At 47.3% G+C, this 70969-nt stretch overlaps 3 protein-coding genes and 2 pseudogenes across 5 annotated transcripts; 3 read left to right on the forward strand and 2 right to left on the reverse strand.

Annotated features, from left to right (window-relative positions):
- Positions 1-6809: 6809 nt before the first annotated feature.
- LOC146193794 (uncharacterized) lies at positions 6810-10094 on the forward strand (annotated as a pseudogene).
- Positions 10095-26404: 16310 nt separating this feature from the next.
- On the reverse strand, positions 26405-27077 carry LOC146193795 (uncharacterized; annotated as a pseudogene).
- A 12829-nt stretch (positions 27078-39906) lies between these two features.
- LOC146193796 (uncharacterized) lies at positions 39907-42305 on the forward strand. Of its 3 annotated transcripts, XM_084602835.1 has the most exons (6): positions 39907-40915; positions 40978-41046; positions 41619-41675; positions 41754-41807; positions 41874-41921; positions 42180-42305. In XM_084602835.1, exons 1-6 carry the CDS (start codon positions 40877-40879, stop codon positions 42225-42227), a joined length of 315 nt encoding a protein of 104 aa, XP_084458961.1. In that variant the 5' UTR covers positions 39907-40876; the 3' UTR covers positions 42228-42305. The 3 variants fall into 3 exon arrangements, with proteins under 3 accessions (XP_084458961.1, XP_084458960.1, XP_084458959.1); XM_084602834.1 differs by having other exon boundaries at positions 41754-41921; XM_084602833.1 differs by lacking the exon at positions 42180-42305 and having other exon boundaries at positions 41874-42056.
- LOC146193797 (uncharacterized) lies at positions 42294-44550 on the forward strand. Its single transcript, XM_084602831.1, has 3 exons — positions 42294-42420; positions 42478-43237; positions 43314-44550. Exons 1-3 carry the CDS (start codon positions 42397-42399, stop codon positions 43529-43531), a joined length of 1002 nt encoding a protein of 333 aa, XP_084458957.1. The 5' UTR covers positions 42294-42396; the 3' UTR covers positions 43532-44550.
- Positions 44551-46304: 1754 nt separating this feature from the next.
- LOC146193798 (uncharacterized) lies at positions 46305-48195 on the reverse strand. The gene is made up of 2 exons (XM_084602832.1): positions 47961-48195; positions 46305-47208 (listed from the first exon to the last, which is right to left on the reverse strand). The coding sequence occupies exons 1-2, from the start codon at positions 48040-48042 to the stop codon at positions 46559-46561; spliced, it is 732 nt and encodes a 243-aa protein (XP_084458958.1). The 5' UTR covers positions 48043-48195; the 3' UTR covers positions 46305-46558.
- Between the last annotated feature and the right edge of the window lie 22774 nt (positions 48196-70969).

Raw genomic sequence — 70969 nt, forward strand, 5'->3', positions numbered from 1 at the left:
CGAGATCAAGAAGGACAGGCACGCCTATTGTTGCCACGGCTGCGAGCGGAAGACGAGGCCTACTTTCGCGAGTAAGTACTGTTTCTTGTGATGCATTCGTAAAGTCGGTGCTCGTCGTACGGGGTATAACTGACATATCACCTGTCCCTTTTTAGCTACCTTCGGATACCTCCAAGCACCTTTGACACTTTGCTGGGCTTCGTCAAGCACAGCCTCAGCCGTCAGGTGACTCCATTTAGAGACCCGATTTCGGCCCACGATCGACTGGCAATTACAGCACGGTGAGTGCCCATGACGAATCTTATCCAATTAAAATGGTTGACAGCTTACCGCAGATATATTTGCTGAACCTGCTCCGTATAATATGATGCAGTACAACTAGACACATTGTTGTTTTAATTTTTAATTAGTTCTGTCTTCTTACAAAAGGTACCGATCAGTTTATTGCTGCTCAATATCTCTATTATATATGTGATTGTTTTCCAGGTTTTTTGCAAATGGGGACACGTTCCGCAGCTTGTCGTATAATTTTTTAATTGGCCGATCAACAGCTTCAGTCCTCATAAGAGAAACCACAGCTGCAATATGGACGAATCTATGGGATGAATACATTTCTTTTCCTCAGATTGAGGTAGAATGGAGAAAGGTAAGAAAATAATTTTTCTAAAAACAAAAAAAAAACTTGAATAGCAATGTGAAAACGTAATATAGAGGCCATAGATGCTGTGTTGCAACATCCATATGAATTTTTCAGCGTTTGTCCCTTGTCTGTCTCCTCGTTTAGTCCAGTCTTTAATTTTGCGTTGAAAAAATATGCACTCTACTTATCCATATGAACCTTGCCACCTCATTCCTAACAGTGCAAAGGTGTTCAGTACTAGCTCATTGCATGGACGACTATAAATTTCACGTTACTGTTTATGCCACCTTGCAATGACAGTTCAGATAACTCTTAATCTAAAATTAAGGAAAAAAAATTGGGAAACAAACATCTCTTTTCTCCAACAAACCGCAGAACTTGTTAAAACATTATATGCACATGTTGCCGTGACATGTAGTGCAAGTTGAATGGAATGGTCAGTGCTACACCCTGGAGTGCCTCCTTTACTTTTGTAGTGTCACACCAACGCTCGGTAATTGTCGACGATGACAAAGACGACGAGTGTATGTCGGAAGGCGCGTGCTAGAAAGAGAAGACAGCAGACAAAAGACGAAGACGCAAGAGACTGACGCGCTAGTTAAACGGTCGACCTGAACACCGACCTGAGCTTCAACGCACCCTTACATTTGGTGGAGGCTGCTCTTCGTTCCCTCCTCTCACGCTGGAGCTTCGCAGCCGCACCCTCGCTCCGCCATCCGCCATGCCTGAGGCAACAAGCCAGACCGCCACTCCACACTCGACTGATCCCACCGCTTCCCCTACCATCCTGTGCTCTGGTGGGCTTCGCCAGCGTGACCCCAGCTTTTCCAGTGGCGCCGACGACCAAGATGTAGACGATTGGCTATCCTCCTACGAACGCGTAAGCGCCTACAACAAGTGGGACGACACCACGAAGTTAGCCAACGTCCTCTTTTACCTGACCGATGTAGCAAATTTATGGTTCCGCAACCACGAACCCGACCTACCCACCTGGTCGGCCTTCAAAACGAGCTTTTCCGAGGTGTTCGGCCGCCCCGCTGTGCGCAAACTGCGCGCCGAACAACGCCTCGAAGCCCGCGCTCAGAATCCCGATGAAACGTTCACCAGCTACATAGAGGACATTGTGGATCTTTGTAGGCGTGTTGATCCTTGCATGTCCGAAGCTGACAAGATCACCAAAATCGTGAAGGGAATCTCCGACGATGCATTTCACATGTTGACGGCCAGAAACCCCCAAACCGTCGTTGAAGTGGTTCAGCTCTGTTACGACGTCCTCAAAAGGCAACGAGCTTCTACCCGGCGTTCTCTCGTGAACAATCGGTTATTCGTACCTCCGACAGCATGCGGCCTCACTTCTGAACCACCTTCCCTCCTTCCCGAGATCAAGGCCTTTATACGGGAGGAAGTGGCTCGCCAACTATCGCTCCTCCCTGCTTCTGCCGCAACCACCACATCGATAGATTCTGCACTTCGACGCACCATCCAGGAGCAGGTTGCAGAAGTTTTACCGCCAAGCCCTCAAATTACACCTGTGACAGCCCCGTTAACGTACGCCGCTGTCACCGCCAGACCACCACCCTGCCCTGTCGCGTATGCTGCGCCGTTACCACCGCCACCACCTCCGCCCCGCCCTTATCTCCCTCCTCGACGTCCGGTCAACAATCCATGGCGGACCTCCGACAACCGCCCGATCTGTTATTCATGTGGCGTTCCTGGCCATGTCGCCCGGCTTTGTCGCCAGCGCACGCAGTCATACCGCAATGGCCCCCGCCTGTACAGTTATAACTACAGTTCAAACTTGGAACCTTCCCCTCCCCCTGTCCCTGCTGGCACTTCTACGGACTCATTTTATCCTGACCGCTCCTCCCACTCCTCCCACTCCTCCCGTCGATCGCCGTCTCCCCGCCGTCGTTCCCTCTCGCCGCTGCGCCGTCACTCTCCTGCTGGCCCGGAGGAAAACTAACAGCCGCAGTTCCGGAGGCAAGAACTGCGTTTTCCTCTACCTGTGCAAGTCCTCCGTCTTCTCCTACCAACGTTCTCGAAGTGTTTATTGATGGCGTCGCAGTTCTCGCTCTTGTGGACACTGGCGCCGCTGTGTCTGTTATAAGTGCCAACCTTTGCCGCCGACTTCGTAAAGTTACGACGCCTGTTTCGAAATTTTTTCTCCGAACTGCCAGCTCCCATCGCATTCAACCGCTTGCGGCGTGCACAGCTCGAATTGTCATTCAGGGTGTTTTGTACGTCGCCGAATTTCTTGTGCTGCCTCACTGCTCTCACGAATTGATTCTGGGTTGCGACTTTCTCACCAGTCATCATGCGATTATTGATTGTGCCCGAGCCAGCATCGAATTGTCTCCGCTTTCACCGGCCGCCTCGTCTGACACACCGCTCCACGTCGATAAGATAACTGTGGCCGAAGATACTGAAATCCCCGCCTGCTCTACCGTCCTCGTGCTCGTTTCCTGCGCCGGCTTTCCTGATTCGACAGTTCTGTTCACTCCGACTCACGCCGCTAATCGTCGCCATTGCTTAGTCCTGCCTTTCGCCCTTCTGACTTTCTGTGGTGGCTACAGCGCCATATACGTCTCTAATCCGTCGCCTTGTCCGTCAACGCTTCTTCATGGAGAACGTCTTGGTCATGTCGAGTCCTTTGATGACGCTATGACATCTGCCGTCTCAGAAGACCCAACCCCACTGCAACTCGATACTATTGACTTGCCCGCTTCTGTACAGAACGACGACTCCACTGCAGCTTTTTCTGGCTGTCTGGATGCCAGCCTTTCAGCAGTTCAACGCGACCAGCTCGTCAGCTTGCTGCAGCGCTTCCGTTCCTCATTCGACCTTCCTCGGACATCTTTGGGGCGCACATCCGTAGTCACTCACTGCATCGACACCGGTACGCACGCCCCGGTACGCCAGCGCCCTTATCGGGTATCGGCTGCTGAACGTCAAGTCATCACCGAGCACGTTAATGACATGCTTCAGCGTGGCGTCATCCAGCCTTCGCACAGCCCTTGGGCTTCTCCAGTTGTTCTCGTGAGGAAAAAGGATGGCTCTATACGGTTCTGTGTTGATTACAGGCGTTTGAATAAGATAACACGAAAAGACGTATACCCCCTTCCACGTATTGATGACGCTCTCGATTGCCTTCAAGGAGCCGAATTCTTTTCATCTCTGGATCTTCGCTCGGGCTACTGGCAGGTACCCATGGCAGCTGACGATCGACCAAAAACCGCCTTTGTGACACCTGATGGTCTTTATGAATTTAACGTCATGCCGTTTGGATTGTGCAACGCGCCGGCCACCTTCGAGCGCATGATGGACACCATTCTGTGCGGACTCAAGTGGCATGACTGTCTTTGTTACCTGGACGATGCTGTCGTGTTTTCAAAAGATTTTACGTCACATTTGGACCGTCTCGAACGTGTGCTAAAGTGTTTGACTGATGCCGGTCTGCAACTAAATTTGAAAAAGTGCTGCTTCGGGGCTCGCCAGCTTCCTATATTGGGACACGTTGTTTCGAAAGACGGTGTTCGTCCAGTTCCTGCGAAACTCCGTGCAGTAGCTGAGTTTCCACGCCAAACTTCTCTAAAGGAGCTGCGTAGTTTTATCGGGCTGTGCTCGTATTTTCGTCGCTTCGTCCGCAATTTCGCTTCGATCATCTCGCCGCTGACTGATCTCCTTGCCGGTGACGCCATTCTTTCGTCTTGGACATCCGACTGTGATGAGGCCTTTTCGACACTTCGGCGCCTTCTAGTGTCGCCTCCGATTCTCCGCCATTTTGACCCTACGGTGCCTACCGAAATTCACACTGATGCCAGCGGTGTAGGTCTCGGCGCTGTCCTAGCACAACGAAAGCCCGGCAACCCAGAGTACGTTGTTGCTTATGCCAGCCGTATCTTAACAAAGGCCGAAAAGAATTATTCTGTAACCGAAAAGGAGTGCTTGGCCATCATTTGGGCCATTGGGAAGTTCCGCCCATATATCTACGGTCGTCCCTTTTCTGTTGTTACGGACCATCACGCACTCTGCTGGTTGTCCACCCTTAAAGACCCATCCGGCCGTCTTGCTCGTTGGGCCCTCCGCTTACAAGAGTACGACATTCAGGTCACCTACCGGTCTGGCCGTAAGCATTCTGATGCCGACGCCCTGTCTAGGTCACCTCTTCAATGTGGCTCTGACTCGACAGCTATCACCATAAGTGACTCATTTTCGCTAGAAATTGCCGACATGCCCAATGAACAAAGGCAAGACCCTTGGATCGCTTCTCTTCTCACGCTTTTATCTACACCTTCTCTGCGCCCAGCTTCACGAACGCTTCACCGCCAAGCTCGTCATTTTTCCATCCGCGACGGCATGCTTTACCGCCGAAATTACCTCTCCGACGGACGCAAGTGGCTCCTTGTCATTCCTCGGCATCTCCGTTCGGAAATATGCGCCGCTTTTCACGCCGATCCTCAGTGTGCCCACGCCGGAGTGTTGAAAACTTACACTCGTCTTCGCCTCCGCTATTACTGGCAGGGTATGTACCGCCTCGTGCGTCATTACGTTCGCGCATGCCAGGAATGCCAACGCCGCAAAAACCCTCCACACCACTCCACCGTTCCGATGCAGCCCTTGCCCTGCCCCAGCCGACCATTCGATCGTGTTGGTATTGATATTTACGGGCCACTACCAGTCACTCCAGCTGGTAACCGTTGGGTCACCGTGGCTGTTGACCACCTTACCCGCTACGCAGAAACATCTTCCTTACCTTCTGCGTCGGCGCCAGACGTTGCGTCTTTCGTCCTGCACCATCTCGTTCTGCGCCACGGTTCACCTAAAGAATTGCTCAGTGACCGTGGCCGGGTTTTTCTTTCCGAGACCATTGAAGCTCTTCTTCAGCAGTGCCGCATTGTCCACCGTTCTACCTCGGCCTACCATCCGCAGACAAATGGCATGACGGAACGTTTTAACCGCACCTTAAGTGACATGCTGGCCATGTATGTCGCGTCCGACCACTCAAACTGGGACCGGCTTCTCCCATTCATCACGTACGCCTATAATACTGCCATACAAAGCACGACCGGCTTCTCCCCCTTTTTCCTTCTATATGGCCGTGAACCCACCTCAACTATGGACACGATACTTCCTTATCGCCCTGACACCTCCGAAGCGACCACTGTCTCTCAAGCAGCAGCATATGCAGAAGAATGTCGCCAGTTGGCCCGCTCATTTACAACCCAGAACCAAGGTCACCAGCAGTTCCTTCGCGCACCGTCTTGTCCAGCTCCTTCATACAGCACAGACTCCCTCGTGTGGCTTTGGGTTCCTGCCACCCCTTCCGGCCTCTCTACCAAACTTGCTTCCAGATACCATGGCCCATATCGGGTTATTTGCCTGACCTCTCCGGTGAACTACGTTATAGAACCGCTTGTACCGACACCGGATATGCGTCGCCGCGGGCGTGAAACAGTGCACGTTGACCGCCTCAAGCCCTGTTACGACCCGCCTGTTGTGTCCACACCATGAGTCGGCAGGATGCCTCCTTTTTCTCCCGGGGATAATTGTAGTGTCACACCAACGCTCGGTAATTGTCGACGATGACAAAGACGACGAGTGTATGTCGGAAGGCGCGTGCTAGAAAGAGAAGACGGCAGACAAAAGACGAAGACGCAAGAGACTGACGCGCTAGTTAAACGGTCGACCTGAACACCGACCTGAGCTTCAACGCACCCTTACACTTTATTCTTTTTGTGCTGTGATTACGCAGTGAAATCTCGCATATTCAGAGGTTTTTAAGTATTTTTTTATATGAATTGTTTTGTTTTGCGAGACCTACGTGTAAATGTTTGAAACTCGTGAAATTATTTATGTTTCACAAAGAAAATAGTTTCAGCCGAACAGGAAGCAGAGATGAGGACATTTATGTTTGCATAATTTTAATTGGTTGATCATTATATGCACTATTCCTTCTCCCCACTTCTATGAAATCGTTCACTAAGCCAGCTACTGCTGCCAAATTTGTGTCTGTTTCAGATTGCATTGGACATGGAAAACTATTGGAATTTTCCAAATTGCATTGGAAGCCTTGACGGCAAGCATGTAAACATCGAATGCCCGAATAACTCTGGGTCAAGAAACATAAACTACAAAAAAACTTTCAGTGTTGTCCTTTTGGCCTGCTGTGATGCACATTACAGGTAAAGTTATTACCTGCACTTTGTTTCAACTTATTTCTAGCCATGTACAGCTCAGTGTTTTGCTCTTTTGGTTGTAGCAACGGTAAACGTTAATGTCAAAGCTGACTGAATGCCGTAAGAAATGCAGCAGCAGACAATGAGCATCTGCAGAGAAATATTTTACGACGGAGCGCTATAAAAACAGTCCTAGACACGTTCTGATAGCATGCCTTTAATATTTTTAGCAACATCTGAGTAAAATATTCTCCTATAGTGGCGTCATTTATTTTGGAGATGTTTAATCTAGTCTTTCTCACCCGCTATTATAGCACTCATTATTAGTTTACTGATTTCCTTCTCTTATGACATTTGTTTCAGATTCACATATGTGGATCTTTGCCACTATGGTGGTGTAGGGGACTCAGGAATATTTTTACGTTCAGATGTGCTGAAAGATCGCACCAACAACTGGTGTGGTGTTCCAGCCCCCACCACTGTCGGGTCGGCAGGTGACATTCCCTACGTTATTGTAGGTGATGAAGCCTTCCCTTTGAAGACATTCCTCATGCGTCCCTATGCCCGTCGTGGTGAGCCTGTTTATGAATAGCATTATGCATTTTATAGCCAGTAATTTCCTGATGCTCACTAAAGTTGCTCTTGTTGCCCAGGAGGTAATTCTGTTATTTGTTTTCCATTTTAGAGCAAATATCTGGGTGAAGTACCCTAGTCGAATGGGACCAAAGAGCATTATGCTCATTTAAACAGACACTTTAGCTTGTGATCTTTGAAGTCCACATTAAAATCTATTTTTTTTTTGTCACAGTAACCAGCCACATATTTTTTCTCAAAAGCAACGGTACTTGCAGTATTCAAACTCGGTTTTTTAAGTCAAATATAGAATGCAAGCCATCCTTAGTGACATGACGCGTTTTGTAATGCGCCATCTAGAGCAGTAATCCTCAGTAATCTGCGATTTGCTGATGACATTGCCTTGCTAAGCAACTCGGGGTATGAACTGCAAATAATGATTGATGACCTAGACAGGAAAAGTAGAAAGGTAGGCTTGAAAATCAATATGCAGAAGACTAAGGTAATGTTCAACAGCCTCGGAAGGAACAGCAGTTTACATTAGGTAGCGAAGTACTGGAAGTAGTAGGCGAATATGTCTACTTAGGACAGGTATAGTAACCGCAGATCCGGACCATGAAAAAGAAATAACAAGAAGAATAAGATTGGGATGGAGCGCATTTGGCAAGCACTCGCAGATTATGACTAGCAGCTTACCGGTATCGCTAAAGAGGAAAGTATATAACAGTTGCATCTTACCTGTACTCACATATGGCGCTGAGACGTGGAGGCTAACCAAGAGCGTTCTACTTAAGTTGAGGACAACCCAGAGGGCTATGGAACGAAAAATGGTATGGGTATAACATTAAGATATAGGAAACGTGCAGAGTGGGTCAGAGCAATAACTCAAGTTACCAACATTCTAGTTGGAATTAAGAAGAAATGGACATGGTCAGGACATGTAGTGCGAAGAGAGGATAACCGATGGTCGCTGAGGGTAACAAACTAGATTCCAAGGGAAGGAAAGCGTAGCAGGGGGCGGCAGAAAGTTATGTGGGCGGATGAGATTAAGAAGTTCGCAGGGGTCAAGTGGATGCAGCTGGCACAGAACCGGGTTAAGTGGAGAATATGGCAGAGGCCTTCGCCCTGTAGTGGGTATAGTCAGGCTGATGATGATGATCTAGAGCAGTAAGCATTTAGTCAAATACAGCCATTATCCACTTTATTTTTCATTGTTCCTTTATGTTGTAGTGCTAAAATTTAAAATGATTTAATGTGGCAAGTTGCTTTCAATTAATATGCCTCATGCTTTCATTTACAGACCTGTAGAAGCACAGATTAAGCCCATCTGGACGTGAGGAGTACCAGCAGAGAGCTACTTTTAATTATCGTTTAAGCCGGGCTCGTCGGGTCATTGAAAGTTCGTTAGGAATTATGGCGGCAAGATGGCGAGTATTAAGGAGGCCCTTTAGAGCATCAGAGGAAATGACGGAAAATATCTGCAAGGCATGTGTTGTGCTGCATAACTTCATGATGTCGGAGAGCGCATTGGCACGATCTGCCTACAGCCCACCTGGCTATGCCGACAGTGAGGATTGGCAGGGAAATGAGACTGCTGGCTTATGGAGGACAGACGGCAATGACCTTCCAGGACTTAGAGGAATAAGTAGACAAGGCTGCCACTCTGCAAGGTAAATAGGGAAAGCCTATGTCAATCAACATTTTTATGCAGTGTATCTTGAGCTACTCCGATGTTGTGTTGCAGGTCTGCTATGGATGTGCGTGACAGACTTGCACAATATTTTGTCACGGATGGCAAAGTTCAATGGCAAGAAAGGATTGTCAACCGTGGAGGACGGAAGGTAAAACAAGCAGGATAATGCTGTATATGCTCTAAAAGATATTCTTTAAAATTAATGCAGGCATGATACTCTTGAATTCAAACAATTGTTAGCTTTATTTCCCTTCAATAATAAAAATATAAAATAATTGGTTCACAGGAGGGGAAGGGCGCAGTATCTGTCACACTTGCTCTGTGGACACCTGAACCGCGCCGTAAGGGAAGGGATGAGGGTGGGAGTGAAAGTGGAAAGAGAGAAAGGGAAGCCGTAGTGGAGGGCTACGGAATAATTTCGTCCACCTGGGGATCTTTAACGTGCGCTGACATCGCACAGCACACGGACGCCACTTCGTTTCGCCTCCATCGAAACGCAGCCACCGTGGTCGGGTTCGAACCCGGGAACTCCGGACAGTGGTCGGACGTCTTACCACTGCACCACCCCGGCGGGGCTTATTTCCCTTCAAAATTCCAGACTTTCTTGCTCGGCTTCGTACAAAATTTTAGATATCTTAAATATAGCTTCCGATCGCTGCCTTGGTGTTAGAGCACGAAGCTTCGCAGTGACTAAGCGGCGTCACTGTCGTCACATTCTTGTTCATTCTTTTGTAAAAACAAAAGAATGCTAGCAAGACTGCCAGCTAGCCAGTTATGCTAGCAAGACTGCCAGCACATCTGTCAAGGCTCGCCTTGATGCAGTCTTCAAAAGTGTCCTCTGACCTTTTCTTCCTTCTGCAAAATGATGAAAACTGCATTGTTTCACACCATTTTTTTAATCTTTTATCTTAGGAAGTATGACACTTGCAAGTACATACCGTGAAGGTGGCCCACCTGAAGGTGTTCCTTTGGACAGCCTTGAGAAGAAGAAGCACAAAAAGTTAATAAATGACTACATGACAAAGTTTGCTTGCTTGCTTGTCTACCTGGCTGGGGGTGTGTATCGCCCAAGTAGCTCAGTCTCAGCTGGTGCAGGGCTAAGAGGCGGCGGCCCCCAGTTTTGAGCCGTTGTAGGGCTACTAGACCCTGGAACCCTAGCTTGGGCAGGTGCCGGGCTGCGTGACAAACAATGCATTTCCAAACTTTCTGATATATATCAATTACTGCAGGCAGTTCCTGCTAATGTCAGTAAAAAGGCTGGTAGATGCTTACCTGCTGTCGTCGTCATCCGAGTTGACAACTGTGTCGTCATACCTGGATTGCATAAAATGTCAGTTCACTGAACTCACGGCATGATATGACTTATATATGGATGTGTCTACTTACAATGCGAGAAGTTGTGCCTCTGCAGGGCTCTGGCTGCTTGTATCAGCACTGCATCAAATAATTGTATTGAAATATGACATTCCTTGTACTCTCCATGTACCAACACTACTTGAAAACATACTGAGAAGCACAAATGTATGGTTTATCTTTGTAAGGTACAAAAACGTCGAAATCTGTAGTGTGTTGTGTATAGCACAGTACACACTTGCTTATTGAGTGTGTACTTACATTCCCAGAAGCTCCATGTCCGGAGAGCTCTGTCTTGTGTCAGTACTGCATGAAATAAGCCCACTGAAGATTGAAATGCCCTCTCACCTTGCCTCAACACTGCTTAAAATACAATCAGAAGCTTGACATTATTGCATACGTTTGCCAGCCAAACATGCCGACAATACTGCTACCTTTCTGGGGTAGCAAACCTGCTGCAACTCAGTTGACTCGGCCCCTGTGATTGTCTGCATAACAGACGCCAAACAAGAACATTTTGGTGCTCAGGCATACAAGCATGCATGCAGATCACAGCTGCAGATCATAACTATACATACCCGGTTTTCTTTCGTATGTTTGCCGTGATCCTGAGGTGCAAAAAAAAAAAGAAACATGTTTACAGCACTGTCAGTGAGGCAATATGCTTAATTCTTCTAACTCTCCGAGGCGTAAACGTTCAAACGACGCGAAATGAGGACATGGAATTTGCAATATTTCTCGGGAGATATCAAAGAATGTTTTAAACTCGCGCCTCGCAATAGCAATGTGCCGCAAGCACAAATGGAGCCGGAGACTGCTAAGTATGGCCTGCCACTAGCGCAGCCTGGTCGGACCCAAATCTAACTAACTTTTCAATGATATTGAGGCTAAGCACGCGTTTCGAAAGTGCGAACGAAAAGGTGTGCATGAAAAGAAGCGGTACGAGTTGTTGAGAAAGAATTATGGCGCTGAAAAAGTTCCGAGTAGGGCAAGCAAAGAAGGAAACATACATCACTGCTGCAGCTTCCCACTGCGAAAATGGTAGCGGAACCTCTTTTGGAGCACTGTGGCTACGTGCCAAGTCAGAAAAATATTCACACTGAAAAGGCAAAACATAGCGGCAAAGGTGTCAGTATACTAACCTGCTGGCGTAGTGCGGCGTGCTTCGCAGCATGCCGTCAATCAGGGGGAAAAGCGGCCACTTTTTCGCGCCGTTGTCGCCGTTGCCGGGTGCCCGACATGTGGCGTCAATGCCGCTGACTATCTTCAGCCAACGGTCCCTTGCATTTCTAAATTTTGCGGACGCCTGGGAAGCTGCAGAAAATGTTTTTCTCATGGCTTTAAGCAGTATCCCACACTTGGGACACACCATTTACGCGGATGATATCACGGTTTGGACCACATACGGCTCGGATGGAGACATAGAATCTACACTTCAAGAAGCGGCCACAGCTATATCTACCCACACGGAAAAAATTGGCCTTGAATGCTCCCCGACAAAGTCAGCACTCTTTCTACTCCGGCCGCGGCGTGTTCCTACCGCCCCCATAACAATTTATTTGCACGATACTCCCATACCACAAACCCCCAACCTCCGCATTCTTGGTATGAACTTACAGGACACGGGGAAAAACGACCTTACCCTGAAGGCACTAAAACAGTCTACTTACTCCGTCATCCATCTTTTGAGAAGGGTTTCACACTCACGAGCCGGCCTAGATGAAGCTGACAATTTAAAGGTACTACATGCCTTTGTGCTCAGTCGTATTCTTTACACCTCTCCTTACCTGAACCTCTCCTGTGCAGACAAAGATAAAATCAACGCCTTAATCCGCATGGCTACCAAAGCAGCGCTCAACCTACCGAAGACCACTAGCACGGACAGGCTCTTAAAACTAGGAATGCACAACAATATACAAGAACTTATAGAGGCACATCGGTACACACAGTACCTTCGGTTGGCTGGCACGCAAACAGGACGACATATACTGGACACTCTCGGCATTCGCATACCCGCACATGCTGAAGAGTTAAACCCTCTCCCTCAGGCCGTGCATTCAGCGCTTATCCTCAAACCTCTTCCTAAGAACGTCCACCCAGAACACCATCAATCCCGCCGCGTCGCGCGAGCCAAAGCTCTCCATAAACACTATGGGACTGCAGAGGATGTCCGCTGGGTGGACGCCGCATGTGGTTCAGACCGTTCGGTAGCCGTGGCCTACAATCCAGCAGCCCCCCCACTCACTCACTTCATAGACCCTCCCTGTAACTCGGAAGAAGCAGAGGAAGTGGCTATAGCCTTAGCAATCGCCCAAACAGATGCGGCTTACATACTTAGCGACTCCAAAACAGCCATACTTAACTTTGCCCGCGGACGCGTCCATCCTCCCGCGTGGCAAATATTGAGAATGTGCACCCTGAATTCTGACAGGCGTATTGAGCTTATATGGGTGCCGGCTCACTCTGGCAATCCCGGAAATGAGGCCGCCGATAACATAGCCCGAGGACTTATTAGCCGGGCAAATGGCGACCCATGCCGGGACTTCTCGAGGGAGCGGGCACATACATTTTCTGAGCTCACTCAGCAAGCACGCCTTGCCCGTCGACTCTACTCCCCTCCCCACTCCCAGCTGTCGCACTCCCAACAAATCCTCTGGAGGCGTCTTCAAACCCGAACGCTTCTCACCCCTCAACGCCTATCCTACTACCGACCCGTTTCCCCTGAGTGCACTCTCTGTGGAGAGTTGCACGCCACCTTGGACCACATTCTTTTCGGCTGCCCTGCCGATCCTCCCCCGCAGGGACAGCCCGCCATCGGATCATGGGAGGAATGGGAGGCCCTCCTTACGTCGCAGGACCTGGACATACAACGTCGCTGTGTGGACCGGGGTGCCAGTGCCATGGCCCTACGTGACCTGGACACATGCACGTAATGTGAGGGCCGTGCGGTGGCCCTGGGCCCTTGAAGGGTCCGAACTCGCTCGTTTAATAAAGTTTTTTCCTCCTCCTCCTCCTCATGCTGACAGACACTTGTATCGACAACAGATACTAGACACTCCACAACGAAATAAACTTACCTGTCAGGCCAAACTCCAGTCCGATTAATTCCCATCGGTTGCTTTTTAGATCCGTGTCCTTGTAGTCGCAGTGTGTCTTGTCGTAGAGGAAGCGGTAGGGTCGAATACATTCCAAAAAACGCTCAAATTTCTCAAGCCGCATGTTCATGCTGGAACAGCAACCGCAGCGATGCTCTGGTCGCCCGCGCAGCCGCCGCCGGGAGTCATGAACTTGGACTGACGTCACGGTCTGCGCTCCGCTCCGATTGGCTACTCCGTTCTGCGGGACGGGAAAAATAGCTCCCGACCCCATCGCTCCGCGGAACGTTAAACAAGTTAACCCGCGGGAAAAAGCCGGCTTCTGCGGGAAGCGGCGCGCGGAGAACGTCCAGCGTTGCGCGTTTTCCCGCTAGTGTGAGAGTGCCTTAATGGGGCGATCATCCAAAGCAACGGTTATGGGGGCGCTGGGAGGGTTACGGGTGGTGGGGCGAAGGATGAGGAGCTCGGATGTCTCTGGGGAGCATGAGAGTCCTATGATTCGTGCGTGTTCTTGTGTTAATGTGGCGGCGCTTTGTAGTGTGCCTTCTATGTCACCATCACTGCCGTGGGTGGTCCACAACGTTAAGTCTGCGGCATAGAGGGTGTGCCGGAGGTGTGGTATCGGGGTGAGTTTGCGGGCGACTGAGATCATTGTCGCGTTGAACAGGAAAGGGGAGAGGACGGAGCCCTGGGGAGTACCGACCTCTTTAAGGGAGTAAGGAGGTGATGTGTATGCGCCAAAGTGGACCTCAGCAGTGCGGTTGTTAAGGAAAGCTCCGATATAGGTATGCGTACGCACATCCACACCAAGACAGGAGAGGCATGATCGCGGTGTGCTCAACTCGATCAAATGCTTTAGATAAATCCAAAGTCAGGACGGCCTTTGTATGGCCCGGGATAGCCGGGTCAGAAATGTCGGTGGTGAGCTGCAGTATGCAATCCTGCGCGGACAAACGGGGGCGGAAGCCGACCATGCTGTGGGGGTAGAGTGAGTGCTGAGTGAGTTTCGCCAACACGACGCGTTCGAGAAGTTTTCCCAGACACGAAGTGAGGAAGATGGGTTGGAGGTTTGCTAGTGTGAGTGGTTTATTTGGTTTTGGACTAAATATAACTTGGCGTGACGCCAAGATTGGGGGAGGGTGCCTTCCGCCCAGCATTTGTTAAAGTAGTCCGCAATCTGGGTGATCGATTGATCATCCAGGTTGCGAAGCATGGAGTTGGAGATTTTGTCAACACCAGGATCGGAAGAGGTGCGGAGAGTCAGGAGGGCCGCTCGGACCTCAGCTTCCGTAATCTCAACATCGAGAGTAGAATTTGGTTGGTCTGTATAGGCAGGAAGGGGGTCTGATGTGCCGGGTGTTGTATGTGTTTGTTTTAGGTTGTTCAAAAGGACGTCCGGGGTTAAGTCCGTGTTGTGTATGAGTCGAGTGACGTGATGTTGCGTAGCTGTTTTGGACTGTGTAGAGTCGATGAGATGTCGAAGGAGTTGCCAGACTCGCTTGGTGGACAGATTGCCGGCCATGCTGTCACAAACCTGTCCCCAGTTGGACCGGCAGAGCTCCTCTGAATGTTGGGTGATCTGTGACTGCAGTGCGGCCAGCCTCTTTTTCAGCTTGCGGTTAAGTTTGTTGTTTTTCCAGCGCTCTAGGAGGCTGTGAGAAGCCTCCAAGAGGTGGGCGAGTCTAGAGTCTAATGTAGGAGTGTCCTGTGTTGTTTCGATGTGTTGGGTGTGTGTGGAGACATCGGTCATGAGTGAGTTCACCCATTGGTAGATGTCTGGGATGGTTGAATCTAGGTAGTCCATTCGCATTTTGTGGATGGCATGCCAGTTTGTTAGCTTGTGTGTAAGGAATTCCTTACGAGGCTGTGTAAACGGTACCGCGAGAAAGATAAAGTAGTGGTCGCTGCTTAGTGTATTGTGTGTCCTGTTCCAGGTGATGTCCACGAGGTGGCGGCTGAGCGTCAGATCTGTACTGGTGTCCATGCAGACGCTATTGTCGATTTGCGTGGGAGTGTGAAAATTATTGTGCACAGTGAGACCGAGCCCACGTACCAGGGACCAGAGGCGTTGCACTCGGCTCGAGTTGGCCCGATAGCCCCAAACTGTGTATGCATAATTGAAGTCCCCCCAATGATCAATGGGTGCTTCCCTGCGAGTCGTTGGAGATCTCGCAGGAGCGTTTCCAGTGAGGACATTGGGCGGGAGGGGGGATGGTATATGTTGGCTATAAAAATAGATGGCATAGCGTGTGTGTGGTGTATAATCCCGGTGATGACGCAATGCACGTTTGATGTTATGTCAAGGGTTTGAAATGTGAGCGAGCGGTGTAAGAGGGTAAATGCTCGAGGGGTAAGGGTAGTGTCGGAGTGAACTGAAACATGACTAGGGTGACTAGAGAGTGTGGCGGGTGTATTGGTGTCCTGTAGGAGAAGGATTTGGGGTGTGGGGGTGAAGGTGGGGAGGAGAGGTTGAAGGGAAGCGCGTTTGCCCCGGAAGCTGCGACAGTTCCATTGCAGGAGAGGTAACATGTTGCAATTAAAGGTCTGCCCCGCCATATTGGAGCGTGGGGGGTTTGAAGATTGGGGGTTGGGGAGATACTAAGCTCATTTCCAGTGTCTGGAGCATTCGGGTGAATAATTGTTCCATCTGCTGTTCAAATCGGTTGACGAGCTGATCTATGATGGAGCTAAACTTTGCCTCGAAGCGCGCCTCTATTTCTTGCAATTTGCGGTGAGTTTTCCTTCTAGATTCCTGCGATCATCTTGGGTGATCTGAGGGGATTCTGTTGTGCATTTCTTTTTGGCGGGTGGGGGGTCGGGTTGAGAGGTTGGTTGGCTAGGGACGGGTGATGAGAGGGCTTCTGGGGGATGGGATGAGTGAAGAATGGTAGGAGAGTGTGGGGGAAGGGGTTAAGGGGATAAGGCAGTTTGTGTTGGAAGGGGTGGGGGAGCAGTGGTATAGTGTGGGGGGGAGGGGTTGAGGGGATGAGGCAGTTTGTGTGGGAAGGGGTGGGGGAGCAGCAGTTTGAGAAGGTGCTAGGATCAGGGATGAGAGGCGGCTTACCTCCATCCTTAGGGCCCGTAGCTCCTCGTCTCTGGGATCCGCACGGGATTCGCTGGGTTTCTTGCCCGCAGCTCGGTCGGCCCATGAGATTTCGTGGTACGCAGTAGATGGCTGTGAAGAGTCCTTTCTCAGGTGTGATCGTGATCTTAAGGCACTGGAGCGATCTCTGGCATAGGTTTTCTCGCGTTGCTGTGGAGTGTCCTTGCGGGATGTGCGTGTCGGTTGTCCAGCTTGGGTGACTCGGCGACCACGAGCCTTGCACCCAGCAGTACCCGTCATGTGGGGCCCCTCACAGAGGATGCATACTGGCGTGCACTGGGGTGTGTTCTCTCGGAGGTGTGGAGTGCCGCATTTGGGGCAGTTGCATGTGCGGGGTAGTGTGCAGACATCTGTTCGATGCCCTGGCTGTCTACAGTTAGTGCACGCGTCCATATGGCCTCGGTATGGGGTGCACAGGTGCAAACCTCCTCCATATATAATTTTTTTGGGGACTGGCCCTTGTCGAAAGGTGATAAGAATGGAGGTTGTGTTGCCCATCCTTCTGGCATCCACTATAGGGGCCTGCGGGTGACCAAGTCATGCAGGAGCTCAGTAGGGGTCTCTTTCCAGAATGCATTGCTAATTACCCCACGTACAGATCCGTCGGGGGGAGCACTGTATGCCGCTACTGCATAGCTAGCGGCTTGGAATTCAAGATTTGTTATGGTGACCATAGCTATGGCATCTTCTTGGATGGGCGTGCTCGCCGTGCACGTGTTGTTAGTAGGGTGAATGCGTATGTGTACCTTCTTTGGCGCCTGGAGCTCTGGTGCTGCGATGAGAAGGGTGGACCGTAGTTTGCGAGGGGGGGGGGGCAGGGTGGTGAGTTGGAGGCCTCCTCTGGAGCGGAAAACCACCTTGAAGTCAGTAAGCGGGAGTGGTGGCTGCTGTCGCGACCTTTGGGCCATTAGGCGTGCAGCACGCAGGTTTTCTGGTGTTGGAATCTGGGACGCAGCGGGTGGCAATCCGGCTGTCGAGCTAACGCTCATGGCGGCGTTCGAGCCGACCGTCGCACCAGCATTCACGGTGAGAACGTTTCTTGACGGCGTTGTCTGGCAGTTAGCCCGTCTGGCCGTGACACTCAAAATATGGGTCCAGTCCCGGGGGTCGTAGTTCCGCTGATCTAGGGCTTCACCTGGCACATGCACCTTCATGTTTGCGGCTCCAGGCACAGGCGACGGTCGCAGATCAGAGACGACGGCAGCCGCCGATCGAAGGAGGCAGCAGGCCCGCCTTCACAGCTGCGGCAGCGTGAGGTTCGCCAGACGCAGACGCTTTTCCAGGAAACTGTCGGGGCGATGGGTCGCGTTTTACGGTGAGGGGTGCCGGAGCTTGGTTTAGAAATCACCACACCGGGCCCGCAGCGGTTGATGAACGTCCTCTGTTTGAAGAAGTGTCGGTGCAAAGCACCACCGTAACGTCTTATGCTCTCCCGATGTCGATATGGGCGTGCCGTTAGGGTTAGCGGGCTGGCGCCCGCTTTGCAACTTTCAAGTCTGGTAAAGATCCGAAAAATGTTCCTACCGCTAGAAATATGGCATAAAGGGGATCCAGCACATGATGTCTTCCAGTTCCGAATAAAATGCGGTGGCAAGAAAGCGTTGGTCCGGTGAAATCGGTCAAAATTTGCGGAGCCGAACTAACGCGTGTCTGCCTACGGTCATTCAGTACAGTTCGTGACCCTTCAGGGACACTTTTCGGTTCACTGCGATAAGTTCGTGTGCTGGAACACTTGGTTGTATACCATATTTAGCACCCTCGTAGTAATAGTAGTTCTGGGGAACGTTTCTATGCCCGAGAATACTGAATTTGTTGCAGAAGGGTCCTAAACATGGTATGCAACCAAGTGTTCCAGCACACGAACTTATTTATCGCAGTGAACCGAAAAGTGGCCCTGAAGGCAAAAGATGAAGACCAAGACCGCTGTCTTCTTGAAGGCCTGGACTGCTTGCGGAAGTTCACTCCAAAGCAGTCGCACTTGCGCAGTGATAGTGTCTTTAATGGTGTGGTGTCTTTCTTCAAGAAAAACCACTTGATGCTTTTACAAGCTGATAAGGAGGGCGGGTTTGTCGCTTTATCCCAAGAAAATAATAATCGGAAAGCGCAATTAGCGGTGGAAAAGAACTTTGTCCTTGTCAAGAAAAGTGAAGTAAGGATTAAGACGGAGGTTCGTTGAATTCTGTAAGTTAAACCTAAATGCACTCGCTGCGGACATCGCTAATAGCACAGGTAATCGCCTGAAACCTTTTTTCAGAGCTAAGACGCACAAACCTGAGGTTCCGTTCAGGACCATTGTCAGTGAGCAGGGGTCTTGGCAGATAAACGTTAGCCAGCTCTTGTTAAAGAAACTAAAAAGCCTTTATTTAGACAATCCTTTTCTCACTAAAACGTCAATGCATGTCGCGGAGTTCATTGAGTGCAAGGAGGACATTGGCTTTGGTTTTTCAATAGATATTCAAGACCTTTTTTTATTCGGTGCGCAAAGATCAAATTTTGCTGTCTGCCAAAGAATGTATTGAAAAAAAAAGAACAGCGACGTGCCTTTCCAAAACTTAGCAGGTCTGTCTGTGGATAATTTTTTAGCTTTATTGCAGTTTTATTTGAATTCAACTTTTATTGTTTTTAACGACCAGCCTTTTTGCAACGAAATGGAATCTGCATATGATCATGTCTGGCTCCCATTCTTTGCGACATCTTTTTAGCTATGGTAGATAAGCGCTTGGAGCAGATTTTTAATGCAGAGGGGGGGGGGGGGGGGGGGGTACTGTTTTAAAAGTGCTTAGGTATGTAGATGAGTTTCTAGTTCTTATAAGAAAGCACGACTCCTTCACCTACCCCTCTACAGTAGGTGAAGTTTTAAATACGTTTAACACACATGCTCTTGGATTGAATTTTACCAATTAACTGCCAATATTTCGGTTTTACAGTTTTTAGATCTGAAATTAACTTTCGATGAAGGACATGTCTGCTAGGGCTATTACCCACGAGCAAAAAAGGAGTGGTTGCCATTTGACTCTGCGCACTCCAAGACCATCAAGAAAGGGATAGCGTTAATGTGCTTGGAATCTGCTCTTCGAAAGTCTTGCCCACATCAGATGTCTCAGAGTTTTGACCATCAGATAAGCCGACTTCTGACTGCCTGGTCGATTCTGACAGCCATCGCCGAGGCCATGCTTCAGAAGTGCAAACGTGGACCGGAACAAACAACGGCTGGCGCTCAACATGAGGCCCCCAGGCCTGAGGTCATAAAAACGTCGTTGGCAGGCATGGTTGGTTGGTTGGTTGGTTCAAAGGAAGTGAAAGGCGCAGTATCTGTCACACTTGCTCTGTGGACACCTGAAACGCGCCGTAAGGGAAGGGGGGAGGGTGGGAGTGAAAGTGGAAAGAGAGAAAAGGGAGCCGTAGTGGAGGGCTACGGGATAATTTCGACCACCTGGGGATCTTTAACGTGCGCTGACATCGCACAGCACACGGACGCTACTTCATGTCGCTGGCAGGCATATGGTGTACGTGTATTGTTCTCGGCACCCAGAAGGCTGGGAAAGCTTTGCCCACGCATTTGTAATGCCAAAAAACGCGAGTGCCTGAAGAAGCATGATAAGCCATTCGTTAAATGTTCCACTGGAGTGGTTTATTCCATTCCCATGTCATGTGGAAAGTATTACGTTGGCCAAACTGGACGTTGTGTCAATGACCGCCTGGGGGAACATGCCCGAAAATTAAAAAAATAATGACAATTATAAGCGTCTTGTTGCTCACGTCAGTAAATGTGATGCATGTGTGGCCCGGTTTGAGGAGGCGAAGGTTCTTGGCAAAAGTAAAGACAGGACGGCACGGATTAGCCTAGAAGCCTGTCACGTTAAGAAACTTGGTAACGAATGCATCACCGAACCCTCGTCATCTCTGTTCGCGGCTGAGATTGACTTTTTCAACGCCACTACCTGTTGACTCTGGGAAAAGTGTCTTTTCAAGCGTAACACACGCCCACCTGCGCTGGCGTCTTGATTTCCTGGCTCTTACTTTGTGATTTTTTATTGTTTCGTTTTCATTGTTAATAGCTTTCGACATTATCTCCCACCCTTCGGTCCACTCTATATATGATGCTGCCTTCCACGAATAAACTCAGTTGATAGTTAGCGCTTGTGTGTTTACGTCTCGCCTTTCTTGTCCTTTCTTCGCGCTAAAAAACCCCTACCAGAGTCCTTCGCATTGAAGAACTCTGCCCCTAAATAGAAATTATTATTATTATTATTATTTGTTTGCAGATTTATGTCCGCAGACCGCGTCCGCAGAACATGTCCGCAAAATTGTGTCCGCAGCAGTTGTGATTGAGAAGTCGTAGAGGTTAATGAGTCGTGTCAATCAATGGAGGGTTACGTGATGTTGCTGCAGAAAAATAAGGGCAATAAATTAATTAGGTAAATAAATAGAATAACTGGTTCACAGGAAAGAAAAGGCGCAATATCTGCCACACTTGTTCTGTGGACACCTGAACTGCGCCGTAATAGAGATCCTACATCTCCGGATATGTAGGTTCTCTACGCCGTAAAACTGATTGATTTTTAGGAAGGGTAAGGCGCGGTAACTGTCTCACTTGTTTCCTATGGGCACCTCAACCGCGCTGTAAGGGAAGGGAGGAAGGTGGGATTGAAAGTGGGAAGAGAGAGAGGAGGAGGGCTCCGGAGTAATTTCGACCACCTGGGGATATTTAACGTGCGCTGACATCGCACAGCACACCGATGCCTCTTCGTTTCGCCTCCATTGAAACGCAGCCGCCGAGGTCGGATTCGAACCCGGGTACTCCGACACAGTAGTCGGGCGTCTTACCACTGCACCACACCAGCGGGGCTCTCTACGCCGTAAGGGAAGGGACTAGAAGCAACCAAAAGCAACCAACAGCAGCCTCCATGCTTTCGCATTACTTCAATGCAGATTCTGCAGCGGTTTTGAATTAACAATAGTAATAATAATATTATTGTCATTATTATTAATATTCGTTTAGGGTCAAGATGGGCCTAAATTTCAGCTTTCGGTGCGATATATTTATGACTCAATTAGTAATTCCATGTGTACAATGTTTAGCTATTAGTTAATCGTGGTGTTTTTATATATCGCCACCCATAGGTTTCTATTTACATACCAAATTCGGTACAAAACTGTCCCCAGATGGCTACCCTTTGTTGCCGGAGTATATAACGTTGTTTCATGGAAAGTGGCTGTGGTGAAGGGTAGCTGATCCTGTCCCTGATGAGGCTGGTACAGTTAGGTCACCGCCGCTTGCGGCGGGAGCCAGCCTGCCACCCAATGTTATCTGTTATAGGCCGTCATTGCACCCGCCACTACTTCGGTGGTGGACGACTGCTGTTGCGGCGCGCGTATTTATCTCCCTTTTCTTTTTCCTTCTTTATTTTTATTCTGTCCGCACGACCAGTAGCAGGCCTGTGCATTTTCTTTTCCTTCTTCCTACAGCCAAAACAACAACAGAAAAGTGGTTATTGAGGGTGGCTGATCCTGACCCTGATGGGGCTGGGACAGCTAGGTCACTGCCGCTTGCGGTGGGGGCTAGCCTGCCACCGAATGGTTATCTGTTGTAGGCCGTCATTGTACCCGCCACTGTTTCGGTGGCGGACTACGGCTGTTGGGGCGTGCGTCTTTCTCTACCTCTTCTTTTTCTTTCTTCTCTATTTTCTCTTCTGTCCGCATGAGGCAGCGGAGGTGGCTCAGCTATTCGCCGCGAGATCGACCTAGAGGTGGCGCCACCGTTGTTCCGGTAGTGTGGATCGGCAGCCGCCGGCGCTTGCAGAAACGCACGCGGCGTAGGTCTGCTTTCAAGTTTAGGGCGAGTTGGTTGGCGATGAAAACGAGTCTTCTGCAGTATTTCTGCAACATTGCAGAAAAAAATGCAGCAGAAGAAGCTCTGATTTTAGGAAAACAAGGCACGCAACCACCAGTCTTCTAGATTTACTTTTCATATTTCTTGCGCTGTACACGCTCACGTGCCTAATACTTGAGCCTGCCTAATGACAGCTTTGCTTTTCTTATGGACTTTTAAACTTTTTATCGACTCATGCGAGTGAGACAGAAGAATTTAGTGTCAAGCCCACGCAGATACAATGGTCGTGCACTGATCTGCAGTATTTAAGGATAAATCGAGAAAGCCTTGTTCATTATATTGTGCTTGGGTCGAGGATTAAGCAGGTTGAATGTAGCAATCACAGCATGGCGAGTTGCTTTAGACTGAGTGCTCACAAACACGCGGATGCTTTTTGCGGCCGCTGTCATAGAATGTGATAGTGTATTACTGCATGCGCCAGTAACTGTAAATGATTTCCTGAAACCGAGGAAAGTATAAGGGATTTCTGATGTGTGGGATGTTGATGTATAATGGTAAATTAGTTTTGTAATTATTTTGTTCTGCAATGCCAATAAATTTCACCGTGTGAGAGAACTTTTACACACTGTACAAATTTACGATAATCAGCGATTCATTTTCAGTAAAGTTGAAGTGCAAGCTACGAATCACTCGCTCCGAAGACATCGTCATAAACTGCGCATGGGCACTGTCATGTTCTGGCAAGCAATTTTAAAGGCTGAAGAATTCTTTATCACTAATTATTGAGCAGTGACTAAATATTTTGCGCAGTAAAATATTAGGATTACTTCCAAAACATGTGCCGGATACAAAACTATTCCGAAAGAAATGGAGGGCATCTTATGCGAGTGTAAAGGTGTATTTATTCCCAAAATAAACACTGATATTTAAGCCCGCGTGAAGCTGTTTTACTGCCCTTGTTAGAAACGACGAGTTCGCTCGGAAGACAGCACTTAGACGAAGAGGGATTGTGATGATTATAATAGGCTCTCAGTAAAGTACATTGATCTAGGTGTATTATGTAATATTTAGTGTAAGGGAAGATTTTCCCAAACATTCGATAATTTCTCTAAAGCAAAATGTGCTCACTACCACTGTTACGGATTTGCAAAAGCTTTCAACAGCAAAAAAGAAAAAAAGAAGAAATGAAATGCATATTGGCCCGGGGTTTAACGCATGAAAGCGACATCGGCTATGATGGATGATTGCAGAAGCTGGTTTCGGTGTCGTTTTTTTTTTTTTCATTATTACCACAACATCGATCACGTGGGATGTTTAATGTGCAGTCAAGTCCCACAGCAGAGGAACGCCTTTCGAAACGGTTGTGATTGAATCGCCCGTTCTCGAAATCAGCTGTCGAGCACCCTTACCATTGAGACACCGCGACGGAAGTTTAAAAGCAAAAAAAAAAAAAACTACTCACACAACTCTATCGTGCATACAGACGGCATAGTAAGCATAGTGGTCTGTTCAAACTGCATTCTGCTATATGAAGCAGTCTGCGGTGGCATATGTTTTAGTAGCTGCGGTGTTATAAACAGAAACGGGAATATGCGATTTCTGAGCGTTTCCATTAACTTTTACTGACGGCAGCGACCTATTTTGCTTTGACACGGCGCTAACGACAGTTACCACTTCGTTTGAGACACCGCGTGTGAAAGGATCTCAAGCGCCGAAGACCGCGACGGATGATGTCCCTGTCCAGCGTGACATATACTCTATACGGACGAGTATTTTTTCTTGTAATGAAGCGTGCGATGATAGCCTGTTCACATATCTCTTTGCAAGAGACAGATAAGGAGACAAAAGCGGGCAGGAATCGTGAAACAAACAAAAACACTCCTGTACACGCCGCATGCGCGCGCGTAAATCACTGCGGGCTGGCACGCGACGCGAAAACGCATCCACACTGAGTAGGTTTCGTCCCTGAGCCGCAAGGAGGCGACTCTGCTCGATCTTGAGGCCAATAGAGCCAGTAGCAGGCCCGTGCATTTTCTTTTCCTTTTTACTACAGCCAAAACATCAACAAGGAAAGTGATCACACATTTTTTATAAACAGAGTTTTGGAGGTGAATGTCTAATATCTAATAATGTTTTTAGAATCAAGAGAAGGTATTCACGGCATAGTAATTGCACTGGTGGCGGACGTTAAAAAGCAGGCGAATGAGGTAAGCTACTAAAATTTTGAATTCAATTCTTATAGTTAACTTTTTAACTATTGCTGATAGACGGCTGCTTGCAATTAGAGATTTGTAGCCGACCGTTAGTAATAACCATATCCGTTTTTAGAATTTGAAGATGTGAATCTGTTTGTCGCTACGCGGCAAGATATTCTGGGTCTTCGCGGCGCGTGAAATCCGTCTCAGCTCTATCATATAAGAGCGATGATATTGATGTGGCAGAGAAGGTTTCAATCGCTCTTGCTTGCGTCGTCACAAAGGCCACGTGTGAGTTGAAGGACAGTAAAACTGCAATTCTAAATTTTAGTAGTGGCAGGATAATTTCCAAGGCACTCAAAATTCTAAGATAAAATAATTGGATAGGACAACTAATCTGATTTGGAGCCCGGCGCACGAATCTGTTAGTGAGAAGAAGGCTGTTGATAACCAGGCTCGAGATCTCTACTACCGAGCAGGTCGGAATGAGCCAGCTGAGGAAGGCTACTACAGAAAAGGACGTCTGCTGTCGTATTATGATGTGACGCAATATTATAGGAGGCAGCGCCTGAAACTACCCTCTCCAGGCAAAAAACAGATGACGGCATGGAGGCGTCTGCAAGCAGATGTTTATCGTAATCCGGCCTTAAACAAGTATATATATATTCCGAGATTGTGAAAGGTAAGAGCTGCAGGGTTTGCGGGGACAGAGGTACCCTGAACCAGATAATAAGGGAGCGTTAGCAGTTCCCAAGCAGGGCGAACAACATTGATAGTAGAGAAGCCTGGGAGGCTTTGTTGGAAAGCCCAATCGAGGAACACCAGCTGCCAGCGGTTTGACTGGCTGAAGAGGCCACCGAGATCTAAGGAATTTTGGACACCAGCTGAAGCGAATTCCCACCTGCCCTAAGGCGCCTCTCCTCTAGAGGGGAGGGCCTGGGTTAGGAAAGAGCGATTTTTTGCCGGAAAATAAAGTTGATTCACTCACTCGAAACCGCGTGGCCGGTTGCATACAGCCTCACCTACAAGCTCGCGTCCCTCAAGGGTGCGCGTGGCTTAGTGTGTCCCGCCTAGCGCTGCCCGATCGTCTCCTGCTGCCTTGCTTTCTAAGCCACCTTCAGTCACGCGCTGCCGCATTTGGCTACTAGTGTTTTGGCCCGAATGCACGGCTTGCGGTATAGACTGGTTACAGTGCTGAACTGCTTGCATCTTGCGATTTTTGTTTATTTGTGTATCAGTTTTATCCTGCCCATTCCCACATACCAAGAGTATGAACTGGTATCGTCGACCATTTTGCTGCGAAAGCACCGTCTGATCAAGTTCTTGTCGTTCCGGCAGATGTAAAAGGTACGCGCGTACTGTTTTCTTCAGTTTTGCTGTGCGAGTAATTTTGGGGAAAGAAATGCGCGCGCAACGGTTGTTTTCCTTGCGCTGTCATTTAAACGCAGCATATTATGTGCACACTGCTTCATTTCACGCGACGTTCCTTTTTTGCCAGTTAGAAAATTAATATTTCGATAATACCTTTGGGCTTGAAAGATTTTTCACGCGGAACTTGCCCTTCGCTGCATTCGCTCTTTCTTTCCAGTTTATTCTTTGTATTGCCGTCCATTTACTCGTGGTAGTCGCCTATCTTGTGACCTCGGAATATATGCAAGCAGCCGCCGACGAAGACATCCTCGCTGCTGATGTGTGTGATGATCAGGCGCTGACCATTCCAAGGAGGTTGTTTTAGACCCGTCGTCAGGCGATTTGCTCGAGCGAAGAGGCATCCGCGCTTCTGCATCACGGTGTCTGTCCACACGAGCGGCCGAGTGTGTCCCGCCGTCACCCATGTCTCGTCCAGGTAGAAGATCTTTCGGCCTTCTGGCATGGTAGCGCTCCACGTCACGGAGGTAGCGATTCCGCCAATTGCTGATGTTATCCCGGTCAATAAGCAGCGAGTTGCTGCTTCTCTTTTCGTGGTTGAAGCCGATGTCGGCAAGCAAGCGACGCACAGTACACCGCCTTAGTGATGAGAGTTACACACGCTCCGAGAACCCGGTAGTTATCGTCTCGACCGGTATCTCTCTGCGGCGAAAGAAATCATGCACACGTGACCTCAGCGCACACAACGTGAAGCTGTCAATCTTCACGCTGCGTTTTCTCTTCTCTGCATTGCGTGGGCGCTGTCGCGACGGCGTCGTCAGTTTGCCACCCGAAAAATGCGCAGCTTTAACTTCCCCCTAACCCCGAACACAGTCCTTCCACTGACATCGAGCATGTCGGCGACAAACTTGCTCCTGTCCTCTACGTTGCTGCATTCAGGCTCCCTGTTACGCCAAAACATGTAGCAGTTGAAGATCATGTTCCGTGAATCGCCGTTCAGGATGCTGCAGCTCTTGTTCTTGCCGAGGCTCCTTGGTGGCGTGGTCATCGATGCGACACAAAACTCGTTCGGCAGCAAAGGATCACGTTCCGATGTCACCTCGCTGGGCTCCATGGCGGAAAAGAATGCCGTGCGCGAACTCACGACATTGCAGGTTCGCAACCGAAAAAAAATGTACCAAGCAAAAAATAAGCCTAGCACATTAAAAATAATCGTGTGAAAACAAAAAGTATATATGAATCTTTTGCTACTGAGGCAGACTGCTTTATAACTACACGCCCGGTGCCGTCGATCTTGCTCCGTAGTAGACGACGCACAGTGCTGTAGAAGGCACGGAGTTAATTTACTGTCGCAATCCGGCGTGTGCTGTAGCATTTCCATCATGATAGTTTTACCAAACTACACATCAAGACATACAAATCTGATTTATTCCAAGAAATACGCGTTTTAGAAGCAGTCCAATTTTTTGAGCGGGACTGTTTCTTTAGTCGCGGAGGCAGTTGGCTGCTGCGCTTAGGTCATCTGGGCAGGGCCTCTGCTGTCTTATAAAGGTGTACCCGACTATAATTCACTCCAAAGATCAGAACAACGCGACACCTGGTTATCGCCCCTACGGTAAAACCCGTTGCAAGGTTTGCAAAGGCATGAATACCACGAGTTTCGCAAAAAGCACTAAATCCGATTTCCAACATTCAATCAATGGCAACTTCCATTGTGACTCATCTAGCATTATTTACCTTCTTGACTGCAGCATATGTGAGCAGCAATACATACGAAAAATAAAAACTACATTCCGCCTTCGGTTCAACAACCACCATGCCCATGCCATCTCGCTTAAAAACATGCCATTATCGAAACATATAAACCTGGAACATCACTCGTTCGACTCACTAAATTTAACTATTCTCCAAGGGAGCTTCAAAAACACTCGAGAACGCGAACCAACGTAGATCTTATTTTAATCACAAATTTAATACCATTCAAAAGGGTCTTAACGAGAATCCTGGGACCCTATCGTTTCTAGATGCTCGCCAAACCAAATAACCTGCTAATCTTTTTGAAATGGTTTGTCTCTTATACCAAATTATTATCCACTTATCACCCAAGACTTCTAGTGTCGTGGATTTTTTGTTAAAAGTTAATTGAGGAGAGATTTAGAGGTCGTACTGCTGGCTCACGCTACAGTCTCTCGACGCCCCTTTTTTTCAGCACTGAAAATAGAGGCCAAGGGGGGAGGGGTTGGAGCGTTTCCGAATTCCACACACCGCTGCTACTGACCCATTCTGTAGTCCGTACTGCGACGCCGGCTGAAGACAACCGAAATACGACGAGCTTAGAGTTCTCTCGACTCAGAGGTGGCTGTTCACTCCAGTCTCCCCCCCCCCCCCCCTTCTTCTTTTTTTTTATTTTGTCCACAACCCAGCCCACCGCTCATCCTATGCAGAAGGCACAGTATACACCCAAGGCAACCGGCGCTAATCGCACGCGCTGACTGAGTCTTTTTTAAGCTATGCGCTAACTCCGAGTGCGAAGCAGTTTTACCTTCTAGTGCCTTCCCTCTAGAATACCCGCGACCGCACACGCCACATTCACTACATCTGTTTGAACTTATAATGACCGGGGAAGGTAATCCGCCCTGCGTTTGTCCGTTCTCTCTTGTCTATTCTTGTCTCCAGCGTCCCCCAGTCCTCGACCCCACCCTCCTTCTACATTTTCTCCCTCCCCTTTTTTTTTCCTTTCTTTTATTTGTTAGGAACCGTCCTTACTCGAGGCAAATTTATTGTTTGGTTTAGTTTGTAGCTGTGACTGCTTAAAATGGCAGTCCCAAACGATGTAACACAGTCTTAGTAAAGGTCGGGCTCCGACTGAAACGTCGACAACAAATAAATGTGCCTCTAAGAAGTGTCTACTCTCATCAACTTTTAATTACGGAAGCCAACGTAAACTTCTTCGTATAATATATATATATATATATATATATATATATTGTTACGATACGGCAAGCCGATGAAAACAGGAGAACAGAGGACAGAGAGATGGTCGATGACAGTGAGATTACGTTCAATGAAAATGTTGCTGGGCCTAGCGCGAGCGCTCCTGTCCGCGCCACTGCCCGCTTTTTCTTCCTTGATGTCGTCCGTAACATGACCCGGGGCCACTGAGCGATCGTCCCGATCGTGGACGTGGAAATGCACGATGTTGACGATTCCATGGCATGATGATGGGCGTGTCTAGATGCTTGAAAAAGAAGAGGAAGAAGGAAGAATAGAATGGCTTGCCGGCACGATGATTCGAGATAAACCTTGGCAGGACACTCTCGGGCCACACGTTGCCACGACTCGATGGCGGAGGCCAAGGCACGCACCGCATGGCATAGGCAGGGGATAATGTCTTGAAGTGTAGCGGTGTCTTGGGTCGTAGGGTTCTTGGTCGGCACATCAGGTCAGTGGGGTCACATTTGGTCATTCAGGTCTCTCCTTGTGTCTTGTAGTCATGTGTGGCGTCTCGGGTCAGTCTCTCCTTCGTCGTGTCTTGTGGTCGGGGCGGGGGGGACGGGGCGGAGGAACGGCAAGGTCTTGCTGGATCCGGCAGGCTGGGGAACAGCCATGCAGTGCCTCCTAGCCTTTCGCCGACGGCGCAAGAAGTCGCAGAGCGCTGATGCTCCGGACCAGGATGGGGGGGGGTGATGAAGTACCAGCACCTCCAACCAAATGTTACGATAAGGCAAGCCGATGAAAACAGGAGAACAGAGGACAGAGAGATGGTCGATGACAGTGAGATGACGTTTAATGAAAATGTTGCCGGGCCTAGCGCGAGCGCTCCTGTCCGCGCCACTGCCCGCTTTTTCTTCCTTGATGTCGTCCGTAACAATATATATATATACATATAAGCAGAGGTAGGGGCCCGGCCGAAACGTCGCAAATAAACCATTGTTTTCGTTTGTGCGCCCCTACCTCATCTTAAACATACTTCTAGATCCTGGAAGACTTTATAAAACATATATATATGTATATATATATGTATATATATATATATATATATATATATATATATATATATATATATATATATATATATATATATATATATATATATATATATATATATATATATTTAAGAGAGAAAGGGGTGCCGTAGCGGAGGTCTCCGCAGTAATTTGGAGCACCTGCGTATATTTAATGTGCCCTGATATCGCACAGCACCTGGACGCCTCTTCGTATCGCCTCCAGTGGGTGCCACTTGGAGCCGATTGGCTGCTGAAGAACAGCGCTAATGGTCACACGGAAAGCGTCCACTATGATGCGTGTAGACACGCCAGTCCTTGGGTGAATGAGAAGGACCGAACCGATGAAAGCTTGCTTTTCAACTGTGAAAGCAGATTGGGCCTCCTCCGACCAGAAAATCATGGAGGAGGTCTGTTGTGTGAAGGAGGTCAGTAAGTGATTGCAGAAGCTGGGCGCAGGGCGGAGTAAATCTTTATGAGAAATTGACTAGGCCCAGAAATTTCCCCAGCTTGCGCAGGGTAGTGGGAGCTGGAAAGTCTTACAAAAGTCTTGATGTGGGAAAGGAACGAACGTATTCTGAATGGCGAAATGTACTGACCCAGGAACGCGAGCTTAGAACACTCGACGATACGTTTGTGGGCATTGACCACCAGGAAAAATTGTTGAAGCCGTTGAGTGTTCTCGATGGTGACGCTCATGAACATGCAGTGTGGGACTCGCGGCGAGGACTTCATGACTGTATGCGAATAGTGCCGGAATTGCACTCGTCACCTTGGCAATAAATCGTTGATATGTCTGAGCTGTGTTTCGAAGGCTAAAGGGCGTGCGATTATACTCAAAGAGTCGAAAAGGGGCTTTAATGCCGTCTGTGGTATATAGGAATTAGCGTGCAGATACGAGTGGGAACGGTTGCCTTCGTAAAGCCAGTGATAGAAAGACGCGTCTTGCTATCGATGAGGCGATGGCGGGGCATATTGACGTCTAGGTCGAAATGGGCCAGAAAGTAAGAGCCAAGGAATGGCTGATGAACTTCAGCTAGAGTGAAGACACCGGAACGTGCGCCGTAGGCTAATGTCGAGAGGGAGGGATCACCGTCACTCATCACTTATACGTCTTCGCCACTGTACGTGGTCATGATGGATAAGTTCGCCCTGCCGGAGCGCAGGTCCACTCGCCTAGACTTGTCGGACAGACTTGGAGTTCGGCAGTGGACTAACCTCGGCACCCATGTCGACGAGGAAGCGCAGGCCGGAATTGTGGACCAGGGCTAAGAAAAAGCGGCTGTGTTTCAGCGCTGGGTCACCAGACGCCATCAGTGAGCTCGCATTGCATTTCCCGACCAATTGCTTAAGGATATGGTTTCTATCTGGGCTAACCACACCTGAGGGTTTTTGCGTCAGAATAATGGCAGGCGAAGCTGAATGACTGCAAACGTCGTGTGGGAGAGAGTTAGCGTCATGCGGAATGTCGTCTCAAAGGGAAAGGTTACCGGGGTTGGTCATTTCCAACTTCGAAGACACCACTGTCGGTCTTAACGTGGTTACAGCGGAGCAGCAGAAGTAGGTATGCAACATATCGGGCTTCGATGACCGAACTGCGCTTGCACGAATTGCACTCCGTGCACTTAATGCTTGACTTTATTTTCTTTTCTCTACATTCCGACACGTGGACCCTACAGTTTCAATGCTATAATAGGCCAAGGGCGGCCAAAACATGCATAAAATGTTGCAGAGTTGACCTCACAGTATGGTTGTCAGCAGAGTGGTTGAAAGAGAGCAATGGTTAGCCTTGACCGCCTAGTAAAGAGCAGAGACATTAGTCTGCCAACCAAGATCCGTATAATTCGTGCTATGGTCTTTCCAGTTGTGATGTATGGATGCGAGAGTTGGACTGTGAAAAAGGCTGACCGCCGAAGAATTGACGCATTTGAATTGTGGTGCTGGCGAAGACTCTTGAGAGTTCCTTGGACTGCCAGAAGATCAAATCAGTCGATATTGTCGACCATAAGCCCTGACGGCTCATTGGAGGGTCAAATTCTAAAGTTAAAGCTCAGCTACTTTGGTCATCTGATGAGAAGAGAGGAGTCGCTGGAGAAAGATTTGATGTTGGGAAAGGTTGAGGGTCGCCGGAGAAGGGGTAGGCAGCGAACGCGATGGTTAGATGGCATCCTCGAGGCACTGCAGATGAAGTTATGATGGTGAAAGACCGGAAAGAGTGGCGTGATATGGTCCATAGGGTCACGAAGAGTCGGACACGACTGAACGACTGAACTGACTGACTGATGGTTGTCAGCAACAATGACCACTGCCAGAGTGGGCTACACCAACTTTGCTGAATATTTATGCGACAACGTTAGCGATCCCTTTATTCTGAAAATGCGGCGTGGACGTTTTGAGCGAAAGAATTGCTGGCATAATACTGGCGGGCAGTTGCCGACAGGTATAACGGTCGTGCTTGGCTGGTCGTCATGGTGTCCGATATCACGAGGCTGCATGATACGGCAGAGATGGCAGGTAATGCCAACTTGGTCTTAGCATTTGATATGCGAAGGTAATATCAGAATTCCCACTCTCAGGACCCTGCAATTTCGAGGCGGACGCTCTTCCCAGGCTATGCCGACACTTAAGTACAGCTTGCGCAAGGCGAAGATTTAATTCTCTGTCGGGTTGTCTTTCTCCTCAGATATTCTCTAATGGCTGTATGCCAATGAGTATTCGTGGAAGGGTACAGACACAAAATGTTTAGAATAAGCGAATCACGATATTTTGTTGGGCGAGTTGGTAAACATTCAATGGTAATAAACACAGCGCAAACAAGAAGACATGGACACGATAAAAGGAAGCTACAAAACAAGCAAGTAGCTAAGTGATCTGACGTGAACTATAATGGGCAAGGGAAGGCGGCAAACACGTCCTATTAACACTGTCGCATCCTACTATCAAAGGCTGCGTTCAAGCCTAGCCCCAATATTTGTCATGCCAGATTGCAGTGGTGATGATAAGAGCATCTTTTTGTCAGCATCTTAAGATAGGAAAGAGGGAAATTTCTATCGTTACGAGACGGAATTTCGGGACCTCCAGTACATATTTCTCCTCCAAAAGTGACTGTGTGGAGGTCGCAAAATCACGCCTACCACGATCTTAAGGACCACGTGCCGCAAATTATGAAACCCACGCATTTTTCTTTTTTTATTCGCAAGAAAAGTACAATATTTCAAAAAACAAGGAGGCTTAATTCATTGACCATCTTGTGAATGCCTCTTTTTTATTTCTTGACGCAGCATCTTTCGCACTTCGACTCTGATTCAAAATGTTTTCCGGTACATAAATATGCATTACGACCAACACAGCTCGTTCCGTCTTTGCTTAGGAAGTACCTGGTCAATCTGTAAACCTTGTTGCTAAAGTCTTCACTCCGATTGCAGGTATACTCGCATTGTTCGCAGCAGTCGCATTCATAAGCTCGATGAAAAAACGCTGTAAAAGAAGTTTGATTAGTTCAATGTTACATTTCAAATGTATATTTATATCAGGAGTAGCTGCTGTCTTGTGCAACAGATTGCTTCGACAAAGCATTTTTATTTATTTTTCTTTGCGTCTCAATAATTTCATCAATCCTCCTCCAAATAAAACAAACACGTATTCAACCCACATGTATAAATAAATTTAGGGCGTAAGTTATGAAATGAGAAATAAATTTTTAAGATTGCCTCAGCACGAGTGCGGGAGGGAAGAAACGAGGAGGCCAAAAGAAGTATTTATGTAAAAGTACTGCAGTGTATTTCCAGCAACTCTAAAACTGCAATTTGTTTTTAGGAATGCAATAAACTCCCATTAACAAAGGGTGTCACTCATAAAGACATAATTCGCTGTCGAATAATAGTGACTGCGTTTACAGTTGGCATTCAAGACCGTGATTAGGAGAGTGGGTGATTTGATTTAATCCAAATTACCTGTCATGTGCTCATTATATTAGGTGATGAGCTGCTGACGAATTACGAATAATGCTGGATGGTATAGAGCGAAAAAACCTCAAAGGCGAGTCTAAAAAACAGCACGCAGAAAACTGCAGTAACTTTTAGCAACCTCTAAAGAGGGCAGCCATTGAAGAGAGATATGAAAGTGGGGGAGGAGGCATGGAAACACATCTACTTTGGGCAGATGATAACTAAAATTTCTACACATCGAGCATCGAGGAACAGAACAACTAGAACAAGAAAAAATTATTGATTTGGTTTACAGGGTTTGACTAGTTCAGGATAGCCAAAAAGAAGGTGACTTTGAGGATTCTTGGGAAAACGTTTTCTACTTTGTGCAGTCTTCAATCCTGGCATAAGAAATATCAAAATATAGCTTTTTGAATGTTCTATCGTTGCCACGAAATCGGCGCACATTTTCATCAAGCCGCACGGCGCGAGGCCCGCGCGGCGTCGCGTGGAAAGCATGGAGAAAAAAAGGCCTCCTTCTCCGCGCGGGAGAGCGCATAGCTTTGTACGCGTTGCCCGGGGAGGACGGTGGTTCATCGGTCTGGAATCCGCCAGAAAATTCCAGAATCTTCTATGGGACCTAGCCAATGACGACGCGCGGCTCGACGGGAGCAAGAGAGAGCGCTCTAACCAGCGAAGCTAAGTGTGTGTGCGCGCTAGCTTTGGCGCGTGTTAACAGACAGACGCGGCGCGCCCTATTTAAAGAGACCGCGTCGCTTGTGCTGTCAGTCAGTCAGTCAGTCAGTCAGTCAGTCAGTCAGTCAGTCAGTCAGTCAGTCAGTCAGTCAGTCAGTCAGTCAGTCAGTCAGTCAGTCAGTCAGTCAGTCAGTCAGTCAGTCAGTCAGTCAGTCAGTCAGTCAGTCAGTCAGTCAGTCAGTCAGTCAGTCAGTCAGTCAGTCAGTCAGTCAGTCAGTCAGTCAGTCAGTCAGTCAGTCAGTCAGTCAGTCAGTCAGTCAGTCAGTCAGTCAGTCAGTCAGTCAGTCAGTCAGTCAGTCAGTCAGTCAGTCAGTCAGTCAGTCAGTCAGTCAGTCAGTCAGTCAGTCAGTCAGTCAGTCAGTCAGTCAGTCAGTCAGTCAGTCAGTCAGTCAGTCAGTCAGTCAGTCAGTCAGTCAGTCAGTCAGTCAGTCAGTCAGTCAGTCAGTCAGTCAGTCAGTCAGTCAGTCAGTCAGTCAGTCAGTCAGTCAGTCAGTCAGTCAGTCAGTCAGTCAGTCAGTCAGTCAGTCAGTCAGTCAGTCAGTCAGTCAGTCAGTCAGTCAGTCAGTCAGTCAGTCAGTCAGTCAGTCAGTCAGTCAGTCAGTCAGTCAGTTCGTCAGTGTTTTGCGATGTGCTCGCCTGTGCTTCGGCTGGACACCCGGGGGCTTGCCAGCAGAGGGTGATCCCTCTGCTGGCAAGCCCACGGACCTTCAAGGGAGCGGCGCTCGTCTCGTATGGCGGCCACATCGTGACTCTTGAGGCGTCGGACTGCAACAGTGCCCGGTGAACAATTTGGTGTTTGTTTATGTAACTCTCTCGTGTTTGATTTGTTGTAAAGCCTCTGTGTTATTGGATCATCCTGTAGTTGCATGCTTAGCGTTTGTATTCTGTGAACCTCTCGTCTGTTGTATTTCAAGTGATCTTGTGTATTCCTTTGTATAGTCTCTTGCTCTACATAAATTGTGTTTTGTTTGTTACTTCTGACTCCGATCATTACTCTGGTTTGAACCGGCGACAGCTGGGCACCAAACGGCCACCCCCTTCTGTCACTACTAGGTAGTTGAATTCCGGCTGAGCTTGCCACGCAGGACGAGGGCATCTCCTTCGCGACCGGAACAGCTACCCCCAGTCACTCTAAGGGTGTCTGGGAGTGTGCGCACCGTTAAGGGCGCATCGTTAATAATAGCCCCTAATTATTAACGGGTGACAACCGTAAATAGCAATATTATTGTCATAAGGGTTATATGTATACTTGAAAAACTCCTCAGTTCTGAATTTTCAAGAAATAATTTATTATCTCGAAAAAGCTTGATAATTTATAATGGAAATGGTAATAAAGACTGCCTTGTTATAAAAGTGACATAATGCCTGTTTTCTGAAACACATAGAGGTTAAAAATATCAAATTTTTCATCCTTGTTGTTTAACCTTATATGACTGAATCAAAACTGCTGACTGAAGATGATTAGAAACGATATTTTATGAAATATAATATTTCAATTATTCTGCTGCAAAATAAAGCTAATGGTACTTATTTACTTGGTGTTATGAATAGCATAAAAGTTTTGTTTACCTATACAAACGACACACACATATATATATATATATATATATATATATATATATATATATATATATATATATATATATATATATATATATATACCCTTGAAATCCTTCTGAAATTCCGCGAGAACGTATAGGGCTTCAATATAAAAAAAAAACAGAAGCATTAAAATATATCATGATGTAGAAAGAATGTTACACTGCCTCGTAAATTATAACAAATATTTTGTGCTTATGAGCACATTTTTATTTTAGTGCTCTTAGAAAAGAGTAGTCACAACTCCCATCCCGCAGTGGTTATTGGGAGTCTGGCAATCAAAATGCAATGATACGAATTACCAAGGAGCAAAAATTTTATATGGTAAACCTCATTTTGCAGAGGGGCTGTTCTCATAACGGCACTGATAGTTTGATAGCAAAAAGTTCGTTTTCAGTTTGGTCTTCGTGTATTCATAGCACCGCTCACAATTTTTTTCGTTTCTGAATATTTTGCGGCTAAAACTGGCACATATTCTGGCATGTTTTGTAGAGGGTAGCTACGTGCCATCTTATTTCTGATAAAAATTGACAAGCTGCTCTGGGAACTTTGCTCTGCAAGCTGGGTTATCAAACCGCACTCGATATTGCTGCCGTTCCAGAGGACCCACCTGTCATGCCTGATGAGCTTTCCTTGTTGCAGAAACGCTATCAAATGTTGGTGACACAAGAGGGAATAGAAATGAAGCAGCCGGTATTCAGACTGATGAAGTGTAACTGCTACACAGTGAGCTAAAGGCAAAGATATTAATTCCTTGGGTCCTTAGCTGGTCACTAGCTAATATTTATTTATGAACCCAGCCGATGTTGTAGCTAGCAAGGTTGTCTATAGACATTTTTCTGCGGCTAACATAAATAATCATAAAGGTTCTATGCTAATCACACCCGCACCCGTCGATAGCTATATATATATATATATATATATATATATATATATATATATATATATATATATATATATATAGGGGAAATGAGGGTGCTCGTTATAATACATGAAGGAAAGAAGCCAACAGTCGGCGAGGCCAAGGAAAGCGTTGGGGATGGTATTTTGTCTTTTTTTTAATGCTGTTACTTGGATAATCGCAGAAATTAGTAATGAAATCTGTTTAGGGGAAAGATAATTAAACACAAAGTAGAAGAAAAAACAACGTGCTGATGGTGGGAACGGAACCCACGACCTCTGAATATCGAGTCCGGTGCACTTCCAACTGAGCTACATTGGCCGCTGTCCCCCCTGCTACTTGCTTGGGTATTAATTGTTGTCTGTATACGAACCTTGAGAGTGTTCGCCAGCGCTACCCTCAGCCATAGCGGCTGACGTGGAACGTCCTTTGTTACCGCCAGCGTCACGTAAAACTTGATCAAGAGCGAGGGAGAAAGCGGTGCTAGAACCCTATTACGCGGCCGATGTAGCTAAGTTGGAAGAGCACCGGACGCGATATTCGGAGGTCGTGGGTTCGGTTCCCACCATCGGCACGTTGTTTGTTCTTCTACTTGTGTTTAATTATCTTTCCCCTAAACAGATTTCATTACTAATTTCTGCGATTTTACAAGTAGCAACATTAAAAAAAAAGACAAAGTACCATCCCCAACGCTTTCCTTGGCCTCACCGATTGTTGGCTTCTTTCTTTCATGTATTAAAACGAGCACCCTCATTTCCCCTTAATTGATCTGCTTGTAGCTTACGGGAGTCTCGGTTCTGGCAGTCTTGAAGCAATAGGTAGCGTAAGAGGGTTCTAGCACAGCTTTCGCCCTTGCTCTTGATCACGTTCTTCTTGACGCTGGCGTTAACAGAGGATGTTCCACGTCCGCCGCTATGGTTGAGGGTGGCGCTGGCGAACACACTCAAGGTTCGTATACAGACAACATAAATACCCAAGCAATTAGCAGGAGGGCCAGCCGTCGATGTAGCTCAGTTGGAAGAGCACCGGACGCGATATTCGGAGGTCGTGGGTTCGGTTCAATCCATCGGCACGTTGTTTTTTCTTCTACTTTGTGTTTAATTATTTTTCCCCTAAACAGATTTCATTACTAATTTCTGCGATTATCCAAGTAACAACATTAAAAAAAAGACATAAAGTACCATCCCCAACGCTTTCCTTGGCCTCGCCGACTGTTGGCTTCTTTCCTTCATGTATAATAACCAGTACCCTCATTTCCCCTTATTGATCTGCTTGTAGCTTACGGGGGTGTCGGTTCTGGCAGTCTTGAAGCCATCCCTATTGCAAAAACCAGTGCCACTGGGAGCCAGCGCCCCAGCGCCATACCTGATTATGGTCCCAGTATGACGCTGGACACTGGGCGCACTGGGACGCGGCATACTGGGACGCGGCATACTGGGACGCTCCGCGCTGGCGGCACTGTTCGCCCGGGAAAAAAAGGCGTGGGATAAAAATTAAAAAGTAAAAGGTAACGAAACAAGTTAGGTACATAAAAAAAACCTAAAAAAGTAAAAAAAAAATTAGTGCACCAAGCGTGCCTCGAACTAAGTCCCTAGCTACATACCAATCCCTAGCTCAGCACGCTAACCACTCGGCCAAGCCGAGAACTAGGTTTTCTATAAACATTTTTGCATTTTATGTCATGACCCGCATTTATAAGGTTGGGACTTCATGTTTCACAGTCTACAGGCCATTGCTACCGCTCTAACAATTGCAACTTCTTGATCATTTTAGCTTGCTGTCTGCTCTCACGACTTGCAACTAATGTTCTGGGTGCCTATGCGCGCTATTTTGTGCACTGGAATCATTTACACATGTGGAGTTTGACATCGCTGGCAAATTTGCCAACGCCGTCTCTTGGGTGGTGCACTGCTACCGTGGGCGTAATTTTCGCTGAACACGGAGCTTTAGTAGAAGCCTTCAAGGAAAAACGTGCCACCGAGCTTCAATACCGGCAAGCGCCGCAGCGATGACCCTAATTGCGTGTAACTAAACTTTATTTGTATGTAAACATTGCGGGAAGCGTTGCGATGACCGAGGGCTCGGCTGCTTGATACGCAGAGTAAGAAGGAGCGCGAAAGCTTGAGAAACACGCCAAATATTATGTATTACAAGCGCTGTATGTTGTTGCTTTTTCTCTCATGGACCCATCGCTCGGTAAACTACTCTCTTCCTCGTTTTAGTTTTTCTTTCTGCTGTTGATACTGGGCCGTGGTGCAGGCTACGCTCGCCTGCGATTGAGCCCGCATTGAACATTTTGGCAGTAATCATTGTGTTAGAGTGCCCTTAAGATCAGCTGTGAAGTTGCTTATGCATGGTAGCCCACATTATTCAATTCCAGCTTTAGTAGTGCGTTAATCGTCAGTCTGTCATGAGATCGAGGCGCGGCGATCGTTGTCGCTCTCGAAACGCTCGTAACGACCTATCGAAACATGGAAACTCTAGAAAAAAGATATTGCCTTTGTTTTCTTACAAATGCGCAACGACGTCGCAGCAAAAAGCGCTTGCTTGAACCATATTTTTCATATGCCCCCCGATGGTAGATTGAAAGTACGCTGTTGCCCTGTTGGCCCCTGAGGGATGCTACTCCGGCTGACGCCGCAGGCCGCACCGGCTATACACGATTTTACTGAGGGCGGCGGGGAAGGGAGGGGAGTACTCTCGAACCGAGTGCTTTTCCGGCTTCCCATGGTTGCCGACTGGCAGTGGGCTGTTACATCGCCATCGGTCACCGTGTTTTGCTTTCTGTTCGTGGCTCGAAGCGTGCGTGTGTCACCTCTTGCAGTTTTCCAGACTTTGCAAAACGAATGCTGCGATGCCGTTCACGGCTCGAACATCATCTGGTCAGCATTGTGTAGTCGTGGGTTGTGGAAACAACCAGCGCAAAAGGAAAAGGATCGCCGACAGTGCTTGCGCTAAGCATGCTGCGCCCAGGTCTCAGTGCGGGTGCGACATGTTCATATTGCACCGCTTTCCAGTCGACCCCGAGTTGAGTCGTCAGTGGACTTCGCTGGTCAACAGAAAGAATTTTTTCCCGAACACAAACTCGCGCGTCTGTTCCCTGCATTTCGTCGATGGCAAGCGAACGGAGCAAAACCCACTACCGATGCTAAATCTTGGCTACGAGCGAAAGGCAAGTACGAGGCTCTCTTTCTTTTGCGTGTGTAGTAATGCATGTAATTTGCTCATTGCAAGGCGGAGATGTTTAGTTTGCTGCATTTATGTACATGAAAGCGCGTACTTTTTTTACACTTTTTTTTTAAGCGATCACAAGACATGTGCGAAATGTGCTGGTTGTCCACAGATTGAACTTAAAACGCTGGCGAGAACGCAAAATTATAGCTTCATAACTTGACCATCTCCGCATGCGAATTACAAGAGCATGTTACGTTGTATTTGTTACAGGGGATCTACGGCGCGTTTTTTTTTATTGTTATTATTACGCGAACACCAGGCTTGTTATCGGCAGTGGTGCGAAATGTGCTGGTTGTGCACAGATTGAACTTAAAACGCTGGCGAGAACGCAAAATTATAGTTTCATAACTTGACTACCTCTGCATGCGAATTACATGAGCGTGTTACGTTGTAATCGTTACAGGTGATCTACGGCCGCAGACGCCTGATGCGCGATGACCATGGTCCACCACATGCCAAGTGCAAGGTCAGACTATTGAGTTTGTACAAGGAAATACTGAAACTCACTTTGCTTTCTTTGCGTTTTAGAGAAAAGATGTCCTCAGTGATGCCTCAACTGACTCATCTGACACAGAGCAGCTGACACCACAGCAGAATGTAAGAAATGCACTTTTATTATCATTTAACAACTGTGAGCTGCTCTACAGGAGTGAGCAGAAGTACAGACAGCAAACACAATGTTTAGAAAAAAAAAAACAATGCACTCCCACATGTTTGGCTCAAATAATTGCACAGCTTCAAACAACTTCACAGGATTAAAAAAAATATGGCATTGGTTACAAAGGCATTAAGTAAGACATTTGATACATTGGCAGGATTTAGGTATGCATCTATGCTGATAACATGATACAGCAGGAAAAGGAATTTGTGTAATGCACTGGCTTTTGAGCATGATTTTAGACCATCGAGCAGTTAGTTCCCCTCACAGTGTAGCATTTGTAGGGAAAGAAGTTTTCCTAAAAGAATTCAGTGTTGAAGAGGTCTAACGCAGATTGATGTCTGGAACACACATGTATGGTACACAAAAATGTATGTAACAATTCCCACCAGAATTTCCTCAGCAAACATGCTATTTTCTAGTGAAGCATGAAAAGTGTATGGAGAAGCGTGTTAAGCATCCCATGCTGAATTATTTTAATCCAAGGTTGCTGTTCAATGTATCATTACAGGTCTCATCTGACTCAGAGGATCCCATAGCAAGCCTCCCCTCAACCAGCAAACGCAATGTTAGTGTGCATTTTCTCTGATGCTTTGCACCATGTTGCAAAAATAGACTCACAACAAATGCACTTCTTTGTTAACAGGTTGTTTGTATTGAACATGACGCGTGCAGCCTGCCTTCCAACCATGAAGAGAGTGTAAGTATGCGTGATCTGAAGATTCCTGTGTGGCTAAGTTGTCATCTAATGCACTTTATTTCACAGGTCACCTGCAATGCTCAAGATGACTCTTCTACCAGCAGTGAACCAGATGTAAGCATGCATGCAAACATAAGAGGTACACAATATGCTGTAAGCCTGGAGCCTATTTTACCACTCTTGTGCTTGTCTGCAAGTAGTTTGCTTCTTGCAGCCTGTTTTCCAGTTATCTGTTCTCAATTCACTTGAAATTGCAACAACAGACTTACTACTTGCATTGTCTTAAAGAATGCATGTCAATTAAACTTGTTCTGCAGCAGTAAACTGCATATTAAGTAGCATGCTGTCTAAGCTTGCAAATGCCTTTTTCAGACAAAATGCTTGCCGTTCCACCTTCTCGCAACTCTCTCCGAAAGCTGATGCTGCCTCATCTCACCCGGACGATAGCTTTGAAGCAATGCTCGTGCAAACTTCACTTTTCCAACAACTAAGCCAACCTACAGTGGCTTGATTTGAACAGCGCAGCAGCAGAGAAATGCTTTAAATTTTTGCTATTCTTTTGCAATAGGTGGCTGTTGGAAACAGCAGTATGCCACAAGAGGAAAGAGAAAAGGTAACTTGCATGTAAATGTATTCTTGAAACAAGATACAAGTTTGTTTATTATTGCAGGTGGAGATGAACGACAACTCCACACAGTGGGAATGGGTGGAACCAGACCACACATATGCTTACACAGAACACGGTGCAAGCATTCCTCTTACGATGAGAAGCATTCTCTTTCAATACTTAACACCACAAGATGTGCATTTCTATACTGGTCTCCATGTTGATGCTTTCAACAAACTTGTTCTATTGTTGAGGGCCAATGGCACAAAAGCAACGGGAGTCTTGAGCTTAGAACAACAGCTGTTGCTCACACTTATGAGGCTCAGACTTGGACTCCTTTGTGGGGACCTTGCAAAAAGGTTCAACATTTCTGTCTCAACGGTGTCAACAATATTCTCAAGTATGTTGTCCAACTTGGCTAAAGTAATGGAAGACGTAGTGGTTTGGCTGCCTCGGTCAGTAGTGTATGACAGTATGCCAGATAGCTTTGCCAAGAATGGCTACGACCGCACAACGTGCATATTTGACTGCACGGAGGCATGGCTGCAAAGGCCAAGAAAATTAATGGCTAGGGCGCAGAGCTACAGCGCATATAAAGGAGCAAATACTATAAAGTTTTTGACCGTCATTGCTCCCAATGGCCTCATCATGTTTGTATCAGATGTATTTGGCGGTAGAGCCTCTGATAAGTACATTGTTCGGAAGTGTGGTGTGGAGGACTATTTACTGCCAGGTGATGAAATTATGGCAGATCGCGGATTCAAGCTCGAGCCACATCTCGAAGCACAAGGAATCCGCATGAATGTGCCGGCCTTCACCAAAGGTATGTAGACTGTTTTCTATATTTCACCTCTGGTTTTCTAATAATTCTCATAGTTTTTTTTTATCTTTGCTTTCAGGAAAGAGCCAACTTTCTGAACAAGAAGTGACCAAAACCAGGCGAATTGCCTCACTGCGCATCCATGTAGAACGTGCGATTAATCGGATAAAGACGTACCGAATTTTTAAGCAACCTTTAGCTATCAAGTCAAGGAAGCACATTAACATGATGGTTTTTGTGTGTGCCGGGCTATGCAACTTGAAGGGCCCTCTGATAAAAGACAAGAATAAGGATTGAACTGTGATCCCTACATTGTTAGGCTTTGACACAATTATTGCAAATCATGCACATGAAGTAGAAAATGCACTAAAAAAAGACATGACCAACATTGCACAGTACAATAAACTGCTGAGGATCGCAGAGATCACATTGCAATGAGGAAGTTTCTACTGTGTGTGTTTCTTAAAAGAAAGGCAGCTTATCAACTTGGTTATATCCACTGTGCCAGAGCAGTCTTGTCAATTAGCCCGGACCTGTTTTACCTGGGTTAACCCATATGTCCTTCACACTGATGTCTCTGGCAGGTGGTACTTCGGAGGTGACATGGCCAGGCTCTACTTGGTCGTCGCACTGTGCGACATTATGAGACCGCAACATGTACAGAGTAGCAGGAGCTCGGGCACTCATTTGTGATGGGAGGGTGGGAATCAGCTTCACAGATCCTTGGATCTCGTAAGACATGTTACCCATAGGCCACACAGGTACATCTGTACGGCTTGGTTAAAGTGGGGCTTTACATCTGTGCCAACTGGTCTTTCAAGTAATGGGATTGCTTACATTTTATAAGTATATGAGAGATAATAGAGGCATAAAATAACAGAGTAGCAGTTAAGCGAGTATCAAATTGTATGTACATAATCGAGGAGCTGCAAATGGGAGCCATTAACGCTGTCCCGTCATACCCTTAAATGGTAGATAGTCAAAGCTGCCTTGAAATGACAGCCAGCCCTGCTGCCTGCTTTTACAGCTTAGGCACTATTATGCTCTGAAAAAAGCTTTCAAGGGTATCAACATGGGTCTCCATGAACCCTTCATCTTTCTGAATTGGAATCAAAACTCCACCTTGATCCACATGCAAGTACAAGTAGCAAACAGTGCTTCCCACCAGGTTTAGGTGCAGCTGCGCTTGAACCTGGTAGTAGTATTTATGAGATGTCTTCAGTCTACCTGCTGCATCTAAACAAAAATCTGTTTTGCTTTGCCCTTCCTTAATTATTTCACTTGGATGCGTGTTCCGTAAGCTGTACAGGCATTTCACTTCCAAAAGTGCCGTGGGGTGGCAATCGCAGTACAACAAACCATCTGGACTGCAGCCAAGATAGGGATAGTCTGGATGTATCATAAGGCCACAATCCTCAAGCCTGCCATTTGTATGCTTTGCCTTGAAACCAGCTAGAGCACGCTCTTTTGCAACGGGCTCACAGTTAATGCCATACCGCATGGCAGGGCTGGTTATGCTGTTAGCATTAAGTAGTCTCTTTAATAGAGCAGTGCAGTTTAAGCGCTTCGAGCGACAAACATCTTTAAATACTGAAGCAGTTATTCTTCCCTTTCGATGCAAAAACCACGCAGAGCAGTGTCTTTGCTGTCTTGTGGCAGCTTCAATTTTTTCTGCTGTGGTCAACGCAATACTAATCCTTTTAACCACTTGCTCACTTCCGACTGGAGTTCCAAACTGGAGGCTGCAGAGCGGTCTTTCAAAAGTAATTTCAAAGTCTCCCAGAGGCTGTTTCAGCTCCACGTTGTTAAGTGGCTCTTCACTGTTCTTTGATGGCTGGCAGGCAACCTGAAAACAATGTCTTCGTTAGTCTAGTGATAATTTTTATTAATAAATGCAAAGCATCTAAGTGAAAGACTGATTTTGACAGTTAAAGCAGCAATCAAAGGGTCATAACATTATTTGTCGGTTTGCAGACTGCGGGAAAGCTGTATTATTTTACTGTAAATAAGGAGCTTCCAAGCCTGCCAAACTGCATTCAGCAGTGGGCTTGAGATCATTACTAAAATTGCACTCCAATTTGAAATAAAGTAACAAGCACTTAAGTTATGTCCATGCATGACTAAGGCTCATGCACTTTTGTGTCATTACCTTTTCTGAATGACCTGGAACCTGTACCCTCTGGACAGTTGCTGGTGCCATAATGGGCTGCTTGCTCTTTCTGGTAGCTGTCAGTGTCTGGTGAAGGAGGGTGCCTGCACATGAAACCACACAATGCTTAGTAGCCAGTTTCATTTCATGAGAGGCATGCTCATGAACTTGCACCTGCATATATTACAGTCATTGTACTGCCTTCACTTCCAAAAATGAAACAGTGCAACAAGGACGAGAAAGAGAATGGATGGGCACAGTGTTCACTTGTAACTGTAGTGATCAAAGGAGTGAAAATTAGGTTCTGATGACACAAACGCTAATATATCTCCAATTTAATAAAATTTGACTGAAGCGTGTAACTAGCACATTTCAGGGTTCGTAAACTAAATTTGGCCAATCAACTTAACATGACACATTCCCAAAATGTTGATCCCTTTTACTCTTACCGAACTATTTGTTAATATGTTCCATTTTAGTTTATCTGTACAGCATATAGCTTCACTGCACATATAGCTTTCATATAAAATGCAATCACCTCTTTTTAAGGAGCACCGCAATGCCCAGCGGGTAGCTTTTTTTTTTTTTTTTTTTTTTTTTTACATGAAAAGCAGGGTTCTTTCTCTCCTAGGAGTATACAAACAAATAAAATCTTACCAGCCAGCCAGAGTACTCAAGAGTGGTTTCCCTTCACTTAAAAGGGAATTAAAATTTTGCTACTGGTGTCCTGTATCGCTGATAATAAAAAACTTATTAGCCACACACCCATTAAGAGGAATATGCTTAGATTCAGAAAAAGATTTTATGGTGAATGTATGCTCGCAAACAGATTCTTCATGGTGAGAAGATTAACATTTGCTCCATTTCTGAAAATGATGACTGCCTATTACAAACTGAGAGGCAAACTCATTCCATGCTGTACAAATGCTCTATTTTTTTTCAATCAGTATTTACTTGAGTAGGCACTGCACTTGTCTGTGCATTGTTTGTAGTACTCATTGTGCTGTTGAATTTCTAGGAATGAATGCCAGTGATATTGACCAGTTTGCCCCTTCATTGTTGCAAAGCCTTACTCATCCTAACACGACAATTAACAATGTTACCTGATATTGACGAGCAACAAGGCACAGTTATAACACCAGTAGTCAGCTTATTTAACATGGATATGTGTCATCTCAACAGCACTTACCAGGAACATTGAAAAGCTTGCCATATGGTGACTTCTCAACATGGCCCATGAGTTCTTCTTTGTTCGAAAAATGTTTAATCTTTCGGGTCGGCCTTGGGTCGTGTGTGCTTACGGGGTCCACCGTTGATCTTTTAAGTTTAAAAGTCATAGAATTGAGGAGAGCCGGCTCAACATTTCTTTTCGTACCTCGATTCCATGCCGCTGCCTTATCGGTGCAAGAGCTGCCGGTGATTCCTAGCTGGACGCCCATCTCCAGCTTCCACAACAGGGCGCCAACATGGCTACAAACTCGTGCCTTTCCAGCCATACACGAGCAGCCAGCTGTGACCACTTGTCCCTCTTTTCGTAAACAGGCCCATGACAACCATGGCCTTTTGTTAACTGCCTGTGAAGGACGTATATCTGCCTTCACATATACGATATTAGGAGCTGCTTCATGGCTCAGCACCTGGCCCACCCAGCCACACTGTAGCTGATTGTAGGATTCGAGGCTTTTGTATGCCTCTGCCTCTTTTAGGTCACAGGCCTTCATTCTAATTAAATAGCACACAATATGAGCACTTGTTATGTCCGGCCATAATTTGGTGTCATCAGTCCATTGCTGAACAAACAGAGGATGAATATGGGTGCCACCATCTGAAAAAAAAAATTAAAGGTTATTAATATACAGATACCTGCAAAGGCCCGCACATATGCAACCACAGCCGCAGCTCAATTGTATATTAGTACGGTCATGAGTTCGACATATCTTGGAGTTGTTTCTGCCTCCTCAAAACTGCAACTGTTGCAAAAAAAAAAAAAAAAAAGAAACGGTTCCTTGCCTGAATACAAGGCACACAAACCTAATCGGTCGCGCAAAGGCGACAGGAGCTGCCAATCGTACGCACATTTAGATCACTAGGCAGACTATCAACCAGCATTTACTTTCACACATCATCATACATACTGCTCTTACAACCAGACACGGTAGTGTAGTCAGCGCAAGAAAGCGTGGAGTCATCCCATCTAGTCCTTTTCAATTTCACATTTCATGGTACGGCGAGTATTTTCACAATATAAAGGCACGGATACGCAAGACGAAGGTTACCACAAGAGCACGCGTAGTGACCAAGCTAGCTCGGATAAACTATTAGGAAAAAATTACGCGTAGTAGCGCAGTACATATGAAATGCGGCCGAAGATAAACTGTGCGCGGGCTGTCGGAAGTGCGGAACGCTAACTCATCAATGTCGCTCAGGAAAGCGCAGTTAGCTCCGACGACGCCATCGTCTTTCTTTCCATTGAATGTCAGGTGACCCGTAGCAAACACAAACCGCAGCACGTCAGCTAACCGCTAACAAAAAGTGCTTACTTTCAGTATTTTAGTAGTAAGCAGCAGTGACACTCACCGATTATGATCGTTTGCTCCGTCGATACAGTAGCTGCCGGCTGGCTGCTTGGACCACCGCCGCTTGCTGCCGCTTGCGCCATAGAGCACGCAAACGGTTGCGGTTTTTAGCTAACCGCTGCTATGTTTTTGTATTTGGGTTGCCAGCAGATGCTTGCAGGTTCGCGCGTTTCGCTCCGGCCACGGTTTCAGAGGTATCGCAGTATCACGAAGCAGCCCCACATACAATACGCAGCCCCAGTAACAGCCCGTAATGGCGGCGACGCTACGCGGCGCTGGAATCTAGCAATATGGCGGACTCCAGGTATCGAAACTAAAATTGTGTATACTGGGGCACTGGGACCAGTGCGGCCCAGCGCGCATACAGCGCTTCTCCCAGTGCATCGCGGATGCCAGCGACACACCCAGCGTCAAAAGTCTAATCCCAGCGCTTTTCTCCCATCGCACCAGTGCAGCCAGTGTCTTCCCGTTACTGCTCCAGTGAATATCGCAGACCTCCAGCGTGCCCAGCAGATCCAGTGCAAAACCAGCGCGAAAATCTTACTGGTTTCGCACTGGAGACGCTGGTTTTTGCAATAGGGATAGGTAGCGTAAGAGGGTTCTAGCACAGCTTTCGCCCTCGCTGTTGATCACGTTCTACGTAACGCTGGCGGTAACAAAGGACGTTCCGCGTCCGCCGCTATGGTTGAGGGTGGCGCTGGCTAACACTCTCAAAGTTCGTATACAGTCAACATAAATACCCAAGCAAGTAGCAGGGGGGACAGCGGCCGATGTAGCTGAGTTGGAAGAGCACCGGACGCGATATTCGGAGGTCGTGGGTTCGGTTTCCACCATCGGCACATTGTTTTTTCTTCTACTATGTGTTTAATTATCTTTCCCCTAAACAGATTTGATTACTAATTTCTGCGAATATCCAAGAAACAACTTAAAAAAAAGACAAAGTACTATCCCCAACGCTTTCCTTGGCCTCACCGACGTTAGGCTTCTTTCCGTCATGTATTAAAACGAGCACCCTCATTTCCCCTAATTGATCTGCTTGTAGCTTACGGGGGTCTCGGTTCTGGCAGTCTTGAAGCAATAGGTAGCGTAAGAGGGTTCTAGCACGGCTTTCGTCCTCGCTCTTGATCACATTCTTCGTGACGCTGGCGTTAACAGAGGATGTTCCACGTCCGCCGATATGGTTGAGGGTGGCGCTGGCGAACACACTCAAGGTTCGTATACAGACAACATAAATATCCAAGCAATTAGCAGGAGGGCCAGCGGTCAATGTAGCTCAGTTGGAAGAGCACCGGACGCGATATTCGGAGGTCGTGGGTTCGGTTCAAACCATCGAGACGTTGTTTTTTCTTCTACTTTGTGTTTAATTATCTTTCCCCTAAACAGATTTCATTACTAATTTCTGCGATTATCCAAGTAACAACATTAAAAACAAGACATAAAGTACCATCCCCAACGTTTTCCTTGGCCTCGCCGAATGTTGGCTTCTTTCCTTCATGTATATTAACGAGCACCCTCATTTCCCCTTAATTGATCTGCTTGTAGCTTACGGGGGTCTTGGTTCTGGCAGTCTTGAAGCCATAGGTAGCGTAAGAGGGTTCTAGCACAGCTTTCGCCCTCGCTCTTGATCACGTTCTACGTGACGCAGGCGGTAACCAAGGACGTTCCACGTCCGCCGCTATGGTTGAGGGTGGCGTTGGCGAACACTCTCAAGGTTCGTATATAGACAACATAAATACTGAAGCAAGTAGCAGGGGGACAGCGGCCGATGTAGCTCGGTTGGAAGAGCACCGGACGCGAAATTCGGAGGTCGTGGGTTTGGTTCCCACCATCGGCGGGTTGTTTTTTTCATCTACTTTGTGTTTAATTATCTTTCCAATAAACAGATTTCACTACTAATTTCTGCGATTATCCAAGTAACAACATTAAAAAAAAAGACATAAAGTACCATCCCCAAAGCTTTCCTTGGCCTTGCCGACTGTTGGCCTTTTTCCTTCATGTATTATAACGAGCACACTCATTTCCCCTTAATTGATCTGCTTGTAGCTTACGGGGGTCTCGGTTCTGGCATTCTTGAAGAAATAGGTAACGTTAGAGGGTTCTAGCACAGCTTTCGCCCTCTCTCTTGATCACGTTCCACGTGACGCTGGCGGTAACAAAGGACGTTCCACGTCCGCCGCTGTGGTTGAGGGTGGCGCTGGCGAACACTCTCAAGGTTCGTATACAGACAACATAAATACCCAAGCAAGTAGCAGGGGGGACAGCGGCCGATGTGGCTCAGTTGGAAGAGCACCGGACGCGATATTCGGGGGTCGTGGGTTCGGTTTCCACCATCGGCACATTCTTTTTTCTTCTACTTTGTGTTTAATTATCTTTCCCCTAAAGAGATTTCATTACTAATTTCTGCGATTATCCAAGTAACAACATTAAAAAAAGACAGCATGTACCATCCCCAACGATTTCCTTGGCCTCGCCGGCTGTTGGCTTCTTTCTTTCATGTATTATAACGAGCACCCTCATTTTCCCTTAATTGATCTGCTTGTAGCTTACGGGGGTCTCGGTTCTGGCAGTCTTGAAGCCATAGGTAGCGTAAGAGGGTTCAGGCGCAGCTTTCGCCCTCGCTCTTGGTCACGTTCTACGTTACGCTGGCGGTCACAACGGACTTTCCACGTCCGCCGCTATGGTTGTGGGTGGCGCTGGCGAACACTCTCAAGGTTCGTATACAGACAACATAAATACCCAAGCAAGTAGCAGGGGAGACAGCGGCCGATGTAGCTCAGTTGGAAGAGCACCGGACGCGATATTCGGAGGTCGTAGGTTTGGTTCCCACCATCGGCGCATTGTTTTTTCTTCTACTTTGTGTTTAATTTTCTTTCCTCTAAACAGATTTCATTACTAATTTCTGCGATTATCCAAGTAACAACAATAAAAAAAAGACATAAAGTACCATCCCCAAAGCTTTCCTTGGCGTCGCCAACTGTTGACCTTTTTCCTTTATGTATTATAACGAGCACCCTCATTTCCCCTTAATTCATCTGCTTGTAGCTTACGGTGGTCACGGTTCTGGCAGTCTTGAAGCCATAGGTAGCGTAAGAAGGTTCTAGCACAGCTTTCGCCCTCGCTCTTGATCACGTTCTACGTGACGCTGGCGGTAACAAAGGATGTTCCACGTCCGCCGCTATGGTTGAGGGTGGCGCTGGCGTACACTCTCAAGGTTCGTATACAGACAACATAAATACCCAAGCAAGTAGCAGGGGGGACAGCGGCCGATGTGGCTCAGTTGGAAGAGCACCGGACGCGATATTCGGGGCTCGTGGGTTCGGTTTCCACCATCGGCACATTGTTTTTTCTACTACTTTGTGTTTAATTATCTTTCCCCTAAATAGACTTCAGTACTAATTTCTGCGATTATCCAAGTAACAACAATAAAAAATGGCATAAAGCACCATCCCCAACGCTTTCCTTGGCCTCGCCGACTGTTGGCTTCTTTCCTTCATGTATTATAACGAGCACACTCATTTCCCCTTAATTGATCTGCTTGTAGCTTACGGGGGTCTCGGTTCTGGCAGTCTTGAAGCCATAGGTAGCGTAAGAGGGTTCTAGCACAGCTTTCGCCCTCGCTCTTGATCACGTTCTACGTGTCGCAGGCGGTAACAAAGGACGTTCCACGTCCGCCGCTATGGTTGAGGGTGGCGCTGGCGAACACTCTCAAGGTTCGTATACAGACAACATAAATACCCAAGCAAGTAGCAGGGGGGACAGCGGCCGATGTAGCTCAGTTGGAAGAGCATTGGACGCGATATTCGGATGTCGTGGGTTCGGTTTCCACCATCGGCACATTCTTTTTTCTTCTACTTTGTGTTTAATTATCTTTCCCCTAAAGAGATTTCATTACTAATTTCTGCGATTCTCCAAGTAACAACAATAAAAAAAAGACATAAAGTACCATCCCCAAAGCTTTCCTTGGCCTCGCCAACTGTTGACCTTTTTCCTTCATGTATTATAACGAGCACCCTCATTTCCCCTTAATTGATCTGCTTGTAGCTTACGGGGGTCTCGGTTCTGGCAGTCTTGAAGCAATAGGTAGCGTAAGAGGGTTCTAGCACAGCTTTCGCCCTTGCTCTTGATCACGTTCTTCGTGACGCTGGGGTTAACAGAGGATGTTCCACGTCCGCCGCTATGGTCGAGGGTGGCGCTGGCGAACACTCTCAAGGTTCGTATACAGACAACATAAATACCCAAGCAAGTAGCAGGGGGGACAGCGGCCGATGTGGCTCAGTTTTAAGAGCACCGGACGCGATATTCGGGGGTCGTGGGTTCGGTTTCCACCATCGGCACATTGTTTTTTCTTCTACTTTGTGTTTAATTATCTTTCCCCTAAACAGATTTCATTACTAATTTCTGCGATTATCCAAGTAACAACATTAAAAAAAGACAAAGTACCATCCCCAACGTTTTCCTTGGCCTCGCCGACTGTTGGCTTCTTTCCTTCATGTATTATAACGAGCACACTCATTTCCCCTTAATTGATCTGCTTGTAGCTTACGGGGGTCTCGGTTCTGGCAGTCTTGAAGCCATAGGTAGCGTAAGAGGGTTCTAGCAAAGCTTTCGCCCTCGCTCTTGATCACGTTCTACGTGTCGCAGGCGGTAACAAAGGACGTTCCACGTCCGCCGCTATGGTTGAGGGTGGCGCTGGCGAACACTCTCAAGGTTCGTATACAGACAACATAAATACCCAAGCAAGTAGCAGGGGGGACAGCGGCCGATGTAGCTCAGTTGGAAGAGCATTGGACGCGATATTCGGATGTCGTGGGTTCGGTTTCCACCATCGGCACATTCTTTTTTCTTCTACTTTGTGTTTAATTATCTTTCCCCTAAAGAGATTTCATTACTAATTTCTGCGATTCTCCAAGTAACAACAATAAAAAAAAGACATAAAGTACCATCCCCAAAGCTTTCCTTGGCCTCGCCAACTGTTGACCTTTTTCCTTCATGTATTATAACGAGCACCCTCATTTCCCCTTAATTGATCTGCTTGTAGCTTACGGGGGTCTTGGTTCTGGCAGTCTTGAAGCAATAGGTAGCGTAAGAGGGTTCTAGCACAGCTTTCGCCCTTGCTCTTGATCACGTTCTTCGTGACGCTGGCGTTAACAGAGGATGTTCCACGTCCGCCGCTATGGTCGAGGGTGGCGCTGGCGAACACTCTCAAGGTTCGTATACAGACAACATAAATACCCAAGCAAGTAGCAGGGGGGACAGCGGCCGATGTGGCTCAGTTTTAAGAGCACCGGACGCGATATTCGGGGGTCGTGGGTTCGGTTTCCACCATCGGCACATTGTTTTTTCTTCTACTTTGTGTTTAATTATCTTTCCCCTAAACAGATTTCATTACTAATTTCTGCGATTATCCAAGTAACAACATTAAAAAAAAGACATAAAGTACCATCCCCAACGTTTTCCTTGGCCTCGCCGACTGTTGGCTTCTTTCCTTCATGTATAATAACGAGCACCCTCATTTCCCCTTAATTGATCTGCTTATAGCTTACGGGGGCCTTGGTTCTGGCAGTCTTGAAGCCATAGGTAGCGTAAGAGGGTTCTAGCACAGCTTTCGCCCTCGCTCTTGATCACGTTCTACGTGACGCAGGCGGTAACCAGGGACGTTCCACGTCCGCCGCTATGGTTGAGGGTGGCGCTGGCGAACACTCTAAGGTTCGTATACAGACAACATAAATACCCAAGCAAGTAGCAGCGGGGACAGCGGCCGATGTAGCTCAGTTGGAAGAGCGACGGACGCGATATTCGGGGGTCGTGGGTTCGGTTTCCACCATCGGCACATTGTTTTTTCTTCTACTTTGTGTTTAATTATCTTTCCCCTAAACAGATTTCATTACTAATTTCTGCGATTATCCAAGTAACAACATTAAAAAAAGACATAAAGTACCATCCCCAACGTTTTCCTTGGCCTCGCCGACTGTTGGCTTCTTTCCTTCATGTATAATAACGAGCACCCTCATTTCCCCTTAATTGATCTGCTTGTAGCTTACGGTGTCTCGGTTCTGGCATTCTTGAAGCCATAGGTAGCGTAAGAAGGTTATAGCACAGCTTTCGCCCTCGCGCTTCATCACGTTCTACGTGACGCTGGCGGTAACAAAGGACGGTCCACGCCCGCCGCTATGGTTGACGGTGGCACTGGCGAACACTCTCAAGGTTCGTATACAGACAACATAAATACCCAAGCAAGTAGCAGGGGGGACAGCGGCCGATGTGGCTCAGTTGGAAGAGCACCGGACGCGATATTCGGGGGTCGTGGGTTCGGTTTCCACCATCGCACATTGTTTTTTCTTCTACTACTTTGTATTTAATTATCTTTCCGCTAAATAGATTTTATTACTAATTTCTGCGATTATCCAAGTAACAACAATAAAAAATGGCATAAAGCACCATCCCCAACGCTTTCCTTGGCCTCGCCGACTGTTGGCTTCTTTCCTTCATGTATTATAACGAGCACCCTCATTTCCCCTTAATTGATATGCTTGTAGCTTACGGGGGTCTCGGTTCTGGCAGTCTTGAAGCCATAGGTAGCGTAAGAGGGTTCTAGCCCAGCTTTCGCCCTCGCTCTTGATCACATTCTACGTGACGCAGGCGGTAACAAAGGACGTTCCACGTCCGCCGCTATGGTTGAGGGCTGCGCTGGCGAACACTCTCAAGGTTCGTATACAGACAACATAAATACCCAAGCAAGTAGCAGGGGGGACAGCGGCCGATGTAGCTCAGTTGGAAGAGCACCGGACGCGATATTCGGAGGTCGTAGGTTTGGTTCCCACCATCGGCGCATTGTTTTTTCTTCTACTTTGTGTTTAATTTTCTTTCCTCTAAACAGATTTCATTACTAATTTCTGCGATTATCCAAGTAACAACAATAAAAAAAAGACATAAAGTACCATCCCCAAAGCTTTCCTTGGCGTCGCCAACTGTTGACCTTTTTCCTTTATGTATTATAACGAGCACCCTCATTTCCCCTTAATTCATCTGCTTGTAGCTTACGGTGGTCACGGTTCTGGCAGTCTTGAAGCCATAGGTAGCGTAAGAAGGTTCTAGCACAGCTTTCGCCCTCGCTCTTGATCACGTTCTACGTGACGCTGGCGGTCACAACGGACGTTCCACGTCCGCCGCTATGGTTGTGGGTGGCGCTGGCGAACACTCTCAAGGTTCGTGTACAGACAACATAAATACACAAGCAAGTAGCAGCGGGGACAGCGGCCGATGTAGCTCAGTTGGAAGAGCACCGGACGCGATATTCGGAGGTCGTGGGTTCGGTTCCCACCATCGGCACGTTGTTTGTTCTTCTACTTTGTGTTTAATTATCTTTCCCCTAAACAGATTTCATTACTAAATTCTGCGATTATCCAAGTAACAACATTAAAAAAAAAGACATAAAGTACCATCCCCAACGCTTTCCTTGGCCTCGCCGACTGTTGGCTTCTTTCCTTCATGTATAATAACGAGCACCCTCATTTCCCCTTAATTGATCTGCTTGTAGCTTACGGGGGCCTTGGTTCTGGCAGTCTTGAAGCCATAGGTAGCGTAAGAGGGTTCTAGCACAGCTTTCGCCCTCGCTCTTCATCACGTTCTACATGACGCAGGCGGTAACCAGGGACGTTCCACGTCCGCCGCTATGGTTGAGGGTGGCGCTGGCGAACACTCTAAGGTTCGTGTACAGACAACATAAATACACAAGCAAGTAGCAGCGGGGACAGCGGCCGATGTAGCTCAGTTGGAAGAGCACCGGACGCGATATTCGGAGGTCGTGGGTTCGGTTCCCACCATCGGCACGTTGTTTGTTCTTCTACTTTGTGTTTAATTATCTTTCCCCTAAACAGATTTCATTACTAATTTCTGCGATTATCCAAGTAACAACATTAAAAAAAAAGACATAAAGTACCATCCCCAACGCTTTCCTTGGCCTCGCCGACTGTTGGCTTCTTTCCTTCATGTATTATAACGAGCACCCTCATTTCCCCTTAATTGATCTGCTTGTAGCTTACGGTGTCTCGGTTCTGGCATTCATGAAGCCATAGGTAGCGTTAGAGGGTTCTAGCACAGCTTTCGCCCTCGCGCTTCATCACGTTCTACGTGACGCTGGCGGTAACAAAGGACGTTCCACGCCCGCCGCTATGGTTGAGGGTGGCGCTGGCGAACACTCTCAAGGTTCGTATACAGACAACATAAATGTCCACGCAAGTAGCAGGGGGGACAGCGGCCGATGTAGCTCAGTTGGAAGAGCACCGAACGCGATATTCGGGGGTCGTGGGTTCGGTTTCCACCATCGGCACATTGTTTTTTCTTCTACTTTGTGTTTAATTATCTTTCCGCTAAACAGATTTTATTACTAATTTCTGCGATTATCCAAGTAACAAAAATAAAAAATGGCATAAAGCACCATCCCCAACGCTTTCCTTGGCCTCGCCGACTGTTGGCTTCTTTCCTTCATGTATTATAACGAGCACCCTCATTTCCCCTTAATTGATATGCTTGTAGCTTACGGGGGTCTCGGTTATGGCAGTCTTGAAGCCATAGGTAGCGTAAGAGGGTTCTAGCCCAGCTTTCGCCCTCGCTCTTGATCACATTCTACGTGACGCAGGCGGTAACAAAGGACGTTCCACGTCCGCCGCTATGGTTGAGGGTGGCGCTGGCGAACACTCTCAAGGTTCGTATACAGACAACATAAATGTCCACGCAAGTAGCAGGGGGGACAGCGGCCGATGTAGCTCAGTTGGAAGAGCACCGAACGCGATATTCGGAGGTCGTGGGCTCGGTTTCCACCATCGGCACATTCTTTTTTCTGCTACTTTGTGTTTAATTATCTTTCCCCTAAAGAGATTTCATTACTAATTTCTGCGATTATCCAAGTAACAACATTAAAAAAAAGACAGAATGTACCATCCCCAACGATTTCCTTGGCCTCGCTGGCTGTTGGCTTCTTTCCTTCATGTATTATAACGAGCACCCTCATTTCCCCTTAATTGATCTGCTTGTAGCTTACAGGGGTCTCGGTTCTGGCAGTCTTGAAGCCATAGGTAGCGTAAGAGGGTTCTAGCGCAGCTTTCGCCCTCGCTCTTGATCACGTTCTACGTTACGGTGGCGGTAACAAAGGACGTTCCACGTCCGCCGCTATGGTTGTGGGTGGCGCTGGCGAACACTCTCAAGGTTCGTATACAGACAACATAAATACGCAAGCAAGTAGCAGGGGGGACAGCGGCCGATGTAGCTCAGTTGGAAGAGCACCGGACGCGATATTCGGAGGTCGTGGGTTTGGTTCCCACCGTCGGCGCGTTGTTTTTTCTTCTACTTTGTGTTTAATTATCTTTCCTCTAAACAGATTTCATTACTAATTTCTGCGATTATCAAGTAACAAAAATAAAAAAAAGACATAAAGTACCATACCCAAAGCTTTCCTTGGCCTCGCCGACTGTTGGCTTCTTTCCTTCATGTATAATAACGAGCACCCTCATTTCCCCTTAATTGATCTGCTTGTAGCTTACGGGGGCCTTGGTTCTGGCAGTCTTGAAGCCATAGGTAGCGTAAGAGGGTTCTAGCACAGCTTTCGCCCTCGCTCTTGATCACGTTCTACGTGACGCAGGCGGTAACCAGGGACGTTCCACGTCCGCCGCTATGGTTGAGGGTGGCGCTGGCGAACACTCTAAGGTTCGTATACAGACAACATAAATACACAAGCAAGTAGCAGCGGGGACAGCGGCCGATGTAGCTCAGTTGGAAGAGCACCGGACGCGATATTCGGAGGTCGTGGGTTCGGTTCCCACCATCGGCACGTTGTTTGTTCTTCTACTTTGTGTTTAATTATCTTTCCCCTAAACAGATTTCATTACTAATTTCTGCGATTATCCAAGTAACAACATTAAAAAAAAGACATAAAGTACCATCCCCAACGCTTTCCTTGGCCTCGCCGACTGTTGGCTTCTTTCCTTCATGTATTATAACGAGCACCCTCATTTCCCCTTAATTGATCTGCTTGTAGCTTACGGTGTCTCGGTTCTGGCATTCTTGAAGCCATAGGTAGCGTTAGAGGGTTCTAGCACAGCTTTCGCCCTCGCGCTTCATCACGTTCTACGTGACGCTGGCGGTAACAAAGGACGTTCCACGCCCGCCGCTATGGTTGAGGGTGGCGCTGGCGAACACTCTCAAGGTTCGTATACAGACAACATAAATGTCCACGCAAGTAGCAGGGGGGACAGCGGCCGATGTAGCTCAGTTGGAAGAGCACCGAACGCGATATTCGGGGGTCGTGGGTTCGGTTTCCACCATCGGCACATTGTTTTTTCTTCTACTTTGTGTTTAATTATCTTTCCGCTAAACAGATTTTATTACTAATTTCTGCGATTATCCAAGTAACAAAAATAAAAAATGGCATAAAGCACCATCCCCAACGCTTTCCTTGGCCTCGCCGACTGTTGGCTTCTTTCCTTCATGTATTATAACGAGCACCCTCATTTCCCCTTAATTGATATGCTTGTAGCTTACGGGGGTCTCGGTTATGGCAGTCTTGAAGCCATAGGTAGCGTAAGAGGGTTCTAGCCCAGCTTTCGCCCTCGCTCTTGATCACATTCTACGTGACGCAGGCGGTAACAAAGGACGTTCCACGTCCGCCGCTATGGTTGAGGGTGGCGCTGGCGAACACTCTCAAGGTTCGTATACAGACAACATAAATGTCCACGCAAGTAGCAGGGGGGACAGCGGCCGATGTAGCTCAGTTGGAAGAGCACCGAACGCGATATTCGGAGGTCGTGGGCTCGGTTTCCACCATCGGCACATTCTTTTTTCTGCTACTTTGTGTTTAATTATCTTTCCCCTAAAGAGATTTCATTACTAATTTCTGCGATTATCCAAGTAACAACATTAAAAAAAAGACAGAATGTACCATCCCCAACGATTTCCTTGGCCTCGCTGGCTGTTGGCTTCTTTCCTTCATGTATTATAACGAGCACCCTCATTTCCCCTTAATTGATCTGCTTGTAGCTTACAGGGGTCTCGGTTCTGGCAGTCTTGAAGCCATAGGTAGCGTAAGAGGGTTCTAGCGCAGCTTTCGCCCTCGCTCTTGATCACGTTCTACGTTACGGTGGCGGTAACAAAGGACGTTCCACGTCCGCCGCTATGGTTGTGGGTGGCGCTGGCGAACACTCTCAAGGTTCGTATACAGACAACATAAATACGCAAGCAAGTAGCAGGGGGGACAGCGGCCGATGTAGCTCAGTTGGAAGAGCACCGGACGCGATATTCGGAGGTCGTGGGTTTGGTTCCCACCGTCGGCGCGTTGTTTTTTCTTCTACTTTGTGTTTAATTATCTTTCCTCTAAACAGATTTCATTACTAATTTCTGCGATTATCAAGTAACAAAAATAAAAAAAAGACATAAAGTACCATACCCAAAGCTTTCCTTGGCCTCGCCAACTGTTGACCTTTTTCCTTTATGTATTATAACAAGCACCCTCATTTCCCCTTAATTGATCTGCTTGTAGCTTACGGTGGTCACGGTTCTGGCAGTCTTGAAGCCATAGGTAGCGTAAGAAGGTTCTAGCACAGCTTTCGTTCACGCGCTTGATCAAGTTCTACGTGACGCTGGCGGTAACAAATGACGTTCCACGTCCGCCGCTATGGTTGAGGGTGGCGCTGGCGTACACTCTCAAGGTTCGTATACAGACAACATAAATACCCAAGCAAGTAGCAGGGGGGACAGCGGCCGATGTGGCTCAGTTGGAAGAGCACCGGACGCGATATTCGGGGCTCGTGGGTTCGGTTTCCACCATCGGCGCATTGTTTTTTCTTCTACTATGTGTTTAATTATCTTTCCCCTAAACAGATTTCATTACTAAATTCTGCGATTATCCAAGTAACAACAATAAAAAAATTACATAAAGCCCCATCCCCAACGCTTTCCTTGGCCTCACCGACTGTTGGCTTCTTTCCTTCATGTATTATAACGAGCACCCTCATTTCCCCTTAATTGATCTGCTTGTAGCTTACGGGGGTCTCGGTTCTGGCAGTCTTGAAGCAATAGGTAGCGTAAGAGGGTTCTAGCACAGCTTTCGCCCTTGCTCTTGATCACGTTCTTCGTGACGCTGGCGTTAACAGAGGATGTTCCACGTCCGCCGCTATGGTCGAGGGTGGCGCTGGCGAACACTCTCAAGGTTCGTATACAGACAACATAAATACCCAAGCAAGTAGCAGGGGGGACAGCGGCCGATGTGGCTCAGTTTTAAGAGCACCGGACGCGATATTCGGGGGTCGTGGGTTCGGTTTCCACCATCGGCACATTGTTTTTTCTTCTACTTTGTGTTTAATTATCTTTCCCCTAAACAGATTTCATTACTAATTTCTGCGATTATCCAAGTAACAACATTAAAAAAAGACAAAGTACCATCCCCAACGTTTTCCTTGGCCTCGCCGACTGTTGGCTTCTTTCCTTCATGTATTATAACGAGCACACTCATTTCCCCTTAATTGATCTGCTTGTAGCTTACGGGGGTCTCGGTTCTGGCAGTCTTGAAGCCATAGGTAGCGTAAGAGGGTTCTAGCAAAGCTTTCGCCCTCGCTCTTGATCACGTTCTACGTGTCGCAGGCGGTAACAAAGGACGTTCCACGTCCGCCGCTATGGTTGAGGGTGGCGCTGGCGAACACTCTCAAGGTTCGTATACAGACAACATAAATACCCAAGCAAGTAGCAGGGGGGACAGCGGCCGATGTAGCTCAGTTGGAAGAGCATTGGACGCGATATTCGGATGTCGTGGGTTCGGTTTCCACCATCGGCACATTCTTTTTTCTTCTACTTTGTGTTTAATTATCTTTCCCCTAAAGAGATTTCATTACTAATTTCTGCGATTCTCCAAGTAACAACAATAAAAAAAAGACATAAAGTACCATCCCCAAAGCTTTCCTTGGCCTCGCCAACTGTTGACCTTTTTCCTTCATGTATTATAACGAGCACCCTCATTTCCCCTTAATTGATCTGCTTGTAGCTTACGGGGGTCTTGGTTCTGGCAGTCTTGAAGCAATAGGTAGCGTAAGAGGGTTCTAGCACAGCTTTCGCCCTTGCTCTTGATCACGTTCTTCGTGACGCTGGCGTTAACAGAGGATGTTCCACGTCCGCCGCTATGGTCGAGGGTGGCGCTGGCGAACACTCTCAAGGTTCGTATACAGACAACATAAATACCCAAGCAAGTAGCAGGGGGGACAGCGGCCGATGTGGCTCAGTTTTAAGAGCACCGGACGCGATATTCGGGGGTCGTGGGTTCGGTTTCCACCATCGGCACATTGTTTTTTCTTCTACTTTGTGTTTAATTATCTTTCCCCTAAACAGATTTCATTACTAATTTCTGCGACTATCCAAGTAACAACATTAAAAAAAAGACATAAAGTACCATCCCCAACGTTTTCCTTGGCCTCGCCGACTGTTGGCTTCTTTCCTTCATGTATAATAACGAGCACCCTCATTTCCCCTTAATTGATCTGCTTATAGCTTACGGGGGCCTTGGTTCTGGCAGTCTTGAAGCCATAGGTAGCGTAAGAGGGTTCTAGCACAGCTTTCGCCCTCGCTCTTGATCACGTTCTACGTGACGCAGGCGGTAACCAGGGACGTTCCACGTCCGCCGCTATGGTTGAGGGTGGCGCTGGCGAACACTCTAAGGTTCGTATACAGACAACATAAATACCCAAGCAAGTAGCAGCGGGGACAGCGGCCGATGTAGCTCAGTTGGAAGAGCGACGGACGCGATATTCGGGGGTCGTGGGTTCGGTTTCCACCATCGGCACATTGTTTTTTCTTTTACTTTGTGTTTAATTATCTTTCCCCTAAACAGATTTCATTACTAATTTCTGCGATTATCCAAGTAACAACATTAAAAAAAGACATAAAGTACCATCCCCAACGTTTTCCTTGGCCTCGCCGACTGTTGGCTTCTTTCCTTCATGTATAATAACGAGCACCCTCATTTCCCCTTAATTGATCTGCTTGTAGCTTACGGTGTCTCGGTTCTGGCATTCTTGAAGCCATAGGTAGCGTAAGAAGGTTATAGCACAGCTTTCGCCCTCGCGCTTCATCACGTTCTACGTGACGCTGGCGGTAACAAAGGACGGTCCACGCCCGCCGCTATGGTTGACGGTGGCACTGGCGAACACTCTCAAGGTTCGTATACAGACAACATAAATACCCAAGCAAGTAGCAGGGGGGACAGCGGCCGATGTGGCTCAGTTGGAAGAGCACCGGACGCGATATTCGGGGGTCGTGGGTTCGGTTTCCACCATCGCACATTGTTTTTTCTTCTACTACTTTGTATTTAATTATCTTTCCGCTAAATAGATTTTATTACTAATTTCTGCGATTATCCAAGTAACAACAATAAAAAATGGCATAAAGCACCATCCCCAACGCTTTCCTTGGCCTCGCCGACTGTTGGCTTCTTTCCTTCATGTATTATAACGAGCACCCTCATTTCCCCTTAATTGATATGCTTGTAGCTTACGGGGGTCTCGGTTCTGGCAGTCTTGAAGCCATAGGTAGCGTAAGAGGGTTCTAGCCCAGCTTTCGCCCTCGCTCTTGATCACATTCTACGTGACGCAGGCGGTAACAAAGGACGTTCCACGTCCGCCGCTATGGTTGAGGGCTGCGCTGGCGAACACTCTCAAGGTTCGTATACAGACAACATAAATACCCAAGCAAGTAGCAGGGGGGACAGCGGCCGATGTAGCTCAGTTGGAAGAGCACCGGACGCGATATTCGGAGGTCGTAGGTTTGGTTCCCACCATCGGCGCATTGTTTTTTCTTCTACTTTGTGTTTAATTTTCTTTCCTCTAAACAGATTTCATTACTAATTTCTGCGATTATCCAAGTAACAACAATAAAAAAAAGACATAAAGTACCATCCCCAAAGCTTTCCTTGGCGTCGCCAACTGTTGACCTTTTTCCTTTATGTATTATAACGAGCACCCTCATTTCCCCTTAATTCATCTGCTTGTAGCTTACGGTGGTCACGGTTCTGGCAGTCTTGAAGCCATAGGTAGCGTAAGAAGGTTCTAGCACAGCTTTCGCCCTCGCTCTTGATCACGTTCTACGTGACGCTGGCGGTCACAACGGACGTTCCACGTCCGCCGCTATGGTTGTGGGTGGCGCTGGCGAACACTCTCAAGGTTCGTATACAGACAACATAAATACCCAAGCAAGTAGCAGGGGGGACAGCGGCCGATGTGGCTCAGTTGGAAGAGCACCGGACGCGATATTCGGGGGTCGTGGGTTCGGTTTCCACCATCGGCGCATTGTTTTTTCTTCTACTTTGTTTTTAATTTTCTTTCCTCTAAACAGATTTCATTACCAATTTCTGCGATTATCCAAGTAACAACAATAAAAAATGGCATAAAGCACCATCCCCAACGCTTTCCTTGGCCTCGCCGACTGTTGGCTTCTTTCCTTCATGTATTATAACGAGCACCCTCATTTCCCCTTAATTGATATGCTTGTAGCTTACGGGGGTCTCGGTTATGGCAGTCTTGAAGCCATAGGTAGCGTGAGAGGGTTCTAGCCCAGCTTTCGCCCTCGCTCTTGATCACATTCTACGTGACGCAGGCGGTAACAAAGGACGTTCCACGTCCGCCGCTATGGTTGAGGGTGGCGCTGGCGAACACTCTCAAGGTTCGTATACAGACAACATAAATGTCCACGCAAGTAGCAGGGGGGACAGCGGCCGATGTGGCTCAGTTGGAAGAGCACCGGACGCGATATTCGGGGGTCGTGGGTTCGGTTTCCACCATCGGCACATTGTTTTTTCTTCTACTTTGTGTTTAATTATCTTTCCGCTAAACAGATTTCATTACTAATTTCTGCGATTATCCAAGTAACAACATTAAAAAAAAAGACAGAATGTACCATCCCCAACGATTTCCTTGGCCTCGCCGACTGTTGGCTTCTTTCCTTCATGTATAATAACGAGCACCCTCATTTCCCCTTAATTGATCTGCTTGTAGCTTACGGGGGCCTTGGTTCTGGCAGTCTTGAAGCCATAGGTAGCGTAAGAGGGTTCTAGCACAGCTTTCGCCCTCGCTCTTGATCACGTTCTACATGACGCAGGCGGTAACCAGGGACGTTCCACGTCCGCCGCTATGGTTGAGGGTGGCGCTGGCGAACACTCTAAGGTTCGTGTACAGACAACATAAATACACAAGCAAGTAGCAGCGGGGACAGCGGCCGATGTAGCTCAGTTGGAAGAGCACCGGACGCGATATTCGGAGGTCGTGGGTTCGGTTCCCACCATCGGCACGTTGTTTGTTCTTCTACTTTGTGTTTAATTATCTTTCCCCTAAACAGATTTCATTACTAATTTCTGCGATTATCCAAGTAACAACATTAAAAAAAAAGACATAAAGTACCATCCCCAACGCTTTCCTTGGCCTCGCCGACTGTTGGCTTCTTTCCTTCATGTATTATAACGAGCACCCTCATTTCCCCTTAATTGATCTGCTTGTAGCTTACGGTGTCTCGGTTCTGGCATTCTTGAAGCCATAGGTAGCGTTAGAGGGTTCTAGCACAGCTTTCGCCCTCGCGCTTCATCACGTTCTACGTGACGCTGGCGGTAACAAAGGACGTTCCACGCCCGCCGCTATGGTTGAGGGTGGCGCTGGCGAACACTCTCAAGGTTCGTATACAGACAACATAAATGTCCACGCAAGTAGCAGGGGGGACAGCGGCCGATGTAGCTCAGTTGGAAGAGCACCGAAGACGATATTCGGGGGTCGTGGGTTCGGTTTCCACCATCGGCACATTGTTTTTTCTTCTACTTTGTGTTTAATTATCTTTCCGCTAAACAGATTTTATTACTAATTTCTGCGATTATCCAAGTAACAAAAATAAAAAATGGCATAAAGCACCATCCCCAACGCTTTCCTTGGCCTCGCCGACTGTTGGCTTCTTTCCTTCATGTATTATAACGAGCACCCTCATTTCCCCTTAATTGATATGCTTGTAGCTTACGGGGGTCTCGGTTATGGCAGTCTTGAAGCCATAGGTAGCGTAAGAGGGTTCTAGCCCAGCTTTCGCCCTCGCTCTTGATCACATTCTACGTGACGCAGGCGGTAACAAAGGACGTTCCACGTCCGCCGCTATGGTTGAGGGTGGCGCTGGCGAACACTCTCAAGGTTCGTATACAGACAACATAAATGTCCACGCAAGTAGCAGGGGGGACAGCGGCCGATGTAGCTCAGTTGGAAGAGCACCGAACGCGATATTCGGAGGTCGTGGGCTCGGTTTCCACCATCGGCACATTCTTTTTTCTGCTACTTTGTGTTTAATTATCTTTCCCCTAAAGAGATTTCATTACTAATTTCTGCGATTATCCAAGTAACAACATTAAAAAAAAGACAGAATGTACCATCCCCAACGATTTCCTTGGCCTCGCTGGCTGTTGGCTTCTTTCCTTCATGTATTATAACGAGCACCCTCATTTCCCCTTAATTGATCTGCTTGTAGCTTACAGGGGTCTCGGTTCTGGCAGTCTTGAAGCCATAGGTAGCGTAAGAGGGTTCTAGCGCAGCTTTCGCCCTCGCTCTTGATCACGTTCTACGTTACGGTGGCGGTAACAAAGGACGTTCCACGTCCGCCGCTATGGTTGTGGGTGGCGCTGGCGAACACTCTCAAGGTTCGTATACAGACAACATAAATACGCAAGCAAGTAGCAGGGGGGACAGCGGCCGATGTAGCTCAGTTGGAAGAGCACCGGACGCGATATTCGGAGGTCGTGGGTTTGGTTCCCACCGTCGGCGCGTTGTTTTTTCTTCTACTTTGTGTTTAATTATCTTTCCTCTAAACAGATTTCATTACTAATTTCTGCGATTATCAAGTAACAAAAATAAAAAAAAGACATAAAGTACCATACCCAAAGCTTTCCTTGGCCTCGCCAACTGTTGACCTTTTTCCTTTATGTATTATAACAAGCACCCTCATTTCCCCTTAATTGATCTGCTTGTAGCTTACGGTGGTCACGGTTCTGGCAGTCTTGAAGCCATAGGTAGCGTAAGAAGGTTCTAGCACAGCTTTCGTTCACGCGCTTGATCAAGTTCTACGTGACGCTGGCGGTAACAAATGACGTTCCACGTCCGCCGCTATGGTTGAGGGTGGCGCTGGCGTACACTCTCAAGGTTCGTATACAGACAACATAAATACCCAAGCAAGTAGCAGGGGGGACAGCGGCCGATGTGGCTCAGTTGGAAGAGCACCGGACGCGATATTCGGGGCTCGTGGGTTCGGTTTCCACCATCGGCACATTGTTTTTTCTTCTACTATGTGTTTAATTATCTTTCCCCTAAACAGATTTCATTACTAAATTCTGCGATTATCCAAGTAACAACAATAAAAAAATTACATAAAGCCCCATCCCCAACGCTTTCCTTGGCCTCGCCGACTGTTGGCTTCTTTCCTTCATGTATTATAACGAGCATCCTCATTTCCCCTTAATTTATCTGCTTGTAGCTTAGGGGGGTCTCGGTTCTGGCAGTCTTGAAGCCATAGGTAGCGTAAGAGGGTTCTAGCACAGCTTTCGCCCTCGCTCTTCATCACGTTCTACGTGACGCAGGCGGTAACAAAGGACGTTCCACGTCCGCCGCTATGGTTGAGGGTGGCGCTGGCGAACACTCTCAAGGTTCGTATACAGACAACATAAATACCCAAGCAAGTAGCAGGGGGGACAGCGGCCGATGTAGCTCAGTTGGAAGAGCACCGGACGCGATATTCGGAGGTCGTGGGTTCGGATCCCACCATCGGCACGTTGTTTTTTCTTCTACTTTGTGTTTAATTATCTTTCCCCTAAACAGATTTCATTACTAATATCTGCGATTATACAAGTAATAACATTAAAAAAAAGTCATAAAGTACCATCCCCAATGCTTTTCTTGGCCTCGCCGACTGTTGACTTCTTTCCTTCATATATATATATATCCCCTTTATGGATCACTGCCTTGTCGTTGCGGAGGGGCTTGCGAAACTCGATGCAGTCGTGAGCTCTGCTATGTAGGGCCACCCAAGACAGACAGGTCACGGCAGAGAGTTGTGACAAAATGTGATTCACTGGAGAAGGTAATGGCAACCCACTCCAGTATTTCCTCCCAAGAAAACCCTATGACCAGTCACAATAGCATTAATGATATGGCGCCGGACGATGAGCCCCCCAGGTTGGAAGGCGTCCCACATGTTACTGGGGATGAACAAAGGGCGATTCCTAGTAGCTCCAGGACGAATGAAGCGGCTGGGCTAAAGCCAAAAGGACGCTCAGTTGTGGTTGTGTCGGGAAGCGACCGGAAAGTCCGATGTTGCAAGGAGATATATCGCAAAGCAACATGGAATGTAAGATCTATGACGCAAGGTAAACTGGATGTCATCAAGCGAGAAATGGACAGATTGAACATTGATATCTTGGGTATCAGCGAGCTCAAGTGGACCGGAATGGGAGAATTTAACTCCAGCGACCGTTATGGCTTTTACTGTGGGCATGAATCCAAGAGAAGGAATGGGGTCGCTCTCATAGTAAACAGAAGAATAGGCAAAGCAGTGCTACGGTACAACCCCAAAAACGACCAAATGATTTCACTTCGGATCCAAGGTCACCCTTTCAACATAACAGTTATCCAAGTCTATGCACCGACCACTTCTACTGAAGAAGCTGACGTTGAGAGATTTTATGCGGACCTACAATGCCTTTTAGACCGCACCCCATCATCAGACGTCGTTTATCTGGTAGGAGACTGAAATGCTAAGGTCGGGAGTGAACAAATATCCGGAATTATGAGCAAGTTCGGTTTCGGCGAGCAAAATGAAGCTGGGCAGAGGCTAGTAGAGTTTTGTCAAGAAAACAACCGGACCATAGCGAATACTCATTTTCAACAGCACAAGAGGCGCCTGTACACATGGACTTCACCGGACAGTCTGTACAGGAATCAGATCTATTATATTGTTTTTCGGCAGAGATGGAGAAGCGCTATACAAGCAGTAAAAACAAGGCCTGGGGCCGATTGTGGAACCGATCATCAGCTTCTTGTTGCCAAAATTAAGCTTCGATTGAGGAAAACGTAGAAAACTAGAAGGCCTTTCAGGTATGATCTGGATCAAATGCCATTAGAATATGCTGTGGAAGTGAGGAATCGATTTCAAGAATTAGATCTAGAAGACAGAGAGCCCGAAGAGATGTGGACAGATGTTCGTGATATAATACAAGAGTTGCTACTCGGGTAGTTTCAAAGCAAAAGAAATGCAAGAAAGCAAACTGGTTATCTGAAGAGGCTTTGCAAATAGCTGAGGAAAGGAGGATGGCAAAAGTTATGGGGGAAAGAGAAAGATACAAGGTTCTCAATGCGGATTTTCAGAAAATAGCAAGGAGAGATAAGAATGCCTTCCTGAACATACAGTGCCAAGTAGTTGAGGACAACAGCCAATTGAGGAACACAAGAGCTCTGTATGAGACAATCAAAGATATCAAAGGAAGCTTCTGTGCTAAGCTGGGCATGATAAAGGACAAACAAGGCAAGGACCTCACTGAAGCCTCAGAGATAAAGAAGAGGTGGCAGGAATACACAGAAGTACTGTACAAGAAGGACCCGAATGTGCAAACCCAACATAAGACTGTTGTGATTACTGATCTCGAGTCGGGCATCCTGAACAGTAAAGTTGAATGGCCCTTAGCCAGCCTTGCTAAGAACAAAGCTAGCGGAATTGATGGCATTCCAGCTGAGTTGCTTCAAAACCTCCATCATGACGCTGTTAACATTCTGCATACATTATGTCAGAAGATTTGGACAACCCTGCAGTGGCCACAGGATTGGAGGAGGTCAGTTTACATCCCCATTCCAAAGAAAGGCAGTGCCAAAGATTGTTCCCACTACCGCACGATCACGCTTATTTCGCATGCTAGCAAGGTGATGTTGAAAATCCTCCAAGTTAGTCTGCAGTAGTATGTGGATCAGGAGCTTCCGGACGTGCAAGCTGGGTTTCGCAAGGGCAGAGGAACTAGAGACCAAATCGCCAACCTTCGCTGGATCATGGAAAATCAAGAGTTCTAGAAACCCATCTTCTTCTGCTTTATTGAATATGCGAAAGCGTTCCACTGCGTAGATCACAGCAGATTGTGGCAAGCTCTCCAAGAGATGGGAGTTCCAATTCACATCATCTGTCTCCTCAGGAACCTGTATGAAGGGCAAGAGGCCACAGTCAGAACTGGGCATGGTCTTACTGATTGGTTTCCGATCGAGAAAGGAGTGAGGCAAGGCTGCATATTGTCGCCCTGCCTATTTAACCTATATGCAGAGTGCATCATGAGGAAGGCCGGTCTGGACCAGTCTTCAGCTGGAGTGAAGATTGAGATCGGTCTCCGATCGAAACGTCGAGTGAAATGAAAAATAAAAAAATGTTTCCTTTAATGAAGCGTATACTTCGCTATATGCGCTTTTAGCAGTCTAGTACTTTATGTTCTCGTATTCTATATATATATATATATATATATATATATATATATATATATATATATATATATATATATATATATATGAAAGACAGAAGCCAACTGTCGGCGATGCCAAGGAAAGCATTTGGGATTGCACTTTGTCTTTTTTTAAATATGCACTTCGACAATCACATAAATTAGTAACGTAATCTGTTTAGAGAAAGATAATTAAACACATTTACTAATTTATGTGGTTTTCGAAGTAAAAATAAAAAAAGACATAAAGTACAATCCCCACTGCCTGCCTTTACCTCGCCGACTGTTGACTTCTTTCCTTTATTGTATTAAAACGAGCACCCTCATTTCCTGTTCATATATATGTATATATATATATATATATATATATATATATATATATATATATATATATATATATATATATATATATATATATATATATATATATATATTGTAACGTGTAGAAAGCGGCAACCACTGAACGGATCAGTCTCACACACTGAGCTTCGTTTCTTTGGTTCCGAGAGGCATGCGGCATTACCCCCATCTTAGAAAGCGGTGACTCGACGCTTTGTGTGTCCTCAAACTAGAAGCCCACAGGAGAACCAGGGAACACAAAGCGGCACACGCGCCAAAGATCAATCCTGCTCATAATACGGTTTCATCCGCACTACGTGAACAGTTTCAGTACTTGAGCGCCGCCGTATTGAAGGTCGTTGACCCCGAGGAACAATTTTGTGTGTCACGTTACTAAGACGCCGAATGACGTTGTTTGGCCTAAAGTAACGGCGAAGTAGCTTCTCGGAGAGTCCGCCACGGTGCACTGGCGTTCAGTTCCATACAAGAACGCCGGGTTTATAGTGAACGTCTCGGTGTCGAAGGTTGTACCGACTGGCATCGCGGTGTTTTTGATGTTGAATACGGCACCGTGCGAGCTGGCGCGCTTCTTCGGCCCGCTGAAGAAATTTTGATGACAGTGTGATGAAGACAAGGCAGAGAAGCAGATGACGACGAATTTGCCCTCTCGCGCTTGAACCGCACGCCTCTGGACTTCGCTAACACCGGGTTCTCCGTGTTACCGGCTTAGCGGCCTTCACACGCCTTTTTACCAACTTGACATCTGGTGAAGAAATGCTGGGCAGATCTTTCATGTACCGGACGCCCCTATCAAGTCGCGACTGCAGCCAAGGACGCACTCCCAGGGTAGAAACGCCTGTTCACCAGGGCAGCAGGCGACTACGTGACCTATCTCCCGAATTCGATCCGCTTCCTGATCTACGATGCACAAGTACACAGACTATCACTATGAACACACAAGAGATTGCTGCCAATGTCCTACTTCACCAGCGAGACCTCCCTCGCTTTCATGGTCTTCTCCATGAAGACGCCGAGGACTGGCTGGACCAGTTCGACCGGTGGCCACCTTTAATGCCTGGGATGCGAACGCAAAGATGCGCCATGTCTACTTTGCCCTGGAGGACTCGGCGAGGACCTGGTACGTCAATGATGAA

This window comes from Amblyomma maculatum, chromosome 4 (genome assembly GCF_055883805.1).
Source record: "Amblyomma maculatum isolate TAMU_Amacu chromosome 4, ASM5588380v1, whole genome shotgun sequence".
In the NCBI taxonomy this organism is placed as follows: domain Eukaryota; kingdom Metazoa; phylum Arthropoda; class Arachnida; order Ixodida; family Ixodidae; genus Amblyomma; species Amblyomma maculatum.

Excerpts from the sequence above, each read along its gene's own strand:
- LOC146193796 (XM_084602833.1), top strand. The coding sequence starts at position 40,877 with ATGCGCGATGACCATGGTCCACCACATGCCAAGTGCAAG. Across the intron at positions 40,916-40,977 it reads CACCACATGCCAAGTGCAAG|AGAAAAGATGTCCTCAGTGA; the intron begins GTCAGACTATTG and ends TTTGCGTTTTAG. Across the intron at positions 41,047-41,618 it reads AGCTGACACCACAGCAGAAT|GTCTCATCTGACTCAGAGGA; the intron begins GTAAGAAATGCA and ends GTATCATTACAG.
- LOC146193797 (XM_084602831.1), top strand. The coding sequence starts at position 42,397 with ATGCCACAAGAGGAAAGAGAAAAG. Across the intron at positions 42,421-42,477 it reads CACAAGAGGAAAGAGAAAAG|GTGGAGATGAACGACAACTC; the intron begins GTAACTTGCATG and ends TTATTATTGCAG. Across the intron at positions 43,238-43,313 it reads TGTGCCGGCCTTCACCAAAG|GAAAGAGCCAACTTTCTGAA; the intron begins GTATGTAGACTG and ends CTTTGCTTTCAG.
- LOC146193798 (XM_084602832.1), bottom strand. The coding sequence starts at position 48,042 with ATGGCGCAAGCGGCAGCAAGCGGCGGTGGTCCAAGCAGCCAGCCGGCA. Across the intron at positions 47,209-47,960 it reads GGAGCAAACGATCATAATCG|ATGGTGGCACCCATATTCAT; the intron begins GTGAGTGTCACT and ends TTTTTTTTTCAG.